The sequence below is a fragment of the Neophocaena asiaeorientalis genome, unplaced genomic scaffold (assembly GCF_003031525.2).
Source record: "Neophocaena asiaeorientalis asiaeorientalis breed wild unplaced genomic scaffold, Neophocaena_asiaeorientalis_V1.1 scaffold134, whole genome shotgun sequence".
NCBI classification, from domain to species: Eukaryota; Metazoa; Chordata; class Mammalia; order Artiodactyla; family Phocoenidae; genus Neophocaena; species Neophocaena asiaeorientalis.
The window spans coordinates 13,285,758-13,345,805 of record NW_020185339.1 but is presented as its reverse complement, the minus strand read 5'-3'; the positions used below and the strand labels follow the sequence as shown (position 1 = coordinate 13,345,805).

Sequence of the window (60,048 nt, the reverse complement as noted above, 5' to 3'; positions counted from 1 at the left end):
GAGGAAGCCTGGCGGGGCGCGCGCCGGCCGCCGTCTCGCCCCCGGCCCTGCCGCTCGGGCTCCGATTCTTCCGGTCGCTCCATTTTGTCTCTGTCGAAGCACGGTCGCCTCATGGAAGGCCGCATTCACGGCCCTTTGTATCCCGCGCGCTCTGCTTCCTGCGCTCCCCTGCTCGTGTTTGCGACAGGTTTCGGCGTGGCGCCTTCTTCCTCCTCCCCTCACACTCCGGGAAGGCGGCTTCGTGGCGGGCAAGTTTGCAACAAGTCCTTTGACTTTCGGACCCATGGCTCGTGTTTAAAAAGTCGGTTCGCTGCCTCCCTGCCTCGGTGGCCCAGGGCTTGTAGTGCCTTTGAGGCCCAGTCGTTCGTGCTTGGCCTTTGTGATGAAAATACCTGTGAAGATAGGTGGCCCGGGCGGAAAGGAAGACTTGGACGCCCGAGGGCTGGATGGAACAAAAAAAGGCGGTAGCTCACGGAGAGATCAGAGGTGTGATGAAAGAATCTCACCCGAAATTCACATGGTGTTGGTTTTAAAATAAAGGATTGTAGCTATGACCCGATTTCTGAAAGCAAAATGTTTACTGTCCTCCGAGGGGTTTTGAAAGGCTGGAGAAAGTGAGAATGCAAGGTTTTTCCGGTATCTCACTGGCCACAGTAGACTAGAAGGACTAGCTGTGGAGCTATGATGTCTGATGTTGGGCATCCTTGCGAAGGGTTGTTACTAGAGTAGTGACGTTTAAGCTGTAAGCCTACTGCTCACATCTCTACTCCCTTTTATGTAGTAACACATTTAAAAAATTAAATTGTGCGTAATTGCAGTGCACCTAATCGCTTTATCTCTTATATTTTCCAGGTCCATATGAGAAGCTTAGTAAAATTCTGGTTAATGTGTTTTTGTGGGTTTTTCCCCCTTCCATTAAGGATCTTATTTGTGACTAGGGGCTAAAGATTTTATTTTAAATAGGGAAAGCTAGAAATCTTTCCTGGTTTTTTTGAGAGATGATTGTGCCCCTGGTTTAAATATTAGAAAAAAAATGCAATTAGCTTCAAATGTTTCCTACTCCATTAAAGACTGAATATTTAAATGTAACCCACTGTAATCAAACATTAAGTTTAAAAATTTTTTCTTTTTTGTTGTGTTTATATTTTGGATATATGATGCCTGAGTTGTGTCAATGACAGTTTAGAAAATTACCTTGAATGTTAAACAGAGTCAGATTCTAACCCTTTTTTAAGGTCAGTAGACGAAGACTTCTCAGGAAATTTCTTTTCCTTTTATTTATCAAATAAGTGTAACATTCCATCGAAAAGGGGTCCGTACCTGAAAGTAAAGGCAGAGTTAAATGTTCAAGACAGTCTTCATTAGCTTTCTTACAAGAAAATATATGTGCTTTGTCTTTCTACCCACAATAAAGGAAGAATTGGGCTACAATTTTAGAAGTTGAGCTTTCCTCAGAACCTTTTAATTAAATATTTTTTAGGCTTTTGCCTGTTTAATTTGGGATGGGCATTTCTCTAACCTGTATAGCTGGATGTAGTGATACTTGCTTATCCCTGTGCAGTAACTAGTGCTGACTGAGCAGGAGGTAAGAAGAGGTTAAAATTCTGTGGCCCTGATGAGGAACTGCTTTAAAGGGTTCTTTTAAAAATGTAACTTTTTGTTGATTCGTACATATAGTATTATATTTCACACATAGTTGCATGATTTTTACTAGAAAGATATTTATACTTTTCAATCGGTTAATGGGATTAAAGAGACTTTGTTTTTGTTATTATTTTGCATATCACTGGCCTTTGTAATCTGCTTGCTGTGGTAATTCCTGTTCAAAATATGGCCACATAAGGATAGTTGGTGGGTTTTAAGGTTCATCCTTCATTTTTAATAATGTTACTATCATTGAAATATTTATCTGAAATTTTATCAGAATTAGAGGCAACTACAAAATTATTATTGATTGTTTTATTTTGCACTCTTACTTTGCACTGACATTACTTCTGCTGGTTGCTGTAGTAAACTATGACTTTTTTGGGGCTGTGTTGGGTCTTCGTTGCTGCACACAGGCTTTCTCTAGTTACGGTGAGCGTGGCTTCTCTTGTTGCGGAGCACAGGCTCTAGAGCGCAGGCTCAGTAGTTGTGGCGCATGGGCTTAGCTGCTCCGTGGCATGTGGGATCTTCCTGGACCAGGGCTAGATCCCGTGTCCCCTGCACTGGCAGGCGGATTCTTAACCACTGCGCCACCAGGGAAGTCCCAACTATGACTCTTTATTTTGTTGTAGTTGAGTAAAATGTTTTGCTAAGTATAACGGGTCATGACTTTGGCTTCTAAACTGCTGTAAACATTTGAAAAAAATCTTTGTTCTTCAATGTGAGCTGTAGTTTTAATTGCACAGTATGCTTTGAAATTCATGTATTTTTCATTTTTTTAATTTTAAATGGTCATACTTTTATGATGCTTTTTTTTCCATGTGTGTTTTGGTAAAGAACAGTATAATAAACCTATTTCAAAATATGAGATATTCTGCTGTCTTAGAAGAAACTTTCATTTGGATATGGTGTGAGAAAAAGTTAGTGAAACTATAGAATAGTTCCTTTCTTCACCAGATGAATTAAGAATGGAGAATGAAGAATGAAATTGGAGAAAGGGAGAAGGCACAAGGGACTCAACTATTCCTTATAGCTGCTCTTTTAGTTCTTAAGTTGAAGGTCTTTGCATGTAACCAACCAAATTGAGAACAGTTGCTCCAGTGGAAGAATTTGCACTTCCAAACCTCTACCTTGGAGTTGAGAAGAAAGTGGATGGTTTCAGACTCTATAGTGTGTATCAATTCAGTTTGAACTGGGATTTGTACTTGAAGGTAGTAGTTACTAGCCTAATATTTAATAATTATAGATTTTTATTTTGACCAAAACTAAATTAAATTTTTTAACTCAATTGTTTAATATATCTTGAGTATTTGTTACATGCCAACAAGGAAGGATACAAAGTTTAGATAGTCTGTCCTTAGAGTGCACTGTAGTGGGATTGGGAGACACATACATAAATATAACACTGACAGGTCATGTGTTACAGAAACCACTCCTTTATGTGTATCTTTTTTTTATTTTATTTTTTTATGTGTATCTTTGTAGAATTTTTGTTGGCAGAGGAGAGGAAAGTCAGATTCTGTGAACTTCAGGAAAGCTTATGCTGGGTGCATTGAAATAGTGTGTATTTTGCTTGTTTGGGGAGTAAAAGCTCTTAATGTGGCATTTAGTTATTGATGTACCTGGTGGTAGGTCACTGATAGCAGTGCTCACTTAGTAATCTGACCATCCAACTTTAAAATGAAAATGTATATAGGTAGTGGGAAAAAATTCATTTGGAAGCTAGAGACCTAGACATGCTTATAACTCTACTTGCCTTTATATCATGAGTCATTATAGTTTATATTTAGTTATCGTGTATCTACTATAGCCAATGTCTAGCTAATTTTGGAAAATAAGTTTATTAGGCAAATATCAGTGAAATCTTATTTCTGATAAATTTATGTTGAATAGAGAACCCTCTAAGATAAGGCTTGTAAGGTGGAAACTGAGGTAGGTAGAGATTGATTCAGAAACTTGGATAGAAGAAATGTTTAGGGGAGCTGGAACTCTTCTTACTCAGTTTTATTATTTATGAGTAGTTCATTCAGTTGCCCACTTTGTGGTTTATGTGGCATATTTTTAGTACCAAGTTGGCTTCCTTACCATTAGTTGAGCTTTTTACAGGGATTACAAACTAATTTTAATATCTACTTGAAACATAGACAAAATCAGAAAATGAAGTATTTTAAAAAGATAAATATGTATTAGATTATTTGCTGTTGGATTTTATGTGCTGGTATATTATATTCTCTTCCATGGTATAGAATACATTTTGTAAATGCAAAATAAAACCTTTCCCCCTGCTATATTTCTGTAAATGGAAATGACTATTAAATTTCCTTTTTTTTTTTTTTTTTTTACTGCGAAGACTTTGAACAAGTGGCCTTTGCTGTGCCATTAGTGGTAGGTAGTATCATAGAATGCAGGAGTGGTATTAATACAATTTTAGGACCACCAAAAGCAGTCTTGGGCCTATCAGGGAGAGTGAAAATATAGTACAACTATACTACAGTCATCCCAATAATGGTATACAGTATATCTGACATGAAAATTTTATGGGAGGTGATTAGGGAAAGTATGTCTAAAAAATAATTCTTTGGAGGGAGGGGTTAATGATAATGAAAAAAAGGTTGAGAAACACTGCTTTTAAAAGGAGCTAATTGAATTTTGGTTATTTTACTATCCATCTTAATTTAAGTGTTTTCTCTGGGCAACAGCTACTCATATATCATGAGGAACATAATCTTGAAGTGTACAATCTTGAAAGGATACCTTGCCTTTAAAATGATTATAGTAATTAGAATGTAGGGAATGAAATAACTTAGTGGATTTTTTAACAAACCCTACGAGCTGTTGCCTACTGGAATTTATATATAATGTACAGCTCTATTGGTGATTAGCTGCTATGAAAAGTAGATAGTTACAATTGGGCAGTATTTGGTATCTAAAATAATTAGAGGGGTAATGTTGATTATTTTTTGTTGTTGTTGTTTTTGAATGCCATTAAAATTTCCTAATGGTAATAATCAAAAAGACTACATAGTAGAACTTGACACTGTGGGCTATCTCTCTGACAAAGTTTGTCCAATAGACTTTCAGAGCTCACCTTCTTTATTTGTGACCCGTGATATACATTTTCCATAATGTCTGAATGTGCATGTTTTCCCCCTTTTTAGAGTGGGAACAGAAAGTAGGATGTGTTCTGTGTGTATATATATATATTTTTTTTTTTTTTTTCCTTAATCTGGAGGATAGGTGTGATATGCTAAAGCTGAAAAGGAAGATTACTGATACTACAGAAGAGTATGTGTTTTGAGTTGCATTTTAGTAATGGTGGCAAATGTATTCAGATTCATTAATATTTTTTCACCAAGTCCAAATGCATACCATTGGGGCTAGAAGTACAGGCTGTGGCCTTGGAACTGAGCGAAGCTAACTAGTCCACATGGAGATCAAACCCCAGGACCATGGTCTCAATTAGCATCATACTTCAACCAGTTGGAAGCAGTCCAGCTACCAGACAAAATGGCTGATCCTAAATATTGGTAGAATCATATCAGTATGGAAAATTGGTTGGTGTCAACATAGGAATTCGTGGATGGACAAAAATAGTAAGTCATGGTGATTCACCAGGTTAGTGTAGCTGCAATTATGCTTGTAAATGATGTCTACTTATGTGAACATTTTCCTAGATTTACAACTGATGAAAAATCATAATGTGTTAACCTGTTTCATGAAAGTGTAAATCTAAATACTTTTAGTGCTGCTATTAATAACCCTTGCATTCTCTTTTACTCTCCCTCAGACCATATAGTGTGATTATAGTCTCTGCTGAGGAGGATGGAAACACAACTCCTTTTGAATAATAGTAATAATAATTCTACTTGATGTACAGAACTGGATTGCCAAAGAGTCTAAAGTGCCCACTACCCCTTGCGGGAAGGTTTTTAGTATCTTAAGTGTGTGGAATCACTGCTGCAGCCATGCCGCCTGAAGCTTCAGCTACACTGAAACTTCATAACAAAACTCACCCTTCTTTTTTCTAATTTTTGCTATCACTGCGATTTGATCATGTTGCTTGGTTTTTAAAAACTCAGTTCTCAAAGGTTATTTTGGTATTGTTGTACAAACAAAATTATGGCATTATTCAGTGACTTGTGGTCTTAGTTTCTGCCCATTGCTAATGATGGTTTTGTTCTCTGACTTACCTTGAGATTTTTGTTCCTTGTTAAGTGTTACAGACATTCAACCTGGTTAACAATGTTATGTAGAGATTCTGTTACATAATCAGTAAATTGGATAACTTCGTTATGCAGAAGGTTACCTGAAATGACTTTACAAATTTCAGGTCCCTTTGGCTATGCGTTATAAGTGGTATTTCCCCTTCTAGATTTTTTTCTTCTTTTTCTGTTTCTTTTTTAAAAAATCTTTTTCTGGCTCCCTTCTGAATAACAAAACAACAGCCATGTCCCCTTGGGACCTATAATAAAAATATTTTGTTGATCTGTTCACAGTCATCACAAATATCTTCTCTGTGTCATTCTTTATCCATATAATAGTCCCTAAAACTATTAGCTTTTCCTTATGTGCCATTTGTATTCATCCTTAGTGAATTGTATTAATGGAGATGATATGAGTTATGTCTGAACTCTTCAAGTTTATTGTTTTCTAAGTGTAATTGCCTCTCTTCCCTTATTATCTCAAATAGTCTACCTCATAAGAATAAAATAGTTCACATCCATCTAGGTACTTGGCGATGGAAAGGGAGGAAGATAAAAATAGAACTTTTCCTCTGATACTGGCTAGTCAAGCCTGTGGCCCAGTAACTGTTACTAAAGGCAATTTAAATGGTGTTCAGTGTTCTGCCAGTACCTGCATTTCATTTTTCTTGTGCTTATTTACAGATTGAACCCTATTTTTCCATTTTTCTCCTTTTCACATATTTGTTTTTTTTTCATTTACCTCTTACTTGCATATCACTTGGGCATGTAAGTGGCATCTACTAGCATTGCTTTAATTCTGCTGCTGACAATGGCAAAGCTTTACTAGATCCTTGTTCGTATCCCTTTTCTCTTGGCTATGTAGATATCTTTTGCCAATTGACTAAGAAGTCAGGTAAGCATTAACTCTTTCTTGACGGAGAATAATGAAACTATTGATAGATACTAATTTGGATAGTTTAACCTGTGTTTTATTTATTGTTTCTCTTTCCCCTGTTCATTTGTTGTGACATACGGAATCATTTACATACCCACATTTCTTTATCCCTTTCCTGTGGCTTAGCTCACTATGCTTTTTCTAAAACTAATAGCTTTCAGAGTTGGGAAGCAAGATACTGAATACCAAAGAAAACAATAGTTGTATTTTTCTGTTAAATATTAAAATACTTGTAAGGGCTCTGATTTTTGTGATATTTTTGTGTCAAAAAAATGTAAGCCCATCTATTTGTATTCATGTGTTGTTACTTTTAGAGTATTTTATTTCCATGGAAAGTTTTTTATTATTTATTTTGTCTACATGTTATTCTATTCCTAGAGGAATGTTATTTCCTGTATTATAATAAATATCGGTGGGAAAATAGGATTGATTGTATAGAAATTCGCTTTATAGGCACTGTTCAAGAAGAATACGTCTGTGGCATAAAATGAAAAGATTTGTACTGAGATCTTTGGCTGTTTCTATCTTCTACCAAATGTTTAAAACAAAATAGTTGAATGAATTTGCATTCAAATCTGTTTAGTAGTAGTCTGACTATTGTATAATCTAGAGCATTATTTCTGTATCTCAGGAAGCTGAATATGGTGGGCATGATCAGATAGATTTGTATGATGATGTCATCTCTCCATCTGCAAATAATGGAGATGCCCCAGAAGATCGGGATTACATGGATACTCTCCCACCAACTGTTGGTGATGATGTGGGTAAAGGAGCAGCACCAAATGTTGTCTATACATACACTGGAAAGAGAATTGCATTATATATTGGAAATCTAACATGGGTAAGTGACTTAACATATGAATTAAAGCATAGGTGATTGATTTCAAACTGTTTCAGTAGTTGGTTTTCTCCAGTTTTATAAAATAAGAATTTGAAGTTACTAGATGGGTTCTACATGCTTGCTTATGCAACGAGGAGGGAAATACAAGTACCTTTAAAATATCGTAAATTCCAAATCTTCTAGTTCTGAATTTTGTAGACATTCAACTTGTTTTGGTAGAGATTCCAGTTAAATATAGTTTGATTTTATCTTCAAATCAATTCTTTTTATTTTACTACTCCTACACTTCAGCTATCCCAGTTTTACAAAGAAAAATGCTCACATAAAGTCTCAAACCGAGATTCAGAAGTGCAGGAGAGAAACATAATACAACTCCTGGTTTTAAGAGTTTTCATTATCTAAATCATACTACAGACGTGTTGAGTTTCATTTTTGCTCATAAATTTGAAATCTGATTTATGGAAATGCTGCTATATACATTGTATTTTAATTTGGGTTATTTATGAGACTGTAGGATTATTATTGGTTGGGAGTTTCATTAGCTGGATGTTCAGTGTTACCTATATTTTATTAGTATTAAATCTTAAATATTTACTAAAATAGTCCTATAGAATTTTTGCATCTCTACTTAGAAACATTTGCTACACATAATTGAAAATTTTTTAGTTGTCTAGAAATCAAAACTTGTTACTGTTCCATTTCCTTAATAGCATTTTGTTTTTAAATGTTTACATTTTTAAAAAACTAATTGATCTATCTCCCACTACCCAGTCTGAGGAAATTTTTTTTTTTTAAGTTTTTTGGGTTTTTTTTTTTTTTGATATGGACCATTTTTAAAGTCTTTATTGAATTTGTTACAGTATTGCTTCTGTTTTATGTTTTGGTATTTTGGCTCTGAGGCATGTGGGATCTTAGTTCTCCAACCAGGGATCGAACCCACACCGCCTGCATTGGAAGGCAAAGTTTTAACCACTGGACCGCCAGGGAAGTCCCTGAGCAATTTTTAAATATTAGAGACAGTAGCAATGTAGTTATGAAGAGTATGGTTGCTAAGTAAGCCTCTGAATTTTAGTTTTTACATATGTTAGTTTTATAACCTTGGAAAAGCTCTTTAACCTCTCTATCCCATGTGTAAAATGGGAGTGATATAGGACTTTTATGTTTTAAGAATTAAATATTTGATATAAAGTACATGGTAGGTACTCAATACATGTTAGGTGTTTCGTTTTGTTTTGTTTTTCTCCATCTTGCATTGAAACATAAGATGGAGTTTATTTCCCCAAATAATTTCCTTTAAGGAAAGGAAGTGACAAGTGACATTGGTTTTATTGAAAATTTAAAGTTGTAGCAGTTGAAAGCTGGAAGAGACCAAAAACTCATTAAGAGTTTAAAAAAAAAAAAAAATCTATGTTCTCTCTAAGGGTATGTAGCTTCTAATTTCCAAAACTCTTATCAAGGGATAAAATTATATCCTCAGATGCTTTTGTGCTATTTAAAAATTGAAGGCTGACTGGCAGTAATTGTACTTAATTTGCACTGAGCATTTTCTCTTGTTTATCCTGAGTTTACCCTTAAAAAATAAATGGAAACAATAAAAATCTTGGATATGTTTTGATGGTTAATGAGGGGGAAATATCTTGCAGTGGACAACAGATGAAGACTTAACTGAAGCAGTTCATTCTTTGGGCGTAAATGATATTTTGGAGATAAAATTTTTTGAAAATCGGGCAAATGGCCAGTCAAAGGGGTAAGAATTTTGTTTTAATTCTTTTTTTTCCCTAATGGAAGTTAGTAGCTAGTGATTACAATTTTGGGGGTAACTTTCCTTGAAGTTAATGTTAACTACACATGTGTAGGATGTTTTATTTCTACATTGTCAGGAGGTTCTTGGACAAAGATTCATACTCATTTCATGTATCCTGTGATCTACCTCACTAAAACTAGTGGAGCTGGGAGTGTAGATAGATTAGGTCTCTTTTCCAATTTTCCTGAATTTTCTCCATCTATGGTTGAAATGATTTTTGAAATGACAGTTTGAAGAAGCATTGCTATCCCTGTAATTAAGGGATAGTGGAAGATGGGCAACTGAAGAATAATGTAACATGGATGTTTTGCTTTATTTTTTTAAACTATTAAACTACACAAATGAGGTAGGATCATTACGGGATCATTATAAAATACAGATGTTGAAATGTAAGAAAATAAAAAGCCACAATCTCATCATCCATAGATGATCACTCTTGACATTTTAGTGAATATACTTTCAGGTTTTTAAATTTTTACTGCCAAAACAATAGGATTACAACTCAGGTGTTATAATGTATTTGATACACGGAGTAAAACAAATATTTAACAATAAACATACATCTTCCCTAATGTATTAAGTTCTTTCCATCATACCTTGTATGCTACTGTAATTTATTTTACCATTCTAATTTTTGGTTATTTGGGTTTCCAGTTTTTGCCTATTATAAATAATGTGGCAGGCTTCGTTTTATATAAATCTTTAGGTTCAGATTTTGGACTTTTTAAAAGGTAATTTGCTAGATGCAGAATGATAAAGTAAAAAATATGCTTAATGTACTTACTTTATATTGTTTAATATGCCAGTTTTCAATAACTAGGAATATTTTCAAAATACGTACAGAGTCTGACTGCTTTTCATGAACTTCACTTCTACTACCTGATCTGAGCCACTGTTCTCTCTTACTTGAACTTCTGTAATAGCCTCCTACGTGGTGTTCCTGCCTTCACTCTGATTCTCTACAGTCTATATACATGATACATAGCAGAAGTTGAAAAAAAGTGACATCAATATTTGCCTGCTCAGAATTTTCTAATGGTTATCTATTTTATTCAGAGTAAAACCCAGAATCTTCACTGTGGCCTACAAGGCACTAAGACCAGTTTCCCCACTACCTCTCTGACCTCATCTCCTACTACTCTTTGCCTTCCCTATGCTGCTTCAGCCACATTAGTCTCTGATGTTCCTCAAACACATTGCTACTTAAGACCTTTACACTATTTCTTCTTTTTGGTTTATTTTTTCCCAGAATGTCCACATTTGGGATCTTTCACTTCATTCAGGATTTTGCTTGAGTTCCCTTCCCTGGCCACCCTATGCAAGACCTTCTGCCCCCATCACTGTTTCCTTTTTTTAGTTTTTCTTAATGATGTATTTTACTCGTTTATTGTCTTGTCTCCTACTAGGTTTAGATTGTAACCTCCATAAGAGCTTGGCTCACTGTTGTATCCCTAACCCTAGAATGGTGCCTGGGATATAGGAGGTGGTGCTCAATAAATGTTTGTTAAATTAGTGAATTAATTAAATTATTTCTAAATGTTGAGACCCAAGATAATCTTTAATCAGACAGCAGACTTTTTTGACCAAGGATCCCACGGGCCCAGCTGCTCCGCGGCATGTGGGATCTTCCCAGACCGGGGCATGAACCTGTGTCCCCTGCATCGGCAGGCGGACTCTCAACCACTGCACCACCAGGAACCCCAAGGATCTAGTAGTTTTTTGGGTTTTTTTTGTGGTACGCAGATTTCTCACTGTTGTGGCCTATCCCGTTGCAGAGCACAGGCTCAGCGGCCATGGCTCACGGGCCCAGCCGCTCTGCAGCATGTGGGATCTTCCCGGACCGGGGCACGAACCCATGTCCCCTGCATCTGCAGGCTTCTTAGTTGCGGCGTGCGTGTGGGATCTAGTTCCCCCACTAGGGATCAAACCTGGGTCCCCTGCATTGGGAGCATGGAGTCTTATTCAGTGGGCCACCAGGGAAGTCCCAAAGGACAATTTTGAATACCAGGGAGAAAAGGCTCCTAAGAGTCCTTCTGAGAATAATTTAGAATGTTGTATAACTGTGAGTTGACGCTCATTCATTTTTTTTTCTATTTTAACTTTATTTTTCATAGTGAGATATAATCACATACTATAAAATTCATTATTATAAAGTCTTCCAATCAGTGGATTTTAGTTTATTTATAAAGTTATACAACCATTACCACTGTCTAATTCCAGAATATTTAATCACCCCCAAAGGAAATCCCATATGCATTAGCAATCTGTCTCTGTGGATTTGCCTATTCTGAAATGGTATCATAAAGAATGTGGTCCCATGTGACTAGCGTCTTACACTTAGCATAATGTTTTCAGGGTTCATCATGTTGTAGCATGTGTCAGTACTTAATTTCTTTTTATAGCTAAATAATATTCCACCATGTGGATACACCACATTTTAAAAATCCCATCCATCATTTGGTGGACATTTGGGTTGTTTCCATTTTTGCTATTATGAATAAGACCCCTATGAATATTCATATACCAGTTTTTGTATGAGCATATATTTTCTTTTTTTTTTTTAAGGAAATTGTTTCTTTCATCTAAATAGGTTACACTGTTATTATATCTTCTACCACTGCTACTACTTGATTAAATAGCTTGAATTTGGGGCTGTTTTATAAAATGTTAATTTTGAAAAATAATTTTGTATTTTTAAACACTAGATAGATTATCATAAGCAAAGTGAGCTACTTATATTGTGAGAAGCACATGGAGATGAGGTCTGACTGTGGAAACTGTGTACTAAGCATCCCATTTCTTCTTCATTCTAAGGTGCAAATTCTCTGGGAGCCAACAATAGGTTAAATTGCACTATTAACTTTTTTTGTCTTGTTTTGGGGGAAGTTTATTATTGGTCCAATACATTATACCTGATTTATGTATGTTAATTGTGTAAACAGGGAACTCTGTAATAATACTGGTAAATAATATCAGTGTAGCATGTGAAAAAAAAAGATAGGTTACACTGTAGTCCCCATATGATTTGGCACTGTTCCAGAACCACCCTTTCATATAGACAGACAAATATTTAGTGAAAGAAGTTAAATTTATAAATATTTATAAAATTTCCATTTTTTTTTCTTATAAATTATGCCCCTGTGAATATTCGTGTACCAATTTGTGTGAACATATATTTGCAATTCTGTTAGGTACACGTATACACCAGGAGATTTATTTTTCTGCCATGAGGCTTGCAGGATCTCAGTTCTCCAACCAGCGATTGAACCTGGGCCACGGCAATGAAAGCGCCAAGTCCTAACCACTAGACAGACCACCAGGGAACTCCCAGGAGAGAAGATTTATTAGATTGTATTTTTAACTCTGTATTTAACCTTTTAAGGAGCTGCCGGGATGTTTGTCAAAGTGGCTGCACTACTTTACATTTTCCATCAAACAGTGTATGTGGGTTCTAGTTTTCTCCACATCCTCACCAGCACTTGTTAATTGTCTTTTTGGTTAGTGAATGTGAAATGGTATCATTGTGGTTTTAATTTACATTTCCCTGTTGGCTAATGATATTGAGCATCTTTTCATGGTGACATTATTCATAATAATGAAAAAAGTGGAAACAACCCAAATGTCTGTCAATTTTTGGAAAATGTGGTATATCCATATAATGAAATATTATTCAGCCATGAAAAGGAATTAAGCACTGACACATGCTACAACATGCATAAACCTTGAAAACATTACGCTTAGTGGAAAAAGCCAATCACAAAAGACCACATACTGTATAATTCCATTTATATGAAGTGTCCAGAATAGGCAAATCTGTAGGGACAGAATGTGGATTAGTGATTCATTAGGGTTGGAGGATGGGAAGAAATGGAGTGACAGCTAACAGTTATGGGGAGTGTTTTGAGTGATGAAAATTGTTCTTAAAATTGATTGTGGTGATGTTTGTAAAATTCTGAATATGCTAAAAAAAATAAACCACTGAATTCTATACACTTAAAGTGAGTAGGTAGTATGATGTGTTGTTATAAAAAAAAAAAGTGAAAGATCAAAGTGTGAGCTTTGTATATTTCTAAGAAATATTTTCCGTTTTCTTAGGTAAAATTAAATTCAGACCATTTCCTTTTTAATGAGAGTAATAACAGTTAATCCCTCCTCACTTTCTACCCACACCCCTTTAAACATCTTTTAGGTTTGCCCTTGTTGGTGTTGGATCTGAAGCATCCTCAAAAAAGTTAATGGATCTGTTGCCTAAAAGAGAACTTCATGGTCAGAATCCTGTTGTAACTCCATGCAATAAACAGTTCCTGAGTCAATTTGAAATGCAGTCCAGGAAAAGTAAGCAACCCCTCAAAGGCTTTTATTAAAAGTTGTACATTTTAATTAATCTTGCTAGCATTTGTTAGATGTTATATTGGAGAAGTCGTCTTAATATTTATACTTAGTATTTAGTTCATTGGAGAATCCATTTTAGAAAGTCCATGCTTTGAATTTGATTTAAATTACCGATTATGACTGGTCCCGTGTACTGGGAACCTACTCCTGTTTTTCTCTAGATGTCACAGACCCAGCATTATACAACAGTGTACAAGTTCTATAGCCCTGTCATTCCCATCGTAAAAAAAGGAAGAAACTACATTCTAATCCTTAGATTGAAGGAAAGTTATGTGGTGTCTGTTATGGTGGGGGAGGAACCATTGATAATCAGAAAGTATTTGTTGATTTTCTGCTTAGCACCAAGACCTTTCACTACTTGGTAAAGTAGCTATAGAGAAGATTTGCCATTATACACTTACAAATGTTATCACTTAAAGAGATAAATGGATGATCAGGCAATTAACAGAAATTCAAGTGGTTGTTTCAGTGTTCTAGCACTTAACACTCAACTGACGAATGTTACAAAATTTAAATGATTTATACTTACTGACATTTAGATTTCTGTTGGAGAATTTTGGTCTTGGCGGCTGCAGAGTACTGGTTTTTTGAAAGTAACTCATGTTTGCTTATTGGAAATACATTTAAGCCTGGATCTTTTGAGGCTTCAAAAGAACTTAAATAGATATGAATGTTTTCCTAAACTGGTACTTCTCATGTAGTTTGGACAGGCCCAAGGCATCTGCAAGTTAGTATATAGTGTAAATGAACTTTGAAATAGAGTTGTTTCTAATATCTAACAGTGGTTATGTATCAGCTATTTTAATAAATGCTATTTATGAGTATTTGGATATTTGCAGCTACGCAGTCAGGACAAATGTCTGGGGAAGGTAAAGCTGGTCCTCCGGGAGGCAGTTCACGTGCAGCCTTTCCACAAGGTGGTAGAGGACGGGCCCGTTTTCCAGGGGCTGTTCCTGGTGGGGACAGATTTCCTGGGCCAGCAGGACCAGGAGGGCCACCTCCACCTTTTCCAGGTAAAATTTTTCTTAAATTACCATGGATAAAATGTGTCTACCTAATACCTCTTTTCCTTTTCTCTCTTTTTCAAGTAATGCATTATTAATGTGACTTACTCTCCTTGTTATGCTATTTTTGGAATCCAGGAAATTTGATCAAGCATCTTGTTAAAGGAACTCGGCCTTTGTTCCTGGAAACTAGGATTCCATGGCATATGGGGCACAGCATAGAGGAAATACCCATTTTTGGCCTAAAAGGTCTTTATTTTTCTCCAAACTTGCTTGACTTATATATAGAATATTTACATCCGTCTTATTTTCTTACCTCTTAAAAAATCCTTTCAGGACCATTTTTCCTTGTTTCACTTTCTAGCTTGGCATCAGAGTAGACTATAAGGTGGGTGATTTCACTGTAAGAAGTGTGTGTACACTGAAGGATGGAAACTATCTCTAAGCAATGTAATCTATTAAGTTTTTGTTTCAGTAATTTTTCTTAAACATAAATTGAGCTAGCTAAATGTGTAAGAATAAACTTCGCCTTTGTAATTGTTAGTGTAGCATTTACCATATGGGTTGCATTTAAAGAGAAAGAGTCTTGGTCTATGAGTTACGCTTTAAAAGTATAATTTTGGCGTGAAGATAAACTGCCTTATTGAAGTGTTTTTTTCTCTCTCTCTCTCTCTCTCTCTCTCTCTCCCCTTTATTCTATAGCTGGACAGACTCCACCACGTCCACCCTTAGGTCCACCAGGCCCACCCGGTCCACCAGGTCCTCCACCTCCTGGTCAGGTTCTGCCTCCTCCTTTAGCTGGGCCTCCTAATCGAGGAGATCGCCCTCCACCACCAGTTCTTTTTCCTGGACAACCTTTTGGGCAGCCTCCATTGGGTCCGCTTCCTCCTGGTCCTCCACCTCCAGTTCCAGGCTACGGCCCCCCTCCTGGTCCACCACCTCCACAACAGGGACCACCTCCACCTCCAGGCCCCTTTCCACCTCGCCCACCTGGCCCTCTTGGGCCACCCCTTACACTCGCTCCTCCTCCGCATCTTCCTGGACCACCTCCAGGTGCCCCACCACCAGCTCCACATGTGAACCCCGCTTTCTTTCCTCCACCAACTAACAGCGGCATGCCTACATCAGATAGCCGGGGTCCACCACCAACGGATCCATATGGCCGGCCTCCACCATATGATAGGGGTGACTATGGGCCTCCTGGAAGGTAAGTTAGTATGTATCTATAAAAGTAGACTTGGTGTATTTGATCTGCAAAAGGTATTTTTCTCTGTCAGTGAAGTTTTAAAAAAATCATGACCTTTTCCCCAGGTACATAATTTTTTGTATTGTTTTCTCTTAGAAGAAGCAGTGTGATATGGTGAAAAACATACTGAACGGGGTTGGGAATAATCCAGCTCTGCCACTTATACAGCCATGTGATTTTAGGGCAAGTCACTTTGTTTTCATCATTTTTAAGTTAAAAGAGGTTAATAAAGATAATTTAAGCGAGCAAATGGGATCCTTAAGCTATTTTCAAGGTTTTAAAGTCAATCTCATTTACCATTGATGACATTACATAGAATGCTAAAGTTTCTTCATTGGTTTAGGAATTAGGTCAGTTTATTAGATAGGTACTATTGATTATCTCATGCTTATCAGGAGTCCTGAGTAGCAGAATTACTAACTTTTAATTAAAATGGGAACATTAATTTACAAGCATATTTGGGTAGACAAAGACTTGTAAAACACAGACTTTATGGAAATTAAAATGGTTAATGGCAATCCTTAGAAAGAAGCTGCATGGAAGTCACGGTGGAACTAAGTGATCCCTAAGCCCCCTTTCAAAATACTTTTAAAGCTATCCATACTCAAATCATAATCTAGAGATTAATCTCTAAGAACTACTTGAATTTGCCCCGTTCAGTTTCTTTTGAGTTTATCATTTGATTTTATATTCTTTAACTATCACTGTTGAATGACTTTGTATTTTGTTTTGTCTGACAGTGTTCTGCAGGGATGGATTTGAGCATCTGCCTAATTCCATACAGTTGCACAGGGCCAGGGAAATAAATTTGATGTTGTAAACAAAGTCTCCTGACAGTTATTTACCATAGAGCTTGTGTCTTTATGTGACTGCCAAAATTGGTTCGTTTTCTTTTGAAAAACGTTATAACTAGGAAGCTAGCACAACTTTTCTCCTGTTCAGCTTAATTTCAGTGAGCAAACTACCTATTAAGTGTCCACTCAGTGTATAGGGGTGGGTTAGGTGGTTTGGTTTGACAGTTTAAAATTTGAATCTCATGTCTTTTTTCTAACATAATAGAATTTCTACAGTGTCAGTTTTTCTTAGAATACATTTGTGTGTATATTTTTACTTATTATTGAGTAATTTTTAATTGAAAATTGGAGAAAACTGATTATCTTGTGTGGGTTTATTTTTAGGGGATCAGATGGGTATGAGTCACAGAAATTAATTGAAATCATACATGGATTTTGAACAACTTGTGATTTGGTTGGGCTGTTTATAAAGTTTTGGGAATAACAATAATACCTTATAAACAAGAAGGTTATATTAGCTGTTTCCTCATTTCATTAGAATGAACTGCTACTGCTTACCTCAGTTCAACATCCTACCAAGTAACTAATAACTAAGATGGCAAAAAGTTTACCTTTTCCTATACTGCACATGCAGTCACAATTTTTAAAGTTGTCCAGCAGCTTTAGAAAATCTTGGGATTTTACTGTTTTTTTCCAACAAATATTTACAGGTACTGAGTGCCTTTTATTTGCCAGATATCCTTCTAGGGATTCAGTGGCAAACAAGATAAGTCTAAAGTCTTCTCCCTCCTGAAATTTTATTAGTCCAACAGACATTTATTATCCTTCTCTTATGAATTGGGCCTTGCACCTAGAGGATCCAAATATAAATGAAACCAAATTCCATCCCTTGATAGTGTAGGGTTGTATTTTTTGCAGTCAGGATTTTTTGTTTAGATATACATGTGTCGGGACATCAGAACAATTTATTATATCTGTTTTTGTATGACTCTGAAAAATAGTGTATTATACTTACGTAAATACATAATTTCTGGCCTCCAGAAAGATGAGGTTTCTAAGTTGCTACTTTATTTCAGCTGAAAGATAAGGGAATTTTGCTTAGACCTTCTCTCTTCGTAGGAAAAAGATCACATTTCAATCTGAAAAAGTAACTATTAGCTCTAAGGCACTTGTCAAAAGCAATTATTTGAATTGCTTTACACTATTGTGACTAATTTAGAAAATCTTTTGAGTATGATTTAAGGTTTATTTCGATTTTACAGGGAAATGGATACTGCAAGAACACCATTGAGTGAAGCTGAGTTTGAAGAAATCATGAATAGAAATAGGGCAATCTCAAGCAGTGCTATTTCAAGAGCTGTGTCTGATGCCAGTGCTGGTTTGTATATTTCTTTCTGTATTAACATTTCTTATTTATGTTATTAGGAATGACCTAAAAAGTACAGTCTTGAAGATGGGTCATCTACATGTAGTAGTTATTTTTATATTTACAAATCATTACCTGTACTTTATTTAAAAGGCATTGAAGGGAACTGTATGTCACAGTGTAGTGGAAAAACCCCTAATTTAAAATTTTTAGGTGTAAATTTAAATGTTAGCCCTGACATTTAATGGCTCAGGGACCTTAAGGCAGCTCATTTATTCTCATACTTACTAAATGATTATGTGTTTCACACAGCTATAATAATAACAAATGGTGTTAACTTCATGTACATTAAAGCCTTTCAGAATGGTGAAACTCTGAGAAAAATTAAGACATCTTCTGTAGTGATTTTAAAGTGCATTCCTTTTGTAAAATGGTTGCCCCAAATGGTTTGGTGGTATTTTGAAAACAAAATTTATTTGACTTCGGCCCCTCTCCTTCCACTCACAGGTGATTATGGGAGTGCTATTGAGACATTGGTAACTGCAATTTCTTTAATTAAACAATCCAAAGTATCTGCTGATGATCGTTGCAAAGTTCTTATTAGCTCTTTGCAAGATTGCCTTCATGGAATTGAATCCAAGTCTTATGGTTCTGGATCAAGGTAAAACTTTCCTGTCTCATGTCTGTTTAAAACTGCTGCTTTGCAAATAGAAAAAATACTGTGTTTGGGACTTTATAGGACTTTGATTTTACTTATTACTGTTTACTTAGCAGCTAGTGTGATCTTGTTTTTGTTTAAACCCTAAATCAAATGTTCGGTGTTTGCTTGCTTAAAACCCTTCAGTGGCTTCCAGTTATTCTTAGAATAAGACTGTAAATATTGAAGTGCTGTGTGATATAGTTCTACCTATCTTTTCAGCCTCACTGTGTACCCCTCCTCTGGCTCACTGTTCTCTCGCCACATTGGTCTCCCTTCTCTTCTTCTTGACACATCAAGCACTTGCCCACCTCACTGTTTTGTTTTGGGTTTTTTTTTTTTGCGGTACGCGGGCCTCTCACTGTTGTGGCCTCTCCCGTTGTGGAGCACAGGCTGCGGACGTGCAGGCTCAGCGGCCATGGCTCACGGGCCCAGCCGCTCCGCGGCATGTGGGATCTTCCCGGACTGGGGCACAAACCCATGTCCCCTGCATCGGCAGGCAGACTCAACCACTGCGCCACCAGGGAAGCCGCACCTCACTGTTTTTGTACTTGGTATTTATGCCCACCTCGCTGTTTTTGTACTTCGTATTTCTTCTGCTGGGAGTCCTTTTCCCTGGCTCTAATAGCTGGCTCCTTATCCTTCATGCCTCAACTCAATCTAACTTGCTAAGAGGGGTCTTCTCCCAGGTTATTGTCTTGTTCATTCTGTTTATTTTTCATAATACTTACTACAGTCTATTCTTATTTGTTACTAATGCACATTTTTTTTCACTAGAACACATCAAAAGATGGAAAGAACCTTACCTGTCTTGTTCGCTACAATATTTGTAATGATGAAACTGTGCTTGGTACAGATTGGGTGCTAAATAAATATTTCTTGAACAAAGGAATTAATAATCTATTTCTTAGTATTTTTATTTTAATTAGGCAGTTCCTTTTTTTGGCATTACTGCTAACCTTGAAATTTTACATATTTTCAAAAGGTAGATCTTTAACCTTGACATGATACTTTCAGGTCTTTAGTGTACTTTATCTAGTGGTAGAGTTGTCTTCATTAAGTTAGGAAAAGAGAGCTTGTCTTTGTCATAGTCCACAACTTTATAATTATTACCTTTTTGACCCAGTATAAAGATATTTGGACCTGAACACGTTTGTTATAGCTGAAGACCGTATGTTATATAGTCTTCTTTTAACTATTTAAGTCTAGAATAATAACTTATACTTTAATCACAGGCTTAGCACTTAATAATGTTTGCTAAGTTGAGCTGTCTGGTGCAGAAATACAAAACAGAGATTAAACTAATAGCCAGTTGTTATTTCCTTGTTGTGAATTTCAGAATTTAGAATAGTAGGATTTCTAAGATACATACTCTGGTTAAAATACCTGTTTTTTTTTTTTGTTTTTAAAGGCAGTTCATGAAACATTTCTCTTTATTAAATAAAAATGAGAATAGTATCTCAGTCTTTTCTGGTGGTCATGTTTACTAAGTTTCTTCTCTGCTTCCCACCATGCCCCTCAGCACCACCACCCCCCAAGCATACCTACGAATATATTTCATTAGGAAGTTTCTTAGTGGGGTAACACTCATGATGAACCATATTTTGGCTAGTTTTAAATGTAAAATTGATATTTACATATAGGTTTAGGTAACCTGTATTAATGGGTGGTAGTTTTATGTATTTAAGTCTCATTATATATTGAGTGATTCCATGAATTTTGTGTCTAAAAAACTACCTTCTGTATGTTCTTTAGCTTGAAACACAAGTCCTTTGAAATTTTCTCTCCTTTACCTTTCTGCTTTTCATTCAGTAAATACTACATGTCTGTTTTAGGCTGCTAGTTATAATAGATGATATGGTGTATTGCCATGGTGTGTCTGATTCCCAATTTTTATTTATTTGGCTGCGCCGGGTCTTAGTTGCGGCACATGCGATTTTTAGTTGTGGCATTCGGGATCTAGTTCCCTGACCAGGGATCAAACCCAGGACCCCCCTGCACTGGGAGCGAGGAGTCTTAACCGTTGGACCACCAGGGAAGTCCCGGGTGAATGTTTTTAAAAACGGGGTTTCTAGTTCATGCTTGTATGTGAGTAAATCATTATTGGCAGTTCAGGATATTTTAGTTTAAATTAGATTTATAAGTTATTTTTTGCCATAGGTATTTTTAAACACCAAAATATTGAATATCTTTTTAAGCTATCTAATTATGGAGAGCATTAATCCAGTAATTTCTTTTAGAAGACGTGAACGATCAAGAGAAAGGGATCATAGTAGATCACGAGAAAAGAGTCGGCGTCATAAATCCCGCAGTAGAGATCGTCATGATGATTATTACAGAGAGAGAAGCAGAGAACGAGAGAGACACCGGGACCGGGACCGGGACCGTGATCGAGAGCGCGACCGAGAGCGCGAGTATCGTCATCGTTAGAAGGTGGGTATTCCTTGTTCCTGTTGTATTTAACATATGTATTATTAATAGTAGTTATAACTCCAAGGCTATTGTTTATGCAGTATATACCCACATTTTACATGGTTCAACTACTTGTTCTGAATTTAATCTTCTGGAAACATCTGAGATAAATGACAGGTGAGTAATAACAGGTAAACATTTTGACCTCTTATCCTTAAATATTGTGTTGCTTGCTTGAGCTACAGCTTTTAGGTTTCAGGTTGTTAATGGTCCTAAGAAATAATCAAGAGGACTCATTGTCTACTTCTAAAAATCTAAAAATTGGAATTCTCTTAATCACATACATAGTTTTCATGTGATTTAAAATATAAAATATAGGGAGTTAATTCATACTATATGTAGTATGCTTGGACTTCAAAAAATAAAGTTTCTTTCCTTGAACTAACTTTATTTATCCCTAAAAATTTTAAAGAAAATCTGACAGTATAATAGTTTATAATACAGGAAGAGTATAGGAGGGTGGTTTCTCAGCATTGAGAAAAACTTTTTTTTTTTTTTTTAGAAAAGACACTTTTCCTGCCATCTGGGTTTTGTTTTTAAAAGAAAAGAAACAGTATTCTTTAATTTGCAAAGAAGATAAGAAAGTTACTCAATTAAAATGGATTCAGGGTATTCCATATAGAGAATTTTAAATTGTACCAAATCATACATCCCAGGTTAGAATAACCTTGAAATAATTTTCTTTGATGTTTCACTCATAAACCATAATCATTGTGTCTTTTTTTTCTGTATTTTAAAACTATTGTGTACATTTTTCATAAAGCGGGAAGAGTTGTCTGTTTATACTTCATTTTCACGTGTAATTTTATTTTTATATTTGTGAACAGCGTTTATTCATGTGAAAAGTGGGGAGAGGGCACTATAAGGCTTGTGCATGTGACACAAAGGTTATTCTGTAAACAGATTTTTTTTTCTTCATATGTTGGTGGCATATCCAAAATAAATTAGGCTAAAACAAACCCCTTATTGGTAATTACTCTTTACATGATTATTTTCCATAAAATAAAATTGGGAAATATTGAAAATTCAATTATGGTAATTGTTAGTATTTAAATTGTTATGGGCAAAATCAAAGGATTGTATGTAATTCTGTGACAAAATAACAGTTTCTTTAGATATATTTTAGCAAACGAGATCCTTTTTAAGTAATATTACTTAGAAAATAAGCATGTAAGTCTTATTTTTATGGTACACAAATAACCTATTACATTATTTACAGTTTTAAGGGCTTTTTGAAGTAAAAAGGCAAGTTTTAATACTTTTCCTTGCATTTTGAATATGCATTTTGAATATATATCAAAACCTTAATTTTAAAATAGTTCTCCATGTACTGTATTATAGAACATAACATAAATAATTCTCAAAACATTATTTTAATATGAGGCAAAACTTTTTATTTTTAAAACTAAGCTTATTGAAATTGATACTGTTTTTGGATGTAAGAACTGAATGTTGTATCATGTAAGACTAAATACTAAATTTTAAAGATGTAGCCCTCTGCCTCTCCCACTCCCGCCCACCCCACCCCCCAGTTGAATAGATCTGATCCCATCTTATGAAAAAATTCTCAGTGTCCATCAGTGCTTAAGGTGAATTGTGGCCAACTTAGGGAAATGTTTAACGTATATCAGCCATTTCATTTAAAGTAAGGTACAGGTCCTTCAATTTATATTTTTATTTAGACTTTGTCAGTTATCAACAAGCTTCTAGTTACTGTAGTCATGATAATGGAACTTGCATACATTTTCAGTCATCTCCAAGATTGGATATGCCCATCAAGGGCATTCTGAGCCAGTTTATACCCAAAGTTAATTAACAAGTTTTCTTAATGGTTTTAGCATAGTTAAGTAAACTCCTTCTGAAAAGTCCATTGTTAATTTTAAATACTTTGAATTAACATTACATTCCGGTAATGGGTACACCTAACTATATCATGGTTTGAGTTTCATTACGTTCAGACATTAACTATGAATTCCTAACTTGCAAACTATTGTTGACATTTTTTCTTAATCACTGATGTGTACCATACCAAAATTCCCATGTTTTGTTTGTGCATTAATCAGAATTGAGTTGTAATATTGTTATGTGCCTTCATCCAAGCAAAATTTTACATAAGCATTTCCAGTGCAAAAAATTCTGTTATCCTGGAATATTGTACCTTTGCTGTACCAAACAGTATTTATTGTGAACATAGATGTGAATAAATGGGTAGGGACTGGGATTAAATATATCTGAGTGAAAAACTTTTTTGAGCAAATAAAAAATATCTGCACATTTAATCACCATTATAATGAGGTCTATTGACCTTTTTTAGAAGTTTTAAAATATGAGTCCTTTTGAACTTTCATGTAAATCTTAAATGGACTGAATGGAATAAGAGTAACTTGGAAGCTAAAGTGAATGTCAGTAGTAAGTCTGTATGCAAATAAAACAATAATGTAATCTATTATTAAAGTGATGATGAATGGCTAAAAGGGCAAGTTCTTAATTTAACTGGAAACTTAAATGATGTTGGCAAGCTGTTAATGTCTGTCCCATCTTAATTTTTTTGTGTGTTTGAACTGTTGGTAATGTTAATTGCATTCTCTCATTTAAAAAATGTATTAGTTTTTCTAAAAGCATTTAATATCTAAGTTCAAATATATAATATTTTAATGGGAATATCGGTATTGTAAATTTCAGCATGTAAATATATTGTGTTTCATATTCTGTAATTTCTGCCTCTATTCTCAGACCACTCTGAGCAAAACAAAAGTAGTTCAGTGTTTTAAGATTATATGCTTTTTACAGAAATAATTTTGTTTTCATAGTTGTTTTCTTTTCTGTTCCTCTTATTACTTGCTGGGAACAACCCTACTCAGCGATTTCTGTTAACAGTTCCACTTTTCTTTGTATACTGAAGAGTAATGAACTGAAATTATTTTTTTAAATACTCTTTATTCATGCTTTTCCTCTCTGACACATGATGTTTACACATTCTCAAATCATTATCCATTCCTTTGATTAGATTTTAAGCATCATATACGGGGTATAGGTTAAGTAACTATACTTTGCTTTGCTGTATGATTACTTTTCTCCTTTCACAAATACCATGATCTTAGATTTTGTTGTCATTGCACAAGATTTAGGGTATTTTGCATTCCTTATTCAATTTATAGCTTTGCATTAATTTGGCAGGGGGAAGCCAAAAGAATCAAAAGTTCTTGCATAAATGGTAAGATGCTTTTATCTCCTCAAGAGTTAATGTTACTTTGAGTCTTATGTGAAAATTAAATTCTTCTAATCATCTGATGAATGATACAGGTGGTAATGAGATTTAAAAATTATTTCTGCAACTCTTAAGTCATCTGAGATCTGACTAATACTGTCCAGCCCTGTGTGTATTGTTTCCCCATATATCCTAACCGCTTCATCTGGATATGCCAGCTTTCATTATTTTCACTCTAATTTTCCTTGCTTTTAGTATTATTTGCAAAACCTGCCTGACTACACAGTTATGTTAATTAAAGTGAGAAGAGGGTAAAAAGTGATCCTAGAATGGATGTATAGTGTGTGTTTTGCTCACTGTGGTTTAAGAATATGGTTTTGTTTACAAATGATTAATGTTCCCTGTTTAAAAAAAAAAAATCAGTGCCAATGTCAGTCACCTTGATCTCTCACCTTCATCTCAGTGTGAAATTTACTACCATTGTTCTAGTTTGTAAATTAGATTGTTTTGAATAAATAATGATTTGAATGAATAGTTAGCATTGTTTAAAGGAAATCTAATAACCAAAAAAGGAGTAAGGGTGTCATATATGCTGTCCAAATTTACTAATTTGCCTTGGTGGTAGCATGTTTTAACTCTCACAGTGAAATCTAAATCACACAGCAGCTTATTTTGAAATGTCCATTTTGTCAAATTTTTTGGGCAAAGCTGGGTATTCTTTAACTGTGAAGTTTATTTCTACTGTTTAGTGAACTGCCTAGAGCAACAATCCTGTATATGTTTTATAGTGTAATGAAATGCATTAGTTAAAATGAGGTAAGTACTATCTGCAGAGATGCAAAGATGAAAGTACGAAATATTTTGGTAGTAAGGGAGTTTTTTGTAAACATCTACAACAAACAGGATTTTGTATAATATGTTCTAGTCAATGCAAGAAGGGATTTTGATTTTAAAGAGTTCACTTGTATTTAGATACTTCTAGTTCTTTTGCCCACTTCATCTCCTTTCCTCTCATTAAGAAAAAAGTGAATTTTATTATATTGCATTAATAAGAGTATATCTCTAAAATTATATTAGAATCCTTCTTATTCAGTGTATTAATGTGAAAACCTGTAAAAGATCCATATCTAATATATATTTGAATCTTCTACTTGAAAGGTGAATTAACTGATACCAGTAAATTTGCTTGGATAAGTTTTCTAACAGAAACACTCGTAATTTGAGTTGTTAGTATTGACTTGATCTTGCATTATCTCAAAATGCAGGTGCTTCTCTGTATTGAAATTTTAACTTAGTGCTCACTTTATATACTTCATTAAAGAGCCATAGATTCATCTGTCTTAGTTTTTTTAACAACTGCTTACATAGATCTTCCTTCTATAACTGATAGCTAAAGCAAGAAATTGTGTGGCTTTGACATTACAGATTTGACCACATGGTATTCTAAAAACATGACCGTTGAATGTATTTGTCACTAAGCTTCTTTTTGATATCTGTGTTTATGTAGATTTCTACTTAGAAACTTGAGCCTATAATATGGAATTGGGTTATTGGAAATGGGTTGTATTGCCTTCAAATTTTCTTTTTCTTTTATTTTTTTTTTGAGATTGTAAAATTTTGTATTTCCAAATGGATAAATGTAAAGTGTTTAGAAATAGAAATAAAAGCTGTCAGATTATCCCCCAGATTTTGTCTGTATGGTGAAAATTAGAGACTTATTAATAGTAAAGATCTATCTATAAGACAAAAGATAAGTGCATTCATCCTAAAGATATGTGTTGTAATTTCACAAATAGGATTCTCTACCTAAAATATAGTAAAAATTCTCCATTGGAGTGATATAAAATTGCAGAGTATGCCATGTTTTTTGGAAGGGTTGGGTATTTTTGTTTTGCTCACTGTGACTTAATTTTTCCCTCTTATTTAAATCCCTTCCAGCATGATAAAATAACTGGGAGATAAACATCTTTTTGCAATGAAATTTATGAATTTCCCATTATTTTTTCAGATTAGAACATATGCCTTGTCTCTCTTTAATACTTCAATACCAGTTTTTTTAAGTATATTGCAAAGTAGTAAAGATAAAATGTGTGAAGCTACCTTTCTAGATTTTTTTCCATGAAATAATTCCACCAAAAGCTTTATCAGCATAAGATAAAATACATGAAAGGTAACATTAGAAATGGCTTAAGTATCTATTTGAAAAATATGGGCAAATTAAAAACTATTTAAAAGTCCAGGATTATAACATCTGCTTTTTCATTTTGTAGTTGTAAAATTTAAGTTTTTACTGCTAGGCAATGTGAATGCGTATGTGTACTGATGCTCTTAAGTTGCTTACACCCTAATTGAGGAGGAAAGGACATAGAAGAAGATTTATAGTTGTGACAGAATATTAATTACTCTTAATTGTAGAGCAAAAAGTATTTTTCAGTTACTTTTATGGGATACTATCACTAAACATTGTGCCCTTTTGCCTCTTACATCATATTATTGAAACACTCTCTTGGAATTTATATTTTAAATATCTGGTGTTTCAAGTGATCACTTATATCCACGTTAATTGAATGTTTCTTTTGTGAACCTCTACCTGAAGTTTGCATATTTATGTACTCCTGAAACTTTAGGTTATCTCATTTATTGGGGTTTTTTTTCTTTATGTGAGTTTTCAATGAAATTTATCATTGTAGATTCCCATTTAGCTTGTTTCAGCTTAGTTTATATATTTACATTAGATATTTCAGTGTAGGTGGAATAGAGGGACAGTAATGTTACAAATTTGTATATGTCTAAAGATTTGTACGTGGATGTCATATTTATTTAAATGTGCATACTGAGCTTATATTTATAAATTTTGTAACATGGAGGACCGTTTGATTTATAACATTTGCAGAAGTTCCTGTATGTCAAATAAATACAACTAATCTGTAAAATAATTTATTGCATTTATATTCAGTTCTCATTTAATTGTTTATGAGTTATATAGAATTTATGTGGGTGAATGATAATATTTACATTAAAATCATCCAAGCGTTTTTCCATTTATTTTTGTAGTACGCATACTTTAGAAAATGACTTATAAATGTTTCCATCTTCACAGAAACAGTAGCTGCTACGTTTTCATTTCCGTTTCAGTCATTAAATTTATAAGGCAATAATACTTAAGAAGAATGAAATCAGAATGTCTCAGTTTTAATCACATAAATTTGGGAGCGTTTCTCCATCACAAAGGCAGCTACTGTTTCAGTTAATTCTTATTTTGTGTTAGAATACATAACAGTGAAGTAGATGCACGACTTGTGTATGTATAGTTAAGCCAGCATTTTTCTGTGTATTATGGGGAATAGCAAAATCTACATCATAAATTTTGACACATTACAGCTGAAGGAAGAGGAACACCTTCCAAGAAAAAACAGTCTTCATGGGGGAAAAATGACGCTTGTCCAGCAGTTTGCTTCTTGTGATTGAACTGAACCTGTAAGGATTCATGGATAAAATGAACAGGAATAGATCTGAATAAAGCAAATCTGCATAAATGGTAACCAGTAGCTCTACTTTTATTTTTTATGTTGCTTACCTGTTTTATTTGAAGGAAACCTGTGTGATTTAAAAAGTTATAGCTTTTGCAACTTTATTACTGGTTATATACATTTGGCCATTATAATGTGCAAGCAATTGGAAAAAAAACGTCAAGTAAATGCTTGTTTTATAGTAGTTTGTTCTTGTTAAAAATGTTCATACGATAATGTCTGTAAACAGCACCACTTTGATTACAATAGATGTAGTGTTGTAATAAACTGTTTAATGGGGCTGATGTGTAAAGCTGTTCAAGTTATTTGATGTTTACACCTCAGGGAAAGTCTTGTGTTCAGCAATATCTAAAGATAATGTTACTACGACATTTATACTGTCCTTTAAAAAAACATTGCAATAGCATTTTTGGATATGCATCAATCTAATCTTGCGTTCAGTGAATTAAACATACTAATTAAGTGTCTCTTGCCCTTGATTTTGATATTAGAATAGGTGATTACATGGGTATTTAATATTTCTATATTCTGCTTTTCTAGCTGTTTTTACCTAGTTAAGCTTGTGACTTTGCTGAATGGTATGTAAACTTGTAAAAACTGAAATTTCACAACATAACAACCCAGTCATTGTGTTAGGGGTCAACAAAGATTTTGTGGTTTTAATATTTTAGTAAAAACCCTCACGTGATTTGCTACAGTAATGCAGCTTAATTACAACACAGATGTACTGAAACGCTTAATTGTAAACTGCTAGCATTGAAGAAATATTTTGACAGTTCTGATTTGATGCGGCAGTTATTAGCTATTTTATATCGATAGTGCTTATGGTTTATTGTTGAAGCCATGGGCAACGTAAATATAGGCAGCCGTGCAGCAGACAAATGTGAGTAAAGAAAGCCTTAGTTTTATTTTCCAGTTACAGGAAATAGATTTCTGAAGGGTGTGATGTTTATTAACATTGGGTTGTATTCTCCTATATGTGTAATAGGAGATTATAGGTGTACCGATCTCCACAGTTTAAGGAGTTCTGTGTATTCATGCAACCTATTAATTCATGCTAAAGTTAGCCTAATCAAAGATTTTTTTCAAACCTGCCTTGCATATAAGCCCACATTAAAAGCACCTGGCTAGCATGTGTTCTTAATTGTAAAATTAGCATAGGCAGAGTGTCAATTTGATTAGACATTTTTATAGAAAGTTCATTCTGAATCATTACTTCAGAAATTTGAGTTAAAATCCTTAAGCAAGTTAATATGTTTTTTAATGTTTTTAAAATCTGATTATCTTTGAGAGATCTTCTGATAATACACTTTCTTTTTTTTTTTAAACATAGCCAAATTTTAGGACGTTGCTTGTTTAGGCACCCTAAATATTATGTAAGTGCAACCTTAGAAGCCCTCCAGAGAACTGCAGTTCTTTACTTTCATCTTGTCCACCATCATACCAGTTCTTGCAGAATTAGCTGTTTTAAATTATCCATATTATTGCCAGCTTTATTTTTAAAACATTTTGTGGTTAGAGTATTTGTGCATGGAATCATTGGTGTTTGTCAGAACTGTTTGCTCTCAGAAATGATTTTTTAAGTGTTCTATCTTGTTGAAAATGCAGTTGCCTTTTTAACATTTGAGAGTTGTATCAAAATCGGTTTTCTTGCTTTGTGTATAGATGTTGTTAGTTTTATTTCTTAGATTTTTTTTTTATTACAATGCTGTAATGCGAAGAAGTATGGACATAAATATATTACAAGGGAATTAGTTAATAGTAAGCTTAAAAGGTAAGTAAATGTCCATAAGGATACAATTTTCTCTGAACAATTTAAAAATGGGATCATAAAAATCTTAACTGCTTGAACTTGAAATGAAAACTGGAAATTTTGTACTAATTAAATCCTTCATTTACCTTTTCATTTTTTTTTTTTTAAATCAGTGGAACCCTTTAATTGCTCATACTATATCACTCTTCTCCCTACTTGGCTGATCTCATTACGTGACTTTTGTTGCAGACAATGTGAGTGTACTAGAATTGTTTGCTGTTAGTGTATTATAAATGTTATCAGAAGGGAATAACTTTTTGATTTGACCAATTTTTGCCAAGTCTTTCTCTATCTGATACATGAATATATAGCAATGAGGGTGAAAATGCAAGCTATGTTTTATTCTTCATATCCCTTTTTTTTTTAATTGGGCTGATGTTATTTGAAAATTTTTTTTTAATGTTTAAAAACAATCCAAAGAGATAAATCTCTACATAGACACCAAAAAAAGAGTCCCAGAGATCTTTTCATTTCTTCTTAATAATAATTATAGTGGATATGAAAACAAAACTGAATTTAATTTTAAACCATAGCACTTGTTAGTGCTATGCCATCACATTCCTTTCAGCCAGTAAAGTTATGAATGAGTGATGCAGCACCTGAATGGTTTGCTTTTGAAGCAGTACTTTGAATTGAATGTGCTGCTTTTGGTTAATGGACATAGGTTTTGGAAAGGATATTCCAGTATAAATTTATAAGTGTTTATTTTGTCAATTTTTATAAGCAAGATTCGGAGTAAGTTACAGTGGCTAATGATCATAGTTTAGCCCATTTACCTAGAATATTCTTAAGCAGTTAACTACAATTTGGAGTTCACAAAAAACTTATGGATTGTAGCTTAAGGTATTACTTTCAGTTAATTCTCCTGTGGAGAATATTGCTTTGTTTTCTACTAGTTTAAGGTCAGTTCTTAAAATAAACATGGAGATTTTAATGAATGTTGTATAACATTTTATAGTGAGGGGGAAAAATTGTTGGAAGGGTAAAGACTTTCTTTCCCTTATGTATTTAAATGTGCCAATAACCTAAATACATACTGTTTTATACAATGAGATGCTACTACAAGACTTTCTGTTGGCGTGCTCTGACATTTTGGTTTTCATACCTGAATGATCATTGCGTTTTCTGTATCTTGTCAGATGGCTTCACTTTTGTGTTTTAAGCTTCAGCTTGTTATTTTAAGAGGAAGTTTATGTTCTGTTTCTTTACTGAGAATACAGTATTGAGATCCTAGCTGTTTTACAGATAACTGCCTTTTAAATTTTATTCATTAAGTTCATTTGCATCCCATAGCCATCTGTAATATTTCCCATAGTTGTATGTACTTTAAGTGCACGCTTACCCATTGTACACATTAGACGTTTTTGTGCTAAAATATATTAAGTGGGATTTTTGTAGCAAAGTATTTTTCTGTTTTTACAGTGTGTGTGTGTGTGTGGTTTTTTACGTTAACCTTCAGTTTAAACACTGGTGTATTTTAGTTTTTAGCAACTTGACTCTTAGAAGCCTTAGACTAATTTTTTAATAAATATTCAACCAAAAATTATAAATTTATTAAGATGTGGCCTTACATATAGCATTCCTTATGTTTGTAATGTGAGATTTTTGATTTAGAGAACTCAAAAGATTCAGGATTAAAGTATCTTATTGTAAGTTGAAACAGAAAATGTGTTAAAATGTCTAGGCTTCTGGGAGGAAGTTCTTATACTCTTCTTTCTTGGTATTAGAAAGAAGCAATATGAATTTCTATGAATATTCAAAATATTCAGGCAGTTGTATCTTGTTCAGATTGATTTACGTTTGTCTTAACCAATTTCTTTAAAATTTCAGGTTGTTGGCATTCACTCTGAGTATGCAGCTACTATGGTTTTTGTATGGGACATATAAACACTTGGTTAGGTATAGAGAGATGTTAATGTTTTAAAGACTTCCTGCTATATTAATTAGCATATTGAATGGAAGTTTTTTAAAATATTAGGTGGAGTTTAATTGAAGTCACACAAATCTTGAAATGGTATCTGCAGATAATAAATACTACAGAGAGTTTTTCCTGTGGGAGTATCCTAAAACTCCACCATGGGTGTAAATGTTTTACATTAATTTCATAATTGGACAGACCCTGCATTTAGTGAAAACATTTCATTTTGAAGATGTGTTCTTTTTGTCTCATTGTTACTGCGTAACACTTCTCAGCATTCTGTAAGTTAAATTATTTTAAAATGGTGAATTCGTGTTTATTTTTTTACTTTGAAAATTGTAGTACTCAGGTGGTATTTAATGGGAAAGGATCCTTTGGGGTAAATCATAATGTATTCTAAGGAATGCATCTATAACATTGACTTTAGCCTTAAAGAAAGGTCTATTATTCCTTCTTCCTCTTCATTCCATGGTATATTAGCAAAGTAGTTTACAGCCTTGTACAGCCTTACAAAGTTGTTTTACAATTTTTAATCGAAAGCCCTTAACAAAAAACTGTATCATATTACCAGTATACATGCATTACTGAACCATGGTTTGTAAATAATTTGACTAATACCAGAAGGCCAAAGAAAGTCTTAAAATTTTAGCTATTGACTCTATGGTGACTTCACAATAAGATTTCTGTGCAAAAGGTAAGGTGATATTTGATCAAATAAACATCTTTTTGGTGTCCCTGAGAACTAGACTTCCGTATTCGCTTCTATTAAAAAGCTTATCCCATTTTATTAAAATGTTTGTAATTGCAATTTTGTGTTTAATGTTTACTTTCTGTCTTTTCTTTCTTTAGCATTTAGGTGACTGTTCAGCAGTTTGCTATATGGCCATTGTTGGCCTTTAAACTGCACTAGTAATGAGCATGGTATTTATCTTGTATTGAAAATAAAACACAGTTTTTATAATACTTTGCAGTTTGTCTTGTTTGATTTATAATTTTTTAACCATTGTGTATGGTGTGAATAATTCATATCTAATTGCAATATGCAGTATAACAGAAATTGTACTGTTTGTATTTTATCTTTAAGCCAGCCTCCTAGATACTGGTCATTTTGTTTTGGCCTTTTGATGGTCTTTAAAGCAGATGATATGTGACTAAATTAGGATTTAGAAGCCTAAAAGATTTCTAGGCTGCTTTATTTTTAAGTCTAAGATTCAGAAAATGTTTGCCTAATTTTAGAGGATTATTAACCTTACTAGACTTTAATCAAGTAAAAATGTTTCTAGGTTGCAGCAAAAATATTTCATACTAGCTTTGAAGTAATACAGAGTACTTTTTAAACAGTAACAAATTATGATTTCAATAAAGATTTGTGTGCTAGGTGTTAAATCAGGCCCCAGATTTCTCATATGTATGATTCAGTGTATGTTGAAGGTAGCAATTCTGAACAGTTGAAATAACGATATAAGAAATAAATGACCATTACTAGGATCTCTTTCCGCGACCCCATTAAAATTGTGCTTGAGGTTTTATTAGTTTCCCTAATATTCTTTGTTATATGTTTACATTTTAAAGAGGATTGTGTTCATTGATCCTCACTTGCATTGAGTTAATTGAGTCTCTTGAAGAGTATTTGAAAGAAAAGATTATTGGGAACATCTTTTAATCAGGTGCTACACAAAACTTAATAGGAGTCAGTCAAGGCCTGATTTAGTGAAAGAGGGAGCTTTTTAATAAAGGATTTCTAAGGGAGTTCCTTGGCGGTCCAATGCTTAAGACTCGGCACTTCCACTGCAGGGGCACAAGTTCGATCCCTGGGCAGGGAACCAAGATCCCTGCAAGCTATGTGGTGCGACCAAATAATAATAATAAAGGATTCGTAGACAGAATTTTCCCAGTCTTCTAGTTTTAATTCCAAAAGTAAATGATATTAGAAATAGTTTCCAATGCTGTCTTGTCTTGTATCTTTGTTTCTCTTTTATATTTCACTAACAGTTCTTGAATTTTCATGTTATATCAATTCCAGTCAGTTGCTATTTTCAGTGTTAGATAAGGAATACATGTATATTTTTTACAAACTTTTCAAAAAACCTATGACTTACAGGAAAACTTGAGAAAATAGTTTACGTCCTTAAGTTACACCGAGTCCTAAAGAAGGAATAAGATTTAACTTGGGGAAAAGGGAAGGGGAGTACCTTCTAGGCAAAGGGAGGTTTGCACAAAAGACCTTTTGGTATGAGGGAGCATATTAGGAAGAATACTGATTTGACTGAAGTAGGGAATGAAGAACATGGCCTTAAAAAAAAAAAAAAAAAAAAAAAAAAAGCATGGCCTGTGTGTGGGGCTCAAGAAACAGACAAGGACCAAGACTCTGCAGGGCTTGTAAATCACACTAAAGATTGTCCCAGGAATGATGTGGCATCACTGAAGTGTGTGTAGTGTCAAAGCATTTCTGAAAGCTTGGCTGCACATTAAATCAGGTAGAGAATAGATGAGGTAAACCAGTGAAATTATTGCAAGAGTCTTTGACTAGAGAGATAGTGGGAATAATAGTGGTAGAGAAAAGTTGATTTGGTGAAAGACTTGAGACAAAACTGGTAATAACTGAAAGTTTGGAAGGATGATGTTTAGAACTTAGTGGTAGGTTTGTCATTGCCTGAGATGGGAAACACTGGAAAAAGACACTGAATTTAATGCCTTTGAGATCCAAGAAATAGCAAGTAGTCATGTATTCAATAGTTACATGGTTTTGGAGTTTAGAAGACATGTGGATTAAAGCCATAACTTTGTAGTAACAATTAAAATAGAGAAGAAGCTAAATAATGGGGGGAGTCTTCATCATTTTTCAATTTAATGGCTGTCAGCCCAGCTGCAGAATAGAATCACCCATGCCCTCATTGTTTTTTTGGGGGTGGGGGGAGTGCCATCAGGATTCATTACATGTTTGATTTTTTATATTCCGCATATAAATGATATCATAGGGTACTTGTCTGGCTTATTTTACTTAGCGTATGCTCAAGGTCCATCCATGAGCATTTTTTAAAAATTGCTGTTGTACCTATTATCTCGATAGAGTTTCTTACCCTGTCGAGTACACAAGGTGGTTTTTTCCTTTTACAAGTGAGCCAACAGGCTCTGAGGGGTTATGGCTAGCAGAATGGTGAGTTGAAGTTAGAGTAGGTTTATGACTGCAAATCCACACAGCTTGTGTGCTGAATGGTTATCAAACTAAGCCCCCACTGCTGTTAAGTGCTAAGTTTAAAAGCTTTATTGATAGCTGTAAGCATTTAGGAGTATATTACTTTAAAATGTTCATTTCTGTGACTTCCCTGGCTGGCCAGTGCTTGGGACTGAGCTGTTCCAACGCGGGGGGGTGGGGGGGGAGGAGGGGGGAGGGGCATGGTTTAGATCCCTGGTCAGGGAGCTAAGATCCCACATGCCGTGCAGTGCGGCCAAACAAAACAAAACAAAAAATGTTCATTTCCCCAAATACTGAACATACCTGTTCTGTAAAATATACTGTGCTGTATAGGACGGACCATAGCAACTCAGTTGTATCTCGTTATTTTTATTTTTTAAAATTTCATATTAATAGTTGTACAGGTTCTACTGACATAATTCCTATAGCTGTCCTATTAGATATAAGATCAATGAGTAACATTTGTGGAAATGTTAATTTAACATTGTGGGAAAATTTGGCATTGACTCAGGAATTGGGCCGCACCCCATTGCAGTATAGAAACTCGAGTATCACTGTGTACCACTTTAGTTCTTTTTCCCCTGAAACTGGTAAGTCATTTTACATTACTCTTTCTTCAACTTTTCCCAAGTAAGGGAGAAAATGAAAACAAAATGCTGGAATCTAACTAAGCATCTAACTTAGCCTAAGAACATGCTCATTTTATTAGAAAGCGATTTGCAGACTGAAGACTGGAGCTAATTGTTATTTGCTGAATTTAGTGATGACTGGCTTTTCACAGTTAATAATAGTATATCCATTGTAAACATTTGTTGAAATCATTTTTATGCATCTCAGAAATTGTTTCAGGATGGCTGGCAGCCAACATGCTGTGTATATCTACACACCGGGAAACTGCCTACCTGTAAACTTCTGTGGTAATCAGTTTTATATTGTCCTTGGCTTTCTAAATGATCTGAGTATGTAGATGAACACTAAAGGGAGGAGGGAGATAAATGGCACAACTCCTCACCCCTGGGTGAGATGACCTGAAGGTACCTTTTACCAGTTGTTTCACATGCTTACGTGAATGTTGAGGATGGAACATGCCTTCTTATTAGAAGTTGATCAGTTCAACATAAATAGATAAAATGGGGTCATAAATGAAGATTTTTAATTTAAAATTTTTTTATTCCTTACATCCTTCTTAGTCTTCTGTTTCTCTTCCCTAACCTTTGAATTGTGGGGTACTCCCAGGAGGCTTAGCCTCCCTGCATTCCTTGGTCCTCTTTTCCTGTCTCATGGCTCTAAGTATTAATATGCTGTCAGTTTCTAAATTTATATTTCCAATTCAGACCTTTTTCTCAAACTGGAGATTTAAGTGTCTACCGACATCTCTACTTGAATATCAAACAGGCATCCCAAACATAACATGCCAAGGTTGAATTCTTTTATCCTCACCCATTCCCCACCACCTGCTCAGCCCACAGTTGTCCCTAACAGCTAACATCAACATCATTTCAAATGCTTAGGGTCAAAACCTGAAATTATTGACTTCTCACACCCCATATCCAGTACATCAGGAAATCTTGTCCACCACAGAAAATACCTAGAATCTGACAACCCATTACTGCTTGCACTGCGCTCATTCTTTGCCTGTATTACTGCAGTGATTCCTAACAGCTCTCTGTGCTTTCCACTCCTGCCTCCCTGCAGTTTGTTCTTAGCACAGCTGTCAGAGCTTCTGTCGTTTCTGTTCAGAATCCTGCTATGGCTCCCCATTTGTACTAGAGTAAAACTCCAGTCCTTAAAAGGTTCCTCCATAATTTGGCTCCTATTACCTGTCTAACCAGACCTCCCAGTACCTTTCCCCATGCTCGCTGCATTCCAGCCATTCTCGCCGCCTTTTTTGGCCATGCCACGTGGCTTGTGAGATCTTAGTTCCCCCACTAGGGGTTGAACCTGGGCCCTTGGCAGTGAGAACTCAAGAGTCCTAACCACTGAACAGCCAGGGAATTCCCCTGGCCTTTTTCAAATAGTCCAGGCATATTCCTCTCAGCCTTTGTATGGGCCGTTTTCCTTGCTTGGAAGGCTTTGGATATCTGCATGACAGTATCATTTTAATGAGATTTATTTTCACCTTTCTATTGAAGAATGGAACCCAATATCTCCCTTAGTTCTGCTTTATTTTTCTGTGTGTTCCTAACATAATATATGTTGTTACCTAGCACAAGATGTTATCTTTGTTGTCTGTTTGACTATCAGGCACATGAAAGCGTATATCTTGTAAGTCCCAAGTGCCTACATAAGGGTATGGCACATAGATGTTCAGTACATAATGAATGAATGTCCTTAAGGTTTAGGTCTACCACGTTATCCTGTTAGCTTATGCTTATGGTAGTACAGTTGTAAGAGCTAATTCAGCATCTTTCAAATTGTATATAACAAAAATTGCCATTTAAACCATTTAAAATATACATTTTAGTGGCATTAAGTACATTCACAATGTTCAGCCATTACCACTATACATTCTAGAACATCCTAAACAAATTCTGTACCCACTAAACAGTAACTCCCCATTCCTGTCCCACTTCTAGCCCCTCTAGCCTGGCAACCTCTACTGTACTTTCTATGAATTTGTGTGTCCTAGGTACATTATATGAGTAAAATTACACAATATTTGGTCCTATGTGCTGGCTTATTTCACTTAGCGTAATGTTTTCAAAATGCACATTGTAGCATGTGTTAGAATTTCATTACTTTTAAGAGTGAATATTCCATTGTATGTGTATAGCACATTTTGTTTATCAATTTGTCAGTGGACATTTGGGTTGTTTCCACCTTTTGGCTGAGGTGAATAATGCTGCTGTGAACATTGGTGTACAAGTATCTGAGTCTCTTCTTGAAATTCTTTTAGATATATACCTAGGAGTGGAATTGTTGGATCATATGGTAATTCTATATTTAACTTTTTGAGGAACCCTGAAGCTTTTCCACAACAGCTATACCATTTTATATTTCCACAAGCCATGCGTGAGAATTTCAGTTTCTCCACATTTTTACTAAACCTATTTTCCATTTTTCTTCTAATAGCCATCTTGTTGGGTGTGAGGTGTGACATTGTGAACTGTGATTTTTATTTAATTTTTTTCCTGAAGTTCCATCAGTTTTTGCCTCATGTAGTTTGATATTCTGTTGTTAGGCACATACACATTAAGAACTATGTCTTCGGGCTTCCCTGGTGGCGCAGTGGTTGAGAGTCCGCTTGCCGATGCAGGGGACAAGGGTTCGTGCCCCGGTCCGGGAAGATCCCACATGCCACGGAGCGGCTGGGCCTGTGAGCCATGGCCGCTGGGCCTGCGTGTCCGGAGCCTGTGCTCCGCAACGGGAGAGGCCACAACAGTGAGAGGCCCGCGTACCGCAAAAAAAAAAAAAAAATGAATTACGTCTTCTTGGAGAATGGACCCCTTTCTCATTGTGTAATGTCCCTCTTTATCAACTGATTTTTAAAGTGGCTCATCTTTAGCCAGTCTTTCCAAAGCACTTTAGTTTTACATTGAACCAGTTGTGTTTGCACTCACATTTTATTGGTTTACATAATGTTAAGTCATGAAATCACAGGAAAAAATACTATCGATATAGTTCAGGAACACACGCACTGAATCTTATGTAATGTAATTAGTAAGCAGAAGTTCTTGGACATGAATTTTGTGTTAATAAGTCAGTTTTATAGAGAGACTGTACACGTAGGTTATGTGGAGGGCATTTTAATTCTTATCATTGGGTACTCAGGTTATCTCACTAGACTTTTGACTTGTATAAAGGATATTATAATGAAAATGCTCTAAATGCACGTCTTTTCCAAAAAGTTTCTTTTGGTGCTTGATTCAGTAAGTATGAACAATTGAGGTTTTTGACACATGAAGTTGCCCTCTGATTGACCTTCACCACAGCTGTATATGAAAGTGCGTACTTCTCCACATCCTTTTCAATAATGGGTGCTTTAAAAATTATCGGTTTTCGAGGTGAAAATTGATATATTAAAATATTGTGATTTTTTTTTTTACAGAGGCTTAATATTTTAAAATATTAGTGTGCTGCCATCTAGTGATAACTATGTAAGAAAAAAGGGTAAGTTGTAATTTAGTAAGTTCATTTTATAATTGAGGAAACAGATAAGTGTATGCATTCGGACCCAAAGTAATAACTAATTAAAGACAAACTCAAGAACTGAAAAATTCAAGCCAGGCTCTTATCCAAGAAAGATCTGAAGGATTCTTTTCTAATCATTGTCCCTGTTAAGTCACAGCAATATAGTCAAACCAAAAGATCAAAGTAATAATGATAATATTCCGATGAAGTCAGTTAATAAAACCTTTTTTATTTCCATCGTTATACTGAAAATGTTTCTAAATTTTCTCTGCACATAATAAGGGTCATTTGAAGGGAAGGAATTTTGTACCTACATATTTTGTATTTATCTATAGATTATATGGAGAATATAACATTTCTTTGGAAAGTATAGTATTCTAATGTCATTCTGAATAGAATTCTGTGGTAGGTATAAGAGTGTGGGCTTAATTTTACTTAGCTATATAATACTTTTTTTGTTTTTAACCCTAGGTGAAAAAGCCTATCGTTTTTAGCGTTTGAGTGGCCACTCTGCTAAAATTGGCATTCAGGAAGGGGACATAAGCCAAGGAATATTTTTTCTGCCCTTCGAGAGTCAGGAAATAAAGTAATTTATACTCAGTGAATACTCAAAATGACTGCCATGTGCAAAATACCATGAATACACAAAGAAAGAAAACCATGTGCTGTCTGGAAGAAAGCCATTGAAGAGACTAATATATGTTGGCCACTTTCCCAGGTGGTATTTTTAATGTAAGCATCAAATCAATTCCATTGGAGTTCCTCATTTTACAGGTGAGGAAACAAATTTAGGAAGATTCAATAGCAGAGCAGTAATCCACTTTAGGGTCAGAAGAGCAAATCTAGAGAATGTGACAGTGGGATTTACTGGTCATTAGTTACAGAAGATAGGAGATGGTATGAAAGATTCTACAGATAAATTATTAGAATCAAAAGGTTAGAAAGCTTTGTGGACACAACATCAATATAGAAACTAGATATAAAGTAGCTAGTTTTAAATCTAATAAAAGATGTGCAAGCCCTTTAGGAGAAAGTTTTAAACCTCTAATGGAAGGCGTTCATATAGACCCAAATCAATGGACATACCATGTTCATGAATAGGAAGATTTAATGTAAATATGGCCATTCCCTCCAAGTTAACTTAGCATCAGTGCAAATCCAATTAAAATTCCAAGAGGTTTGTCAGGTCTTACTGGATATGACAGTCTCCTAAACTTTATGCGGAATTAAAAGCAAATGATAACGAAGAGAGGGAAGAGTTACTCTTGTCACATACCAAGGCCTGTAATAAGATAGTGCAGACTTTGTACACGAATAAATAAGTAGGCCATGAAACAATATAGAGGGACCAGAAACCACATATATATGAAAGCTAGATTTTATGCTAAGATGGAAATGCTATGGATTATACTGAAATAGAAAAATGGGATCTACCTAATGTTATACGTAAATATCAATTCTAGGTGTATTAAATGTGGATTTAATGGGAGAGGCAAAGCTAGTCTATTAAGAAGAAAATACAGGAAATAATTTTATGAACTTGGATTAGAGAAGGATTTCTTAAGATACAAGTACAAATCATAAAGGGAAAGATTGATAAATGTGAATAAATTAAATTAAGAACTTCCGTTCATTAAAAGACACCACAAAGTGAAAAGAGAAGCCCCAAACTGGGGAAAGACACTTGGAACATATAAAACTGACAAAGGATTAATATCAAGAATATATAATAAACTACAGACCTATAAGAGAATGACAGAAACCCAGTAGAAAAATGGGCAACAGACATGAACTGATACTTCACACAATATTCCGTAAGTATATGAAATGTTACCCAACTTCGTTAGTGATCTAGGAAATGCATATTGAAATCACAGGTGCCATTTCACACCTACTAGATTGCCCCCCCACAAAAAAAAAGTTTAATCAGTTCTAAGTATTGGCTAGGAGATGGTGCAATGAAGAATACTGCTGGAAAGGGTCTGAATTGTTAAAAACCACTTTGGAAAACAGTTTAGCATTGCTTTGTAAAGTAAATGTGCATGTATACACCAGGGAACCTTGTGTCTTTGTACTTGGAGGCATTTACAAGAATGTATATAGCAATATTATTTCCAATAGCAAAAAAACTGGAAATGGCTCAGATGCCCACCAACAATAGAGCAGATAAATAGCAGGGCATCCATAATAATGAAATACTACATAGGCTGGAAAGACAAGAACGCTAGCTGCACACAACACCATAAATGAGTCTTACAATTATATTGACTGGAAGAAGCAAGTCACAGAATTCACACCGTATTATTCTATTTATGTAAAGTTCCAAGACAGGCAAAATTTTGAGTGTGTATTAGAGATTCCTATGTAAAGAAAACAATAGAAAAGTTCAAGGAAGTCATGAACAACATTTAGCATAATAGTTCCGGAGGCAGGGAGGTAGAGGAATACAGTCAAGGGAGCATGCCACAGGAGGCTCCTAAGGTGGCATAATGTATTTGTTAATCGGAATGGTTGGTACTCGTGTGTTTTTACTCTTTGAACTGTAAATATACATTTTAGATATATTTAATACACAATAAAATTGCAGTGATAGAAATAGCCTTTTGTTAAGTGCAACTGAATTCTAGATCAAGCTATCATCATACCTAGATAATGCTACTAACGAGTATTTAAGATAATACTTAAGGTATTTTCCCAAAAACATTACAAATGCTACTCTAAAACAGTTGATTTCCTGTTTATATCTGAAAATTTATTTGAGCACGAGTTGACTTGACGTAGGAGATAGCACAATCCATTGAGGGCATGGCGATAGCAAATAATGTTATAACTAGCCTCCTGCTCTATTCTCAACATGAAAGAAAGATGTGTAGTTTGGAAAAACTACCATTGCTTTGATATGTTTTATTTCAAATAACATCAATGTAAAGCATAAGGTTTATATTAGAAGTGAGCTTATGACACTACTTGCTCTCAGAACAGCCTTAAAATTAGTCTTAACACCATACTGGTTAAAGGAAACTACGTGCCTGGTCACCAGTGTCCCAGCGTACTAGAGTGGGTGTTGGGATAAGTGCAATTGCCAACAATGGTCAGTAACAAGATAAACATTCTGAAACTTTGAGTTGCATGTCAGGCTGCACACAAGTATATTTTGTGTATTCATTGTTTTAGATGGGATGCAGTGGTCAGTACAATCAGTGTACTTGGATGTAGACTGAAGAGTCGTCCTCCCTCATCGAGCAGACTGTTCTGGAGTTCTATGCCTCCTAGAGCCACTCTGGGTGAGCCTTTGCTCTTAGACAGTAGTATACATGTGCCAAACCATCTTTGTCCTCCTTACGGTGATGTGGTACCTCCTTTTTTTTTTCAAAAACTGTTTTGAAAAACAGCTGCTTGTGCTAACGGCTCCCAAATCTTGGAATGATGACCTCAGTTGGAGTCCGCTTCTTGAAGAAATTAGCTAAGATGGAGATTACCAGAACGAGTCTTCTTGGGACAGAATGGACCCTAGCATAGTGTTGGAAGCAACTACCACTAGGTGGCAGGCCAAGATGGGTTAGGGAAGCTATCGATATTATGTGGATGGCAGTGAAGTGTCTTCCAATATTTGAAAGGCCTTAATTACCAATGGGTTCTGTGTATTCATTCTTTCAGGAATTACTGAGTTGCTTGCTAGATGCCAGGCACTGTTCTAAGGGCCAGATTGGAAAAAAAAATTCCTTCATCTCAAGATTAGTGAAGAAATGAAAAGGTAATTTTTCTCTGAAGCAGTGGATATATTCTCATCAATTTGGGGGGCTCCCAATCTTCTATGACCGAGTTAGTTTTGGATATTATGGAGCTAACTTGGCTGAAGAACATATAGCTCGTGAACTTCGCTTTTTGAGTGCTTTTATGTGCATGCTTTTAAGGATTAGCCCCAAAAGAGGTGGTGCTGCAGTATTCAGGATGTCTTGGAAGAGGGGTTTATGTGAAGTCATATATGGTGTTCAAACCAGGACATTGTATAGTTAGCATCTCTCTCCAGGTAGGAGAGATTCATTCATTTAACAAATGTGCTGACCACAGATCTAGGAGCCAAAAATGCAGCACTGAGTGGAACAGACAACATCCCTCTTCTCTTGGAGCTTATTTTTAATGAGGAAAGATAGACAATGGTCAAATATACCAATTGGTGTTGAAGTTACTAAGTGAAATAAGGCAGGATATTTTTATACAGGTTCATCAGGGAAGGCCCTTTTTTATAAGGTGCAGTTTGAACAGAGATCCAAAGATAGTGAAGGAGTCAGCTATGTAGATATCAAGGAGAAGATCATTCTAGCAGAGGGAATGGTAAGTGGAGATGCCCTAAAGGGTAAGTGAAGCAGCAAAGGATGGTAGGATGAGGGAAGAGAATGGTCAGAAATGAGTTTAGGGAAGTGTTTGGGGGCATGATTGTGTAGGGCTTTATAAGGAATGGTAAAGATTTTGGCTTTTACTCATGGTGTGACAGGAAACTTGGAAAGATATGAGTAGAGGAGTGATATAATCCTAAGTTTTATCACAGGTTGCTATCTGAAGAAGAGGCTGTTAGGGAGCAGTTGTGGTAGCAGGTAGACCAACTGGAATGATTTTGCATTAGTGTAGGTTTGAAATTAAAGTGTGTTTTCTTTTTTTAAGATTTTTCTTTTTTTTGATGTGGACCATTTTTTTAAAGTCTTTATTGAACTTGTTACAATATTGCTTCTGTTTTATGTTTTGGTTTTTTGGCTGCAAGGCATGTGGGAATCTTAGCTCCCCGACCAGGGATCAGACCTGCACCCCCTGCAATGGAAGGCAAAGTCTTAACCACTGGATCACCAGGGAAGTCCCTAAAGTGGTTTTGATTAAGGTAATAGCAGTGGAGAAGCAGTGAGACTGAGTATATTTTAAAGGTAAAGCCAGCTACATTTGTTGACGGACAAAAGGTGAATGTGAGAGAAAGAAATCAAGGCTATCTCTATAGTTTTTGACCTAAGAAATAAAAAAATGAGATAGAGAAGACTGGAGGGTGGGGTAGAAACATTTTCTGGTGGGAGCAGGAATAAAAAGTTTCATGTTGGGTATGTTGAGTTTGAGAGAACGATTAGACTACCAAGTGGAGATATCAAGGAGTCATTTGGATGTACATATCTGGAATTCAGGGACAATTTCATGGCTAAAGATATGACTGTGCAAGGTATCAGTGTCTAAATACTATTTAAAGCAGTGGGACCAGATGAGGTCACTGAGAGAATGATAGATAAAGAAAAAAATGTCAGCAGCCTGAACCATAGAGGACTCCTATGCCTAGAAATAGGGAAAATAGAATGATGCAACCAAATAGATAGAGGCGGCAGCCTGTAAGAGAACCAAGGAAGAGGGGAAGAGAGAGAGGAGAGAAAGAAGGGGGGTGGGAACAGGGAAGGAGGGTGGGAGAAAGAGGAAGGAAGGAAGAAAGGAGGGAGGGAGAGAGGGAGAGAAAATGAGGGGGGTCTCAGAAGACAAGTTTCACAAAAGAGGGAGTGAGGTGTGTCACGTGCTGAGGGTTTCGATAAGATGAAGACTGAACTGACCTTTTGGTTTGGTATCTGGAATTCATTGGGGACTTTGGGTGGAATGATTTTAATGGGGTGGTGAGGATAAAAGGAGTGAATTCAGGAGGGAGTGAGAGGAGAGAAAGGAGATAGTTTTTAAAAGTATTGTAAAGAGCAAAGAAATGGGAAAGTAGCTGGAAGGAGATGTTATTATTAATCAGTGGGTGTCTGGGGTCTCACACAAACCGAGTGTCATGATGAATATTCAAGAATGGCCAAGTCACATTTGAAAGGCCATCTTCCACTTGTTGCCTTATATAAAGTTGAAGCTCCCACGGAGCACACATTTTTACAAAATACCCACCCTCCAGTAAGCTACTAACTGGTCAGGGAAAAGTGAGAGTATATAAAAGTCTGGAACAGTGACCTCATTAAGGCCTCCATAGTCCTAACAATGGAGCTTCCCATTTTTTCTAACAATGCAAGTACTTGACAAGGACACAAACTCACAATAACTCAATAGCTTTACATATTGCAGTCACACTTATACTATGGAGAATTTCATTTGCCTCCATGTACGAATATACTCATTTTATATATATATATTTATTTATCCAGGATAATTTTTGAGTTAGCATATGGAATTAGGACCCAGTCCTTTTTTGGGAAATCATGTAAGCAATTCTAGTAACAGAATTCTTTTGTAAAAGTAGAGAATAATATTGGGCAGTGAACTTGATGACAGTTTAGATCCACAGTTCTTCTACCTTCTAGAAACCAGCCAGAGCCACAAGGGGGCAGGGGAGACACCCTCTGTATTTGTTTCCTAGCGCTGCTGTAACAATGCACCACAAAAACCATAAATGTATTGACTCACAGTTCTGAGGCCTAGAATTTGGAAATTTAGATGTAGGTAGGGCCATGTTCCCTCTGAAAACTGTATTCAATCCTCGTCTCCTCCTAAAACTATAAAACTCCTAGATGAAAACATAGGAGAAAAACTTGATGACATTGGATTGGGCAATGATTTCTTGAATATGACACCAAAAGCACAGGCAACAAAAGCAAACAGATTAGTGAGATCACATCAAACCTAAAAACTTCTACATGTTAAAGAAAATAAACAACAGAGTGAAAAGGTAACTATGGAATGGGAGAAAATTGTAAATCATATTTCTGATAAGGCTTAATATTTAGGATATACAAAGAACTCTTAACAGCTCAACAACAAAACAACCCAATTAAAGAATGGGCAAAGGACATGAACAGACATTTCTTCAAAGAATGGCCAACAAGCATATGAAAAGATGCTCAACATCAGTAATCACTAGAGAAATTCAAATTAAGCCAACAATGAGATACCACCTCATATCCACTAAGATGGCCACTATCAAAAAAAAAAAACCCAAAACAAAAAATAAGTGTTGGTGAGGATGTGGAGAAATTGGAATCCTTGTGTACCTTCGGTAGGAATGTAAAATGGTGCACCCACCCACTGTGGAAATCAGCATGAGAATTCCTTGAAAAACTGAAAATAGAACTACCATGTGATCTGGCAACCCCTCTTCTAAGTATATATCCAAAAATATTGAAAGACAGGATTTTGAGGAAATATTCACACACCCATGTTCATTGTGGCATTATTCACAATATCCAAGAGTGGAAGCAGCCCAAATGTCCATCAACAGATGAATGAAGTGTGTTTCATTCATACAATGGAATATTATTCAGTCTTAAAAAAAGAAGGAAATCCTGTCGCATGCTACAACATGGATGAACCTTAAGGACATTATGCTGCGTTAAATAAGCCAGTCGCAAAAGGACAAATACTGTATTATTCCACTATCATGAAACATCTAGTTTAGTCCCCAGTCAAAATTATGATTCCAAATTTCCTATTAAAATCATGGAAACAAATTTGAATGGTGGCTGCCAGGGGCTTGGGGGAGAGAAAAATGGAGAGTTGTTTTTTGGTGGATATAGAGTTTTACTTTTTCATGAAGAAGTTCTAGAGACTTATTACACAACGATGAATGTTTTGAATACAGTTAACTCTACTGAACTATACACTTAAAAATGGTTAAGAGGTTAGGGGCTTCCCTGGTGGCACAGTGGTTGAGAGTCCGCCTGCCAGTGCAGGGGACATGGGTTCGTGCCCTGGTCCGGGGATATCCCACATGCCATGGAGCAGCTGGGCCCATGAGCCACAGCCACTGAGCCCTGCGCCTCCGGAGCCTGTGCTCCGCAGCGGGAGAGGCCACAAGAGTGAGAGGCCCACGTACCGCAAAAAAAAAAAAAAAAAAAAAAAAAAAAAGGTTAAGAGGTTAAATTTTATATTATGTATTTTACCACCATTTTTTAAATTGCAAAAAAGTGATAATAAAAGATTTTACCATATTATAAAAATAAGTGTGAGCTTATACAGATATAAACAAATAAATTGAAGTTATGGGTGAATTGACAAGGAATGGGAAATTTGCACAGTTTCAAATATCTCCACACAAAGTACTTACTAATTATAAAGGTGAAAACATTAATTTTACAGTGGAGATACCTTGTAGACACACCTTAATTGAAGTGATCGAAGTGATTATCATCTGTAATGGGACAAATGGAAACCATGTGCTATCTAATAGGATGCATTGAAAAGAACACAGCCTAGTATCTACAATATTCCTGCCAAAGATACACAATCTGAATCTCGTCATGAGGAAAAATCAGACAAACCAAAATTGAGGGACATTTATACAAAGTAAATTACTATGATTTCAAAATTGTCAAGGTCATAAAAGTCAAGAAAAGAATGTAAGGAACTGTTCTAGCCTAAAAGGACCATAGAGACATGACAAAATCAATGTGTGATGGTAAACTGGATTCTTTTGCCCTAAAACACATTATTGGGATGATTATCAACACTTGAATAGGGTCTGAGTTGGTAGTAAAGTGTCAGTTCTCTGATTTTGATTGTGGTTATGTAGGAGAATGTCCTTGGTTGTAAGAATACACCTAACATAATGGGTATCAGTTCAGCAATTTATTCTCAAATGATTCAGGGAAAACAGTTCTTTATAATATTATCTCAACTTTCCTATAATCTTATGATTGTTTAAAAATTTTAATGGTTTATTTGAGCTTTATCAACTTTTAGGAAAAAACATGTTTCACCTTCTTTATTGTGAGTTTTCTCTCCAAATCTTTGAAAATTTGTTTTAGAGTCCTTAGTATGTTTTTGAACCCGTATTGCAAAGTTTGAACAGCTTTATTATGGACAGATCTTCTAAGTTGGCATGTATGTTTAAAAATACTTCATCTGCCAGATGAACCTGAAAAGAACACAAATAATAGTTGCAAAATGTTGACTCCAAGTCAACACAGCCTGATAGTGAGGAAGCGACATTTTCTCCAATGAATTTAAAGAAACTAGACAGAGCACATATTGTGCACTTGTTCATGTTTTAAAAGAATGCTTTGTTCACATCTTTCATTACAGCTTTGTTATCATACAGCTGACCAGAAATGTCATTCACAAACCAATTCAAATCATCCAAAACTTGCTTCACTTTCTTGAATAAAGTCATAGCTAGTTTATAGTTGACAAGAAAGTTAAAAATCATTCATAAGGTTTTCTATAATAACCATATTACACAAAAATCAATAATTGGTCAGGGTTGTAATATCTGAAATAAAATCTCCAATAATGGACTATTACTTGCTGTTTGATTTATTTACCAGCTAATTTTATACATATTTTCCCATTTTAAAATTAACTTTCTTTTTTTTTTTTTTTTGCGTTACGCGGGCCTCTCACTGTTGTGGCCTCTCCCGTTGCGAAGCACAGGCTCTGGACGCGCAGGCTCAGCGGCCAATTAATTTTTAATAAAGTGTTTTGGATAAATGTTAAATGAGCTTTTCTCATTTTAGTATTTTCCCAAATGCTCATGGATTAAAAGCAGCAATTATTTTGATGATTCCTATGAAATATTTGTTATTTAAGAATGACACTGTTCATTCTGACCTCTGAAAAGAAATTCTCTCTTTTGCTTTAAAATTTTAAGATCCACAACTATTAGCACTTCAGAATAACACTTAACGTTCTTTCTTGTCTGCGTTTAAGAGTTTGGTCTAGTGCATTTTTATTTGATTTATGTGAAAGAAGAAGAAAACATAAGACATGAAAACAAATGTAATGTGGTATCCTGTGTTGGGCCGTGGCACAGAAAAAGGACATTAGTGGAAAAACTAGAGGGATCTAAATAAAGCCTAGAATTTAGTTAATAGTAATTTACTAATGTCAACATCTTAACATAACTCTAGTTCATTTGTCAAATCTAAGAAATTAACATTGGGGAAACTCAGTGACGGAATTATCTGTACGACCTTTGCAACTTTTCTGTAAATATAAAAAATGTTTTAAAGGCACAAAGGCAATGTAGTGGAGAAAGGATAGCCTTTTAACAAGTGGTGCTTGGACAAGTAGACATCCATATGCAAAAAAATGAACTTGAATCTGTACCTCACACTGCATACGGAAAATAACTCGAGGTGGATTGTAGACCTAAATGAAAAACCTATAGAACTTCTAGAAGAAAAATAAGAGAAAATCTTGTGACCTGTATGTTAGGCAAAGATTTCTTAGATACAACACCAAAAGCACAATCAAGAAAAGAACAAATAAATAAATTGAACTTCAACATAATGTGCTTTTAAAAAGACACTGCTAAGATAATGAAAAGACTGGGAGAAAATCTTTGTAAAGCACATATTTGATGAAGGAACAAGAATCTTTTGGAGGTGAAGAATATGATCATTCTCTTGACTGTGGTGATGGCCTCACGGGTACATGCATATATAAAAACTTATCAAATTGTATACTTTTAAAATGTGCAGTTTATTTTATGTTACTTATACCTCAGTAAAGTTGGGTTTTTTCTTAAAGAAAAGGAACCAAGGAGAAATTCAGATAAAAACTAATAGAATATGAAACAAAAATTATTTTTTAAATGAGCATATAAACGAATAAAAATTATCCTGACATTGAGTAGCAAATTTTTTTGTTTGTTTGTTTTGTTTTGCGGTGTGCGGGCCTCTCACTGTTGTGGCCTCTCCCATTGTGGAGCACAGGCTCCGGACGCGCAGGCCCAGCGGCCGTGGCTCACGGGCCCAGCCGCTTCGCGGCATGTGGGATCTTACCGGACTGGGGCACGAACCCTTGTCCCCTGCATCGGCAGGCGGACTCTCAACCACTGCGCCACCAGGGAAGCCCTTGAGTAGCAAATTTTAACATATTTTCAGATCATCCGAAAGCAGTAATTCATAAGGGAAAATTTTAATAAAAGTAGTAGACTTATGGACTGTCTGATAATACAATTAAAGAAGAGGAGTGAATTATAAGAACACAATAGGAAATTTTTAAATTTCTTGCTGATTTGACACAAAATAGTGACATCTACAAAGATAACACAAAATTCATGTCACTATGACAAGGATATTGGTGAAAAACTGGTTATTGAGTATTTAAAATTAGGCATTGCACAAGAAAAGTTTGAAATGCCCTGAAATCTGACAGCTCATTTATGGAAAAAAAACTTCATAGCAGTTGTGTCAAATTTGATCGCCACCCTAAACATTTACTTGAAAATATCTTTACTTTGTGATGCCGGAACTTTTTAAAATATAATAGCAAAAAATAAATTTTGATCAGCCACTCTAGGACAAAGACTGAATTCTCTTTCCATTTCCCGTAGGATATATTACAAATCGCTGTCATATAAAAAGGTAGTCACATAATATACACTATGAAATTCTAAGGAAGGAAGTATTATGAAAATTTTCATAATACTAAAATTTTCATAATAAAGTGAAATGCATCAAACATGTTTGCATAAGCCTTAAGGATTTTGAGTGGCTTCCACTTTAATTGTGAAATACTTCACTAGTACAACATTTTTCATTGCCTCATTTATTATACAACTGTTCCTTTTAATGAGGATGCAGTATTTACCAGAAGCTGAAACAACCACCCTTATCCCCCTTTTATATAGTGAAAATAACCACTTGGTCGTATGATTCCTTCCTTCGAGGCCAGTCAGTTAGGATAGGTTAGGTTATGCCACAGTAACAACAACAACAAAAAAATCCTGAAATCTCAGTGGCTTAAAAACAGATTTTTTTCCTTATTCATATTACATGTCCATGCTGGATCACTCATCCTCATTCAGGAACTCAAGTTGAATGAACACTCCATCTTTATCATCTACAAAAATTTACAATGGTGGCAAGTCAAAGGGAGTGTGGTGGTGTCTCACACTGGCAATTAAATGTCACTCTCATGTTTCATTAAAGTAAGTTACATGGTATATTAGTTTCCTGTTGCTGCTGTAACAAGTTACCACAAATTTACTCACCCTGGCCTAGAACAACACACTTCTATTATCTCCAGTTCTAGAGGTCAGAAATCCAAGATGGGTCTCACTTAGCTAAAATCAAGGTGTCAATAGGGCTGCATCTCTTCTGGAAGTTCCAGGGGAGAGTTTGCTTTTGGTTTGTGGTTGTTGTTGTTTTTCCATTTTCAGCTTCCACAGGCTCCACCTTATTCCTTGGCTCATGGTCCCTTTTTATCTTCAGAGGCAGTAATGGCCAGTTGAGTCTTTCTGACGTTGCATCACTCTGACACTGACTCTTTTGCCTCCCTCTTCCATATTTAAGGACCCTTTAGGCCCATCCAGATCATCCACAATAATCTCCTTATTTTAAGATCATCTTATTAGCAACTTTAATTCCCTGTGCAACCTTAATTCTCCCTTACCATGTATCGTAACATATTTACATGTTCTGGGAATTAAGACATGGGACATCTTTGGGGACCCATCATTCTGCCTACCTATGTCTAAGTTCAAGGCCCATCCCTCCACCTTCTTATTGCAATGCCAGATGAGTTGGCATAGTGGATAATAAGATAGTATTTCTGGAAGTCATTTCTACACCAGGTCAACTAGCAATAATTTTGCTGCATGTGAAAGTGACTGCCATCCACATAACCCAAACTAAAAGTGTCTCTTTAGTCTACTTTCCCTTAACCACTTCCCCAAAATATTTACAGCCAGATTCCATCTTTTCCCTTCCCCACACATCACACAAAAGGAGAAGTAAAGGAGGGGAATTTGGAGTGGAAAGAAACAGCAAGGTTAGCTGTTGAAGTTAACACATCTCAATTTTGGAATTTTGACAAACACATATGACCACGTAAATATGTTATTAGGGCCTCTCTTGGGGCCTTATGAAGAGCCCATGCAAGTGGGGGCCCCAAAGCTTAAGCTTCATTAGCTTCATGGTAAATCTGCCTAATAATATAGCACAAGGTAGAAATTCAAAAAGTACAAAAAGATAATGTAAGGTGAATTTTCCTCCAAACATGGCCTTCAGCCACCAGTTCTCTTCCTTGGAGACAATAAATATATTCTGTCTCCTATGTCCTGCCTGAAATATTATGCATAGGTAAGCATTTTGTGCTGAAATATTTGGTAACCTCCCTCCCTCTTTTCTGACACAGTTAGCCTGTTATATATAATGTTCTGTACCCTGCTTTTTCTCTTAGACACCTTTATTGAGATATAGTTCCATACCATACAATTCACCCATTTAAAGTGTACAATTCAATGGTTTTTAATATATTCACAGAAATGTATATCATCACCAACGTTGATTTCAGAACATTTTCATCACCTCAAAAAGAAACCAGGTACCCTTGAGCTATCACCCACCTGACCCTTAACCCCAGCATAAGGCAACCACTAATCTACCTTCTGTCTCTATTTTCCTGGCCTGGGCATTTTATATGAATGGAATCACATAATATGTGGTCCTTTGTGACTGGCTTCTTGCACTTAGCATAACTTTTCAAAGTTTGTCCTGTATCAGTACTTGTACTAATCAGCACATGTATCAGAATTTAGTAATTTGTGTCTTCTCTCTCTTATTTGGTTAGCCTAGTAGAGGTTTATCAATTTAATCATTTTCTCAAAGAACTAGATTTTGGCTTTGTTGATTTTCTCTATTTTCCTGTTTTCAATTTCATTGATTTCTGCTCTAATTTGTATTATTTTCCTCTGCTTTAGGCTTGAATTGTTCTTCTTTTTCTAGTTTCCTAAGGTAGAAGCTTAGGGTGTTTTATATTACATCTTCTTCTCTACCAATATACGTATTTAATGCTATAAATTCCTCTGTAAGCACTGTTTTCACTGCATCCCATACACTTTGATAAGCTGTATTTTTATTTTCATTTAGTTTAAACAATTTTTTCATTTCTCTTGAGACTCTTCTTTGACCCAAGTATTATTTAGAAGTGTGATGCTTCAAATTCATTTTTGAAAGATACTTTTCTGTGTATAGAATACTAGGTTGACAGTTTTTGCTTTTCAGTACTTTAAAGATGTTACTCCAATGACTTCACTGTATTATTTCTGACAAGAATTCTGATGTCACCCTTTGTTTCTCCATATGTAACAAGTCTTTGTTCTTTGGCTCCTTAAAAAAAAAATAACAGCTCTATTGAGATAAAATTTTCATCACGCATTAATAGTCACTTCTCATTTCTTCCCAATGCTCCTAGCACTAGGCAGTCACTAATCTACTTTCTGTCTCTATAGGATTGCCTCTCTGGACAACTCTGTACAACATACAAATAGAAGCATATAATGTGTGGTCTTCTATGAGTGTCATTTTTCACTTAGCATAATGTTATCAAAATTCATCACGTTGTAGCATATATCAGTACTTCATTTCTTTTTATGGCCAAATAATATTCCATTATATGCATTCTGTTAAATATATGTACCACATTTTATTTATCTGTTTATCAGTTGATAGGCATTTGAGTTGTTTCCATTTTTGGCTGTTATGAATAATGCTGCTATGAACATTTGTTTACAAGTTTTACATGAACGTGTGTTTTCATTTCTTTTGAAATGAAACGTAGAAGTTGAATTTCTGGGTCATAAGGTAACTCTGTGTTTAACCTTTTAAGAAACTGCTAGACTATTTTCCAAAATGATTGACCCATTTTACATTCCTGCCAGGAGTATATGAGGGTTCCAGTTTCTTCACATCCTAACCAATGCTGGTTATTATCTGTCTATTTGAATCTAGCCCTCCTAACCAGTACCACACTGTCTTGATTACCATTGTTTTGTAGTAAGTTCTGAAATTGGGGAGAGTGAGTCCTCCTACTTTGTTCTTCTTTTTCAAGATTGTTTTGTCTATTCTGGGTTCCTTGAATTCCGTACGAATTTTAGAATCAGCTTGTCAGTTTCTACAAAGAAGTTACTGGAACTCTGATAGGTAGATCAGTTTAGAGATTTTGCGGGGGGGGGGAGGAATGTACCACTGTTTTGTTTTTTTTAACATCTTTGTTGGAGTATAATTGCTTTACAATGGTGTGTTAGTTTCTGCTTTATAACAAAGTGAATCAGCTATACATATACATATATCTCCATATCTCCTCCCTCTTGCGTCTCCCTCCCACTCTCCCTATCCCACCCCTCTAGGTGGTCACAAAGCACCTAGCTGATCTCCCTGTGCTATGCAGCTGCTTCCCACTAGCTATCTATTTTACATCTGGTAGTATATATAAGTCCATGCCGCTCTCTCACTTCGTCCCAGTTTACCCTTCCCCTGCCCTGTGTCCCTAAGTCCATTCTCTACATCTGTGTTTTTATTCCTGTCCTGCCCCTAGGCTCTTCAGAACCTTCTTTTTATTTTTACGTTCCATATATATGTGTTAGCATATGGCATTTGTTTTTCTCTTTCTGACTAACTTCACTCTGTATGACAGACTCTAGGTCCATCCACCTCACTACAGACCACTCAATTTCATCTCTTTTTATGGCTGAGTAATATCCCATTGTATATATGTGCCACATCTTTATACATTCATCTGTCGATGGACACTTAGGTTGCTTCCATGTCCTGACTATTGTACAGTTTGGAGAATATTGCTGTCCTAACAATGGTAAGTCTTCTGGTCCATGAAAGTGTGGTATTTTACCAGTTATTTAGATCTTCTTTAACTTCTTTCAACAATGGTTTGTTTTCAGTGTATACGTTTTGCACTTTTATTTTTTCCTAAAGTTATTCCTAAGTATCTTATTCTTTTTTATGCTTTTGTAAAAGGAATTCTTACCTTTATTTCATCTTTGGATTGTTCATTGACAGTGTATAGAAATGAAGTTGATTTTGTATATTGATCTTGTATCCTGCAACCTTGTTGAACTTGTTTATTAGTTCTAATGGGTTTTTTTTAAAAAAATGGATTCCTTAGGATATTCGATTGGGTTGGCCAAAAAGTTTGTTCAGGTTTTTCAGTAAGCTATAATAGAAAAACCCGAACAAACTTTTTGGCCAACCCAATATAGACAAGATCATGTCATCTGTGAATAGAGGTAGTTTTACTTCTTCCTTTCTAATCTGGATGCCTTTTATTTCTTTCTCATAAGTAATTGGCCTGGCTAGGGCCTTCAGTATAGTGTTGAATAGAAGTGGTGAGAGTGATCTTCTTTGTTTTGTTCCTGATCTTAGGGGGAAAGTATCCAGTCTTTCATCATTAAGTATAATGTTATCTGTGGGGGTTTTTTTGTGTTTTTTTTTTTTTCAGTACGCGGGCCTCTCACTGCTGTGGCCTCTCCCGTTGCGAAGCACAGGCTTCGAACGCGCAGGCTCAGCGGCTATGGCTCACGGGCCCAGCCACTCCGCGGCATGTGGGATCCTCCCGGACCGGGGCACAAACCCATGTCCCCTGCATCGGCAGGCGGACTCTCAACCACTGCACCACCAGGGAAGCCCTGTGGGTTTTTTATAGATGTCCTTTATCAGATTGAATATGTTCCCTTCTATTCCTAGTTTGTTGAGTAGTTTCATCATGAAAGAGTGTGGGATTTTTTCAATGCGCTTTTTCTGTGTATTGAGATGATCATGTGATTTTTGTTTTTTTTTCCTATTGATGTGATATGTTACACTGATTTTCAGATGTTAAACCAACTAGTATTCCTGGGATAAAATCCATTAGGTCATGGCGTATAATTCCTTTTATGTGTTGCTGCATTCAGTTTGCTAGTACTTTGTCGAGGATTTTTATATCCATATTCATAAGAAATATTGGTCTGTAGTTTTCTGTTCTTGTGATGTCTTTCTCTAGTTTTGGTATCAGGGTAATATTTGCCTCATAAAATGGGTCAGGTACTGTTTCTTCCTCTTCTATTTTTTGGTAGAGTTTGTGAAGAATTGGTATTGATTCTCTTATCCATTCACATTTAATGTTATTATTGATATTGTTGGATTTACATCTGCCATTTTACTTTTTGTTTTTTATGTCTCATGTCTTTTTTGTCCCACTATTTGTCCTTTACTGCATTTTTTTTTTTTTCCTGTGGTACGCGGGCCTCTCACTGTTGTGGCCTCTCCCATTGCAGGGCACAGGCTTCGGATGTGCAGGCTCAGCAGCCATGGCTCACAGGCCCAGCCGCTCCGCGGCATGTGGGATCTTCCCGGACCGGGGCACGAACCCGTGTCTCCTGCATGGGCAGGCGGACTCTCAACCACTGCGCCACCAGAGAAGCCCCCCTTTACTGCATTTTTTTGCATTCAACGAATTTTTCTAATATAGAATTTTAATGTGTTTAATGATTTTTCACTATTTTTAAGGGTTTTGTTTGGTAGTTGCTCTAGTTTTTACCATCTTTATCTTAAGTTATCCAAATAAGCTTCAGATTTAGACCACCAAAAAATAAAACTATTCCTCTTGGTCGTCTTTTTTTTTTTTCTTTTTGCGGTACGCGGGACTCTCACTGTTGTGGCCTCTCCCGTTGCGGGACACAGGCTCCAGAGGCGCAGGCTCAGCAGCCACGGCCTACGGGCCTAGCCGCTCCACGGCATATGGGATCTTCCCGGACCAGGGCACGAACCCGTGTCCCCTGCATCGGCAGGTGTTCTCTCAACCACTGCACCACCAGGGAAGCCCTTGGTCTCTTTATTAGGATCTATTTTGATTTGTAGGCAGGGAATTCACTTTCTTTTTAAAAACAATTCTATATTGTATATAATTTTGCAACATCTATGTTCTTTTTACAGTCATAAAACAAAATAAAAATAAAATAAATAAAACAAAAATAAAAACAGGGCTTCCCTGGTGGTGCAGTGGTTGAGAGTCCACCTGCCGATATAGGGGACACAGGTTCGTTCCCCGGTCCGGGAAGATCCCACATGCCGCGGAGCGGCTAGGCCCGTGAGCCATGGCCGCTGAGCCTGCGCATCCAGAGCCTGTGCTCCACAACAGGAGAGGCCACAACAGTGAAAGGCCCGTGTACTGCCGAAAAAAAAAAAGGAAGTTTTAGATTCAGTAAAGTTGAACAAATATGAAAGTCTTTTCGGTGTATCTCACAAAATTATTTATCATAAATTATATTTTTCAAATGTTCATAGCAGCTTTAAAAAATTCTTTATTTTGAAATAATTATAAATTCATAGAAGTTTGCAAAGACATGTACAGAAGAATCCTGTGCACTCTCCCTCCAGCCTCCTCCAATGTTAACATTTTGCACAACTATAGAACAGCATCCAAGTCAGAAAACTGACATTGATAAAATCTTGAGAGCTTATTTAAACTTCACCAGTTATACATGTATGTGTTTGTGAGTATATGTGGCCTTATGCTCTTTTATCACATGTGGAGCCTTAGATAATTATTGCCACAATCAAGATATTCAACTGTACCCATTACCACAAGTCTCCTTTCTTTCACTATTTTATAGCCATACCCATCTCCTTCCTCCCATCCGTAACCCATGGTAACTGCTATTCTCTTCTCCATCTCTTTTATTATGTTATTTCATGAATGTTAAATAAGTGGAATCTTCCAGTATGTATCCTTTCGACATTGGCTTTTTTCATTTAGTATAATTTCCTTGAGGTTCCTCCAAGATGTTGTGTGTATCAATAGTTTGTTCCTTTTTTTTTTTTTAATCACTGAGTAGTATTCCATGGTGTGGACACAACAGCTTGTTCACCCATTCACCCATTCAAGGGAATTTGAATAGTTTACAGTTTTTGGCTATTAAGAATAAAGTTGCTTTGAACATTCATATTCAAGTTCTTATGTGGAAAGAAGACATTTCTCTGGAATACATACCCAAGAGTGGGTTGCTGGTTTGTATAATAAGTCCATTTTTAATTTTGACAGGGATTGCCAGGCTATTTTCTAGAGGGGCTGTAATATTTTACATTACCACGAGCAATGTATGAGTGATCCAGTTTCTCTGCATCCTTGCCAGCTTTTGGTGCTCTTGCTATTTTTAATTTTTTCATTTTCATGTGTATAATGATATCTTATTGTAGTTTTAATTTGCATTTCTCTAATGGATAATAGTGTTAAAAATATTTTCATTTGTTTTTTTGCCACCTGTGTATCCTTTTTGGAGAAATGTCTGTGAATGTCTTTTCTGTGTCAATGCCCAGTTTTCTAATTAGATTATTATTTTTTTAATGTTGAAATTTGAAGGTCCTTTATGTATTCTAGATAAAGGGATTTTGTCTGATAAGTGATTTGCAAAATTTTCCCCTGATCTCTAATTTGTCTTCTCAGCCTTTGAATAGGGTCTTTTGCAGAGCAAAAGTTTATTTTGATGAGGTCCAATTTATCTATTTTTCCTCTTATGAATTATGCTTTTGGTGTCAAGTCTAAGAATTCTTTACCTTGTTCTAGGTCTCAAGATTTTCTCCTATGTTCTTTTGTGTCAGTTTTATAATTTTACATTTAAGTTCAAAATTTGTTTTGAGCATAATTTTGCATAAAATGTGAGGTTTAGGTCAAGGTTCTTCTTTTTCTTTTTGCCAATGGATATTCAATTATTCCAGAACCATTTATTGAAAAGACTATCCCTCCTCCATTAAGTTGCTTTTGCTCTTTTGTCAAAAATTAACTGGGCCTATTTGTATAAGTCTATTTCTGGGCTTTCTATTCTGTTCCATTGACCTATGTATCTGTCTTTCCTTCCACATCATACTTTCTTGATTACTATGATCAGTTTTTAATAGCTGTCTTTCCAGGTGGTATCTTTTTATTGTTTATTTTTCCTCAGAAATTTCTAAAATTAACTAATAAATAGATGCCGCGAAGGTAATATATTTTCTGTTTTCTCTCATTCTTATTCTTATTCAACTATGCTCTTATATTGTATCAGCTATGATGAAATCTCATTTTATTCTTGTCTCTCTGGATTTGTGGTTTATTCAGACAGTCAGAAGAGTATTATATGTAAATGCTATGGCATGTGTTGTATTAAAATAATAAGTTGTTTTTATTGTTTAGAGAGAAAGAACTGAGAGGGGAAGAAGAGGAGCTGTCATTTCTTGATTGTTTAAAATTTGCCATAATCTTCATGGTATGATTTCAACTAAGCTACAGAGTAAACATTAGTACTCTCATTTTATAGAGGAAGAAATTGAGCTTCATAGAGTATGAATAATGAGTATGAGCATATACTTCATAGAGTATGACTTCATGAGGATGATCCTGGTTAGGATCATAGAGATGAGTGCAGCTTTTTAATCTTTTTTGAAGAGAGAGCAGTTACTTGGGCAAATATGTATGAGGCACCTGAAGCCAAGTTTATATCACTTACAGGAAATGTAGATTCTGATGGTGCTAATTCAGCCATGGATAACCTCTTCATGGTAGGATGGTTGGAAAGAAAGGGTATTTACCTAGTACCTGAGTTGCATAATTCTATATCCTGCAAGGTGCCCTGCCTTAGTGTCCTACTTCACCATTCAGAGGTGTTTTCCCAATTAAGATCCCACTTGGCCACATTAACAGAAAAGTGTGTTCTATCTTCTTTAAACACCTCTTCCTCTGAAGTTCAAAGAATCCAAGGATACTTACTCAGTCCAGAGTATCTATCCTATTTACTCTCATTTCATCCTGAAACTAGACAGCCCAGACAACTCAAGAAAATGACCTGTTCGTCATAGCTGTTACTACGATTGCTAAGCCTCAGTCCTTCTCAGGGAGAGGCCAATATACTGTACCTTTCACCAGCCTGGAGACAGTTGTTGCTGAAGCATGTGGGAAGCCCTGTCAGGGAGAATAGATTTTATTCTCTGTTGCAGGATGCTGATTGCTTGGTGACCCATGATTGACCTCTCATTGGGTTTTACACTGGGACTCCCTCTCTTCCAGCCCCAGAATATGGATGTCGGTCTTCCAATGAAGAAAGCTCCTTCCAAAGTACTCTTATTCCCTAGTCTTGCCCACCCCTGACCTCCAGCA

At 35.6% G+C, this 60,048-nt stretch overlaps 1 protein-coding gene across 5 annotated transcripts; it reads left to right on the top strand.

The window, feature by feature from the left end:
• Positions 1-7,174: 7,174 nt before the first annotated feature.
• CPSF6 (cleavage and polyadenylation specific factor 6) lies at positions 7,175-32,831 on the top strand. Of its 5 annotated transcripts, XM_024736461.1 has the most exons (11): positions 7,175-7,624; positions 9,268-9,371; positions 13,618-13,763; positions 14,660-14,833; positions 14,963-15,073; positions 15,527-16,031; positions 18,127-18,242; positions 18,738-18,891; positions 21,168-21,360; positions 24,577-24,613; positions 27,989-32,831. In XM_024736461.1, the coding sequence occupies exons 1-9, from the start codon at positions 7,511-7,513 to the stop codon at positions 21,355-21,357; spliced, it is 1,614 nt and encodes a 537-aa protein (XP_024592229.1). In that variant the 5' UTR covers positions 7,175-7,510; the 3' UTR covers positions 21,358-21,360; positions 24,577-24,613; positions 27,989-32,831. The 5 variants fall into 5 exon arrangements, with proteins under 5 accessions (XP_024592229.1, XP_024592228.1, XP_024592230.1 ...); XM_024736460.1 differs by lacking the exon at positions 24,577-24,613 and having other exon boundaries at positions 7,179-7,624; XM_024736462.1 differs by lacking the exon at positions 24,577-24,613 and having other exon boundaries at positions 7,183-7,624; positions 21,171-21,360.
• The last annotated feature ends 27,217 nt before the right edge of the window (positions 32,832-60,048 follow it).

Excerpts from the sequence above, each read along its gene's own strand:
- CPSF6 (XM_024736461.1), top strand. The coding sequence starts at position 7,511 with ATGGATACTCTCCCACCAACTGTTGGTGATGATGTGGGTAAAGGAGCA. Across the intron at positions 7,625-9,267 it reads ATATTGGAAATCTAACATGG|TGGACAACAGATGAAGACTT; the intron begins GTAAGTGACTTA and ends AATATCTTGCAG. Across the intron at positions 18,243-18,737 it reads TGTGTCTGATGCCAGTGCTG|GTGATTATGGGAGTGCTATT; the intron begins GTTTGTATATTT and ends TTCCACTCACAG.